At 37.0% G+C, this 72,089-nt stretch overlaps 1 long non-coding RNA gene and 1 other non-coding gene across 2 annotated transcripts; both read left to right on the forward strand.

Moving 5' to 3' along the window:
• The first annotated feature begins 13,498 nt into the window (after positions 1 to 13,498).
• Positions 13,499 to 13,605, forward strand: LOC141681363 (small nucleolar RNA R71). The gene has a single exon (XR_012558802.1). It is a non-coding gene; the product is annotated as a small nucleolar RNA R71 (small nucleolar RNA).
• A 23,361-nt stretch (positions 13,606 to 36,966) lies between these two features.
• Positions 36,967 to 37,548, forward strand: LOC141679093 (uncharacterized). Its single transcript, XR_012558026.1, has 3 exons — positions 36,967 to 37,097; positions 37,187 to 37,214; positions 37,293 to 37,548. It is a non-coding gene; the product is annotated as an uncharacterized LOC141679093 (long non-coding RNA).
• Positions 37,549 to 72,089: the final 34,541 nt, after the last annotated feature.

A 72,089-nucleotide genomic window follows, 5' to 3' on the forward strand; every position in this document is an offset into this window, starting at 1 on the left:
GGTCGGGCCACTGTATTTCTTGAGGGAGAACTACTACCTAAGAAAATCAGTGGGAGGATAATTGTTAGGTCCCGATGTGTTTGTAGGTCCCAATGTGTTTAAATGCGGAATAAAAATGTGAAACAAAATTCAAGTTAAATAAGAATATTATTAAACTTGAAAGGTGTTACAACAACTGTATCGATTACAAAGAATTAATCTCAAATTAATTATCACAAATTTAGAATAAATTCGACATGAACTTTTTCTATTTTTGCAATAATTATAATCAAATGCTAAACGCTATTTGAGATTAAGTTCTAGGGATTTTGATCCGCTAGATTGTTATACAAGAACAAGATAAAGATTTCTAGTGATTTGGATTTAACTTTACAAACTAGAAATTATGATCTTGAAGTTTACAGATGAAGGATGAAATATTTTGCTTCTTTTTCTTCTCTGCTGTGTTCTTGTTTTGACTTGTATTCTGGATGATGTTGAATGAACTGCTTCTGCTTCTTTTAATCAATCAACTGAATAGAATTGAACTGGCATGACAATCTCTTTGGCTCAGCAAGACTTTCGGTAGGACTATCTTTTAGAACTAGCAAGACAATCAGAATGAACTAGCAAGACTTTCGGTATGACAATCAATTGTCATATCGATTGTCATAGTAGTTTAAACAGATTGATTTTGCTGAAAATAAATAGATTTAAATCCTATAAAAATTTTGGTAAGACAATCCTTTTGAATTAGTATGACTTTCGGTATGACTATTGATTGTCATACCGATTGTCATACTAATACAATCAGTTGTATTGTTGAATTAAAACAGATTTTTAAACCAATTTAAATTCTGAAAATTCTTAATATTAATTCAGAATTAATTAATCAATTAATTCAATTTAAATTAATCTTTGTAGATATAATTTATTTTCTTAATTAAATTATATGACTTAATTAATTAATAGAGAATTAATATTAATCTTGAGCAGCATCCATTCTTCTGTATATCTTCTGAAAATCACTGAAATATATGAATCAATTCCACCACTTCAATGTTGACACTCGATGTACTGTCTGGTTCATGAGTGACTAACTTCCGTGACGTTTCTTCATGTCTTGACTTTGACACTTTGATTTTCTTCAGATTAAATCCTTGTAATTCTTGATACTCTGACAAGATCTCTGTCACTTGATTAAATCCACAATCTTGATTTATATCACTGAGGCTTGAACAATTCTTGAACTTCTTCCAGTGAATTAATTCCTCAAGTCTGTAGATGAACCTTGTTTCTGAATCCTCTGACAGATGTTACTTTGCGAGATCTCTCTGATGGTAGATCCACTATTTACTTATTACATTCTTATTTGAGTTGAGTTGAATCCTCGAATATACAAATAGGCCTATGACATATGACTTACAATCTCCCCTTATTTGTTTGTTAGACAATAACACACAAATACATAGAGGATAACTCAACTAACAAATAAGAAAAAAATATAAACTGAAATGCAAAGTAAATAGTAGAAAAGTTTCTGGAAGACATTTAACATTTTCCAGATTCCAAGTAGATGTTCCTCTAGACTGAACATATCTTCAAGTAGTTTCATCTTCATTTGTACAACCACATTTCCTGTTGAGAACCCCATATCTCTCTTGCTTCTCCCCCTATGAGAATCAACTGATTAAAGAAGATCACCTTCGTTTACCACCTCTCCCGTACAATAGGATCCGCAGATAAAAGCCAATGGTACTCCCCTTTTGAAAACAGCTTCTTCGCTTACTAGAAAATCACCTTGTGTTTACCACCTCTCCCGTACAATAGGATCCGTAGCTACAAACAACAATGGTGTGGTGTAGTGTACATGTTGGATCTTTTTCTTACTCCCTGCAATTTCTCCCCCTTAGTTGAGGAATCCTCCAAACTATTACTTAAGCTTTTATCTCCCCCTTAGTGAAGGAATGTATGCCGTCGTCTGAAGGAGTTCTTATATTCCACTCGGTTGGAAAAGAAATAACAAGTAGTTTCTCTTTCTTCCTCACTGTGAGTGTGTGATTCTGTTTAGTGTACCTCATATGTGTTTCACTCTTCTCTCCACTCGTGTTTACACTCTTTCTCACAAGTGTATCACTCTTCTCTCATAGCTCCATAATCCAGCTGTACCTGCAAGGAAAATCACCTTAGCCATCCTTAAGGAGGTTACAAGTGGTGCAATGGGAGTTCGCAAATCCCCATCCTTGTTAAACTCGTCAGATGAATCTGAGTCATAATCTACAAGTTGCTAGTTTCCCTTTTAGGGTTCCAGATTTGAATTCTGGGAAGGTAAACAATGATCCAACGAATTTAGCATAAAGATCAAAGTTCCCTTCTAATGTATGTGAAGACATTTCCTTGTGACTCATCAGGTAATATCTGAATCATTGTCAACAAGTTGCCGATCTGCGCCTATGTCAGATCCACTATCCGTAGATGCATCCAGGGGATTTAAGCCTGGGGAGGTAGACACTGACCACTGACATATGGCTTTTGGATCAGTATCCTCTCCTAACACTTGTAAAGGCAATTGGTCCATTAACGAACCTTGAACAATCGAATCTGACCCTAAAATGGTCAAAACTCTTATTTCCGTCAACTCATCCTTTGTGTGTGTAACCTTTCCTTGTGCATCAAGAATTGTTTATATTTGAAGTGGTGACACTACATCGGATGCCTTGGCCGATAGGCAAAATTCAATAGACGCACCCTGTTGGGAGAATGAATCTAGTAACTATTTTTGTGCCTTTTCAGCCATTACATTTTTTTGAGAAGATGTGTGGGGGCTAGCAGTTGTCTCGGTTTAAATACTACTCACCTATGTAGGAGACAGAGCTACTGGGTTGACTTCAGAACCTTCCTTATGTGGTGCACTAAGGCACTATCTCCCTCATGCTCACTCATACTTCTTTTTAGTGGTAAGAGAGTGTTGGTTGGTTCTGTTTCTGTGTTTCTCTTTGCAGGCTGGGATAGATGTTGTGGGTTTTCAACCTCATGACTGTCAATGAAAGAAAGCCATTGGAGACTGAACCTATATCACAGAACATAGGGCAATATAGAGAGATAAAATGTACTTAAGATCTATAATGAATGAAAATTATACATTTAATCTTTTGAGAGTAATGATGTACAATAGTGATTTCAAAATATTTTACATGAAATAAGAAATCACTAATGTAGAAAGAAGTTTGATTTACTCCTAAAACTCACTGCACATATAAAACAATATGATTGTGCCTAGTGATTAGAGAGTTATAAATATGACGATTGCTTGAGCTGTACACTAGTTCATACCAACCTGAAGTGAGATTGTGAAGAAGAGATTGCATAGTCCAATAGATCTGCAACTGCAAAGTCCATGAACTGAGGTGCATTGACTTCCTCTTTTGACTCACCAACCAGGAGTACACTTGTACACATCTTACTAGAGTCCAATTCCAAGTGTAATGTGCATCAGGTACCTGATATGTCGTAATATTCTCAAGTCTCGTCACTGGTGCTATATGTTAGATACTGCTTCCTGATAATAGCCTAGCACAATATACAAAATTTCACTAATAACATATCCAGCTTGCAAACAGCCATATCCCTCAGATAAACCTTTGTTGTTATCTCCAAAGGTAATCAGGGGCCAGCTTTCTCAACCACATTTGATAGCAGGGCTCTATCTCCGGTCATATGTCTTTGACGATCCACTGTCAAGAATCTACACTACCGGTTCCACCTGTTTACTGCCCTGCACTTCAAATGGATTAGACCTTCTTCGGAACCCAAACTTGGTTGGGCCCGACATACTTGTAGAATTGTCCTTTGTCAGGCAAAACAACATTTATAACTTTAATGGTCTCAACTTTCTCAATGACTGAACATTTGACCTTATAAACAGCCTTAACAACTTTCTGTTTAGGCTTAGGCACAAATGTCTCCTTTCTAGCCTTAGAAGGACTAACAGTCTTAGACCTATCATGCTTCTTGTTAATCACATGCTGACGAGGAGTAGTCTTATCATTAGAAACATGCTTACCATTAAAATAAGCATACATCATATTAAAAGCACAAGACATACAATTAGAAAACCACATGCTTTATGAGAGTGATTAACAGCAGGCAATTTATGCATGATAGACATGGCATTTTTGTTATCCAACTCATGTGTGTCTGAGTTAGTCTCAGTTGCTTTCACAACTTCGACTGGAACTTTCGACAAACTTGACTTGGAAACAACCTTCTCATTAGCATGATCTTCAGCACATATTTCTTCTTGAATAACAGAAGAGGTCGCATCAAATGGTTCAGCAATTGATGCTTTATAGAGGGGTTCATCAACACCCTTAAGCACATATGGTACTTCCCTACCTTTAGCACATACATGAGGATGGGAGTTTATGCCTAATTCTCCAAGAGCAGCATTGTAATCATAACCTATTCCAGATGTTTGATTAACAGCTTGCTTACTGTAAAACTCTTTAGCCTTCGAACAAGAATTGAAGTAGGCTCTTGTTAGGGCGAAAACACGCGCTAATATTCACGCAAGTATACGCGTTCGCAAGTAATATAGAATACATTCTAGTTCGTTCCCACAGAGTCTCAGACTAAATTATTGTCTAATTAAACTCACTCACCAATGTATGATTACTTCTCAATGTTAAGACACTAACACTTAAAATTGTTAACTAAATATTAACTACAATTAACTACTTAATTAATCACTTAACTAACACTTCAAATTATCAATAATAAAACACTCATGAGATCACAACTTCATTACTACTTCCTTCAATAGTCATTGTTATTACCTTTAGCATGTGACAGTGATGATATTAATCGAATAACACAAAACTGATAAAAGCCAACTTTCATTGTACTAATACCATTCTACCAAACATCCAAAATCAAGATAGAAGTTGAATAGTCATCAATTATGTTGAGTTCCTATATGTCTACAGAAATTGACAACACAACGATTTAAGCACAAGTTATTCCTTTTGATTACATAGGGAAAATAAAACTGTTAGAGTTACCCACTAATCATGCACAACGTACATGAACCTATGCTAGCATGGCAAGTTCTAAATCTCATGATCCACCGTCGCTTCACAAGAGATTAACACCCTATCTTATATGTTCGCGATGCACATAAGACGAATACGCACAACCAATACTAGATATCATACAATCATCACACACTAAAGTATTAAACGATTACTAAAGAATTCCATAATAAATCCGTTGCAACCCCATGATCACGATTAGCCCATAATAGCACTTATCGTCATCATGCGTTCATATGAAATCATGATAAACGAACACAAGAAAATAATAACTAAACTAATTATATTAAATCAGAGTACGTCACAAGAGTAAATAAGTTCAAAGTAAGAAAACTAGCATCCAACGTTACAACGAAACAAGAATCACAAGAAAATATACTTCCTCTTCGTTGCGGTATGCTAAATCGGTCTTCTTCCTTATCTCCTTCGCTCCTTGCGTAATACTACTATCTTCTCTCTTAAAAACGTCTCAAATCTACTTATATAATAGTCCCATAAAACTCAGATTACATAGAAGTGGAAGCCAAACAGAATTAGAAGTCCTAAAATAAACTGCCTCTTTTCCCGACCCTGCGCGGCCGCTCAGCATAGCTGAGCGGGCGCTCAGCATAGCTGAGCGGGCGCTCAGCATAGCTGAGCGGGCGCTCAGCATAGCTGAGCGGGCGCTCAGCTTGCTGCGCGGCCGCTCAGCATTGCTGAGCGGGCGCTCAGGCCTCTACTGGAAAAAATCCTGAGTTGCTCCGTTTCTTCGCCGTAACCTGCCCATTTCTTTCCTCTCGCAATGGTGAACACATGCCAAGGCTTATTCTTGATGATTCCTCCCCCGAAATACAACTAATACCCTGAAATGCATAAACACTAGAAAAATGCATCAAATACACAAAATACTTGATTTCAAGACACCAATTTAAGCCATTTTAAGACGCACTAAGTGGTATAAAATGCCACTTATCACACCCCCAAACTTAAATCGATGCTTGTCCTCAAGCATCACAGACTCAAAAACAAATAAAAACATGCATGAATGCAAATCTATATGAAAATGCAGCGATCCCCCTTACTACAAATAAACCAACCAAATTGCAACATCTCAACAAATGCAGTTAGACAACTAAAGATCAATAAACTCATGCAAACGGACATACAGCCAGAAACGTGGTGTGTGCAAATGTTTAACAGATATGCTTCAGAACTAGACCAATTATTATGACTCGACTATCCTCAAGGCAATCCCATGATTATACAAAGAATAAAAATTCTAGGCACAAAGTGATATACAACACTACAAGAATTCTGGAGCTTACTACGGAATCGTGCTTTTTATTCACAACACAAATGCTTATTTGACCGTGCAATGAGTGAGGTCCACAAAAGACTTATACAATGGTATCTATGTAACGAGCGTTAGGTTAGCGGATCCCAGACTCTAAAAGCCTTAGGTCACTAGGCACAAAGTCCCCTAGGAACTTAATAACTCGAATACCAAAGAGCCCACTCTTGATCAATTATGCATAAACAAAATTATATATATATATATTTTTTTAATAACTTCTGAGCAAGTGCGTTTCGCTCCATCTTGCTCAACCCTAGACTACTCGCACCATATGCGAGCCGGCTACTAGCCATTTGACGCCTAGCCACAACTAGCAACAAATTCCATATTTTTTTTTACTCCAAATTTTTTCTTTTTCATGCCTTTATCACTAAGAACCTATTATCGAATTCTAAGCATAATAAATAGATTGACCCCGAAAACAATCAAATTATAACAACAATCTAGCCCTTACGCATTCTCTAAGACTTAGTGGAATTACAAGTGCTTCTAGCATGCATATCAACCTACACGACTTAATATCACTTTAATGCTATCACTATATTGCAAAAGGGATCATGGTAAATGCATGAGCTACATGACATACATTTGTAAAAAAAACTATATGGCATAAATTATGCAACTATATGAACTAAACTATCATGAATATACAGCTATATGACACACACAATATTCCTCAACTACCACCCCCAAACTTAAAATCTTCACTGTCCTCAGTGAAGGTAGTAGAAAGGAACACAGGGTATACCTACTCGGAGTCATCATCATCATCACCCTCAGTGGGTGGAGTATCAGGCGGCGGGTATGCAGAGCCCTCACCAAAAACTGGCCACTGGATATCAGCTCCAAGGCCCCGAAAAGCAGTCCCTAACGCAAGGGTGAGCTCCTGAGCAAACCTGCTCTGCGTCTCATACATGGCATCCATCCGCCGTGAAAGCCTCCTATACTAGGCATCAACCAACCCAGCACCGACCTGAGCTCTCGAAGAACCAGCCTCATCACGCCCAGGCCTAGCCATAGTAGCACCTCATGCTGGACGCCCTCCTGGAAGACGATAACTCAGCCCATGCTCCTCAGGCTCACCACCGGTCCACTCCTGCATCCCATTCAGAGTGCCAGAATCAATCGAAGCTGCCGGCAACTGCAACTGCTCATGAGTTGGCCAGTTCACTCCTACTGCTCGGCACAGCTTCGTAACCGTGGATGCATAAGGGATGTTCATATGCTTAGCTCCCCTCAAAAACTTCAGAATTCCTGGGTAGATAAACTCACCAAGCTCCACATAGTACTCCTCATTAAGAATTCCCCACAACAACTGTGCTCTCTCAACTGTGACCTCGTGTGCATGCGAAGAAGACAAAATATTAGCACAAATAAATACATTCCATGCACGGGCATACCTGTTCATAGCGATCGCCGGGAAGTGACGATACTTATTAGTGCTGGTCCTGAAGGTCCAAACTGTGCCCGGTCTACAAAGAGTCACACAAATCAAATCCAAGTCAAAATCCTCAGCAGTCTTTTCATTCCAATTCTCCTCCTCGGGCTTCCTCTCTCGCTGTCCAATCACACGGCGAATCGCTGCAGGGTGATAATCAACAGTCAGCCCTCAGACCACAGAAAACCCATTCTTTTCGGCCTTCGCGTTAGCATAGAACTCGCGAACCACACTCATCGGCACTGCTTCGGGCGACTCGCAGAAAGCTATCCACCCCTTTTCTGCAATCATGGGTAGCAACTCACCATCCCTCCCCGATGGTAAAAACCCTTTCTCCTTCAGAATCGGCTTCCCCAAAAGCCTAGTGTACTCCTCCTCCGCAGCTCTGTCAGTTAACCGAGGCCTTGCAGCAGTACCCCTCGATGAATCAACAGTAGGAACTGTGCTGCTGCTGTCAATAGTGCGTGCTCTCTTGGGTGCCATTGATTCGTGAATAAAAGTGTGTAAGAACTGAGTTTTGGTGCTTGGGAGAGAGTTTAAGTGTAGGAAGTTTGTGGGAGATATGTAGGATAGGTGTATGTATATATAGGGTGTGGATTAGATTAGGGTTCGGGAATTAAGGGTTAAAATGATGGGGTAGTGGGAACAAATCGTGGGTTTATGGGCTACAACTGTTTTTTTTTTGTTTTTTTTTTCTGAACGTAAAACAAAATTCTGGCAGTTGACCCCTGAGCGGTCGCTCAGCAATGCTGAGCGGGCGCTCAGGGGGTTACTGGAAAAAAAAAATTCCAGCCCCTATTTTCTGATTTTTTTGTGTTTTTGGATAGGTTATTAACTTCTAATGGTTCCTGTAACAACAATTCATGGGTTGCCTCCCACGCAGCGCTTCTTTTTCGTCATTAGCTAGACGTTGCGTACCCTTCTCAAGTAGTCAACAAAATGGCGCTAACCACTTCTCGGTTTGCCATGTCCCCATAGTAGTGCTTCAACCGCTGACCGTTAACTTTGAATGCTTGGTCCGGATCATTCTCAAAAATTTCCACCGCTCCATGTGGAAACACAGTTTTGACAATAAAAGGTCCAGACCACCTTGATTTCAACTTCCCAGGAAAAAGTCGGAGCCGAGAGTTGAATAAGAGAACTTGTTGCCCCGGCACAAATAACTTAGGATGTAGTTTCCTATCGTGCCACCTCTTCACCTTTTCCTTATACATTTTGTTATTCTCGTACGCTTGAAGTCGAAATTCATCAAGTTCATTAAGCTGAAGCATTCTTTCCTTACCAGCTGCACCTAAATCCAGGTTCAACTTTTTCAATGCCCAGTAGGCCTTATGCTCAAGCTCCGCAGGTAGATGACATCCCTTACCGTACACCAACTGAAACGGGGACATACCAAGTGGAGTTTTGTATGCTGTTCTGTAAGCCCAAACAGCTTCATCGAGCTTTAAAGACCAATCCTTCCTTGACGGACAAACAACCTTCTCTAGAATGCGCTTTATCTCTCTGTTAGACACTTCCGCTTGACCATTTGTTTGCGGATGATAGGCAGTAGCCACTCGATGATTCACATTATAACGTTGCATCATAGAAGTGAACTTACGGTTACAGAAATGCGACCCTTCATCACTTATGATTACCCGAGGTGTTCCAAACCTTGTGAAAATTTGCTTATGAAGAAAATTTAGCACTGCCCTTGCATCATTTGCCGGTAAAGCTTTAACTTCTACCCATTTGGAGACATAATCGACTGCCAGCAAGATGTACTGATTATTGCAAGACGAGATAAAAGGCCCCATGAAATCGATTCCCTAAACATCAAAGACCTCGACTTCAAGCATCACATTTAATGGCATCTCATCCTTCCTTGTCAAATTTCCCACTCTTTGGCAACGATCACACCTTAAAACAAACTGATGAGCATCCTTGAACAAAGTAGGCCAAAAAAAACCTGCTTGCAGAATACGAGCTGCCGTCTTCTCACCACCATAGTGTCCATCATAAACCGTGGAGTGGCAGTCTCGTAATATCCCCTCCGTCTCACAGAACAGGATACATCTCCTGATGATCTGGTCAGCTCCCCGTCTAAACAAATATGGTTCATCCCATATATACCACTTCACCTCATGCAGAAACTTCTTCTTTTGAGCGGAGGTCAAATTAGGAGGCATTACATTGCTGACGAGATAGTTTACAATATCTGCAAACCATGGTTCTTCCTCCTGAACTGCAAACAACTGCTCATCCCGAAAAGATTCATTGATTAATGTCCTATCTTGTGAAGTAGAATCGGGATTCTCCAACCTAGAGAGATGGTTAGCTACTTGATTCTCAGTACCTTTTCTATCCTTGATCTCTAACTCAAATTCCTGAAGTAAAAGCACCCAACGAATGAGTCTCGGCTTCGAATCCTTCTTGGAAACTAGATAGCGAATAGCCGCATGATCAGTGAATACTGTTACTTTTGTACCAAGTAGATAAGACCGAAATTTCTTGAAACCAAAGACTACAGCCAATAGATCCTTCTCAGTAGTGGTGTAGTTCAATTGGGCTCCATTTAAAGTCTTACTCGCATAGTAGACCACATGGAAGAAATTTTTGTTGCGCTGTCCCAGAACTGCACCTACCGCATAATCACTCGCATCACACATCATCTCAAACGGTTCTTTCCAGTCTGGTGCTGTAATAACTGGTGTAGTGATCAAACTCTTCTTGAGAGTCTCGAATGCTGCCAAACATTCATCATCAAATTTGAAAGGCACATCTTTCTCAAGCAAATTGCACAACGGCTTAGATATCTTTGAAAAGTCCTTGATGAATCGCCGATAAAAACCCGCATGACCAAGAAAACTACGGATTCCTTTCACAGAATTAGGTGGGGGAAGATTTTCAATGACTCCCACCTTGGCCTTGTCCACCTCCAGACCCTTGTTAGAGACCTTATGCCCAAGAATAATGCCTTCACGCACCATAAAATGACATTTCTCCCAATTGAGCACCAAATTAGTTTCCACGCATCTTTTGAGTACGGCGCGCAGATAATTCAAACATTCATCATATGAATGTCCAAAGACGGAGAAGTCGTCCATGAACACTTCGACATTATTTCCAATCATGTCAGAGAATATAGCCTTCATACATCTCTGAAAAGTGGCCGGGGCGCTACATAACCCAAACGAAACTCCGCGAAAAGCAAACGTGCCAAATGGACAAGTGAAGGTAGTCTTTTCCTGATCCTCTGGTGCAATACAAATCTGATTATACCCTGAATAACCATCCAGAAGACAAAAATACTCATGACCCGCCAACCTGTCAAGCATCTGATCAATAAATGGAAGAGGGAAGTGATCCTTCCTTGTGGCTTTGTTCAATTTTCTATAATCCATGCATACTCTCCATTTTGTAACTGTTCGAGTGGGGATGAGCTCATTCTTTTTATTTGCTACCACAGTGATACCTCCTTTCTTAGGTACACACTGTACGGGGCTTACCCACGAGCTGTCAGAAATAGGATAAATGATGCCTGCATCCAGCCATTTCAGAATTTCTTTCTTCACCACCTCCTTCATGATAGGATTCAGTCTTCGCTGTTGTTCCACAGTTGGCTTACTACCTTCCTCTAGCAGAATTTTATGCATACAATATGAAGGACTTATCCCCTTGATGTCTGCTATGGTCCATCCAATAGCCGATTTGAATTCTCTCAATATCCTTAAGAGCTTGTCTTCCTCACTACCTGAAAGGTCAGATGAAATAATAACAGGTAACGTAGATGCATCACCTAAAAAAACATACCTCAAGTGTTCAGGTAATGGCTTGAGCTCCAAGGTAGGTGCTTCCTCTATTGATGGTTTGAGCTTTCCTTCAGCATTCTTGAGGTCAGCAGTACCAAGAGATTCAAACGGCATGTCCAGCTTTCGCTTCCAGGGAGAAGCATTCAGATATTATAATTGCTCGTTGCCATCTTTATCATCACTGTCAAAATCCCCCACTAAGGCCTTTTCCAATGCATCAGACATTAGCATGCGATCGAGTTCCGAAGTGACCGCAGAATCAATCACATCCACTTTAAAGCACTCCTCATCTTCTGTAGGGAATTTCATTGCCTTGAATACGTTGAAGGTCACATCCTGATCTTGTACCCGTATAGTAAGTTCACCTTTTTGCACATCTATCAAGGTACGACCAGTAGCCAAGAAAGGTCTTCCCAAGATTATGGGAATCTTCTTATCTTCCTCAAAATCCAGAATAACAAAATCTGCAGGAAAGAAGAGCTTATCCACCTTAACGAGCACATCCTCCACTATGCCCCTTGGGTAAGTAATGGAACGATCAGCCAATTGTAGCGACATATATGTGGGTTTTGGATCAGGCAGATCCAACTTTTTAAAGATCGACAACGACATCAGATTAATGCTTGCTCCCAAATCACAAAGGCACTTGTCAAAAGTCAAATTGCCAATGGTGCATGGAATGGTGAAACTACCTGGATCTTTCAGTTTTGGTGGTAACTTTTGCTGCAGAACAACGCTGTATTCTTCCGTGAGAGCAACGGTCTCAAGGTCATCCAGTTTCACCTTCCTTGAAAGAATACTCTTCATAAACTTCGCATAACTAGGCATTTGCTCCAGAGCCTCAGCGAAAGGTATATTGATGTGAAGTTTCTTGAACACCTCCAGAAACTTCCCGAACTGTCTATCCAGCTTTTGTTACTGCAATCTCTTAGGAAAAGGTGGTGGAGGATAGAGCTGTTTCTCCCCTGTATTAGCCTCAGGCAGAGTGTGTTCAACAGTAGTCTTCCTTGGTTCCGCCGCTTTCTCCTTTTGCTTAGATTCTTCATCTCTAATTTCAGCTTCTCCTTCTTTTGGCTTTTCAGCATCAGCAACTTTTCCAGACCTTAAGGTAATAGCCTTGACTTGCTCTTTAGCTTCCTTCCTGCCTGGTACTTCCGTGTCACTGGGAAGAGTGTCAGGTTGACGATTGAGCACTGCATTGGCTAATTGACCGATTTGATTTTCCAAGGTCTTGATAGAAACCGCCTGACTCTTGCATAACAGCTTAAGTTCCTCAAAATCAGCACTAGTAGGTGCAGCTGTACTTCCCTGTTGAGGATATGATTTCCTGGTAGCATACTGCTGTGGTTGCTGGAATCCAGGTGGGTTAAACTGTTTACTCACTCCTTGCTGATATGGTGGCTGAATAACATTCTGATTATTCCCCCAGCTGAAATTTGGATGATTTCTGTTATTAGGATGATAGGTCGCTGGCACAGGCTGCTGTTGTCGCTGATAATTATTCACATACTGAACAGATTCGTTGACAAGAGAACACTGATCCGTAGCATAAGAACCTGCACAAAGCTCACAAACCATAGCTATTTGATTAACTCCATATGTAGCCAAAGAATCAACCTTCATTGATAGCGCTTGGAGCTGGGCTGCAATAGCGGTGGCTGTATCAACTTCCAGATTACCTGCTACCTTACCTGACGTCATCCTCTGAGTTGGGTTTTGATGCTCATTTGCAGCCATAGTCTCTATAAGATTATACGCCTCAGTATAGCTTTTAGCCCATAGGGCGCCTCCTGCTGCTGCATCGAGCATGGGCCGAGATTGGGCCCCCAAACCATTATAGAAACCAGTGATCACCATCCAATCAGGCATTCCATGATGTGGACATTTTCTCAACATTTCCTTGTAGCGTTCCCAAGCCTCGCACATAGATTCAGTAGGTTGCTGCGCAAACTGAGTAAGAGCACTCCTCATAGCAGCAGTCTTTGCCATCGGATAAAACTTCACCAGAAACTTTTGCGCAAGATCTTGCCACGTAGTGATGGACCCAGCTGGTTCAGAATGTAACCAGTCTTTGGCCTTGTCCCTCAGTGAGAATGGAAAAAGCCTCAACTTGATAGCCTCATTAGTCACGCCATTATACTTAAAAGTGCTGCAGATCTCGACAAAATTCCTTATGTGCATGTTGGGGTCTTCAGTTGCCGCTCCTCCAAAAGAAACAGAATTCTGCACCATCTGAATAGTGCCCGGCTTGATTTCAAAGGTGTTAGCTTGAATAGCCGGATGAAGAATGCTTGACTGAATGTCATCAATTTTTGGCCAAGAAAAATCCATAAGAGCTGGATCAGCTTGAACAATACGATCACCCATGTTTACTGGTTCTTTCCGCTCAGTTCCTGAATCCGAATCTTCAAAATCTAACTTCTCCGGAATATCAAGAACTTCGTCTGTCTCCTCAGCTGTATCTAAAGTCCTCTTGCGAGTACGAGAACGAGTTTGCATAAACGCTTGCTAAAGTACCTGAAACACAACCGGAAACAATAAGTAACTACTACGTCTTAATCACTGAGTCCTAATGACCAATGATGGTAAGTACATAAACTAAACAAATACGCCGAGTCCCCGGCAGCGGCGCCAAAAACTTGTTAGGGCGAAAACACGCGCTAATATTCACGCAAGTATACGCGTTCGCAAGTAATATAGAATACTTTCTAGTTCGTTCCCACAGAGACTCAGACTAAATTATTGTCTAATTAAACTCACTCACCAATGTATGATTACTTCTCAATGTTAAGACACTAACACTTAAAATTGTTAACTAAATATTAACTATAATTAACTACTTAATTAATCACTTAACTAACACTTCAAATTATCAATAATAAAACACTCATGAGATCACAACTTCATTACTACTTCCTTCAATAGTCATTGTTATTATCTTAGCATGTGACAGTGATGATATTAATCGAATAACACAAAACTGATAAAAGCCAACTTTCATTGTACTAATACCATTCTACCAAACATCCACAATCAAGATAGAAGTTGAATAGTCATCAATTATGTTGAGTTCCTATATGTCTACAGAAATTGACAACACAACGATTTAAGCACAAGTTATTCCTTTTGATTACATAGGGCAAATAAAACTGTTAGAGTTACCCACTAATCATGCACAACGTACATGAACCTATGCTAGCATGGCAAGTTTTAAATCTCATGATCCACCGTCGCTTCACAAGAGATTAAGACCCTATCTTATATGTTCGCGACGCACATAAGACGAATACGCACAACCAATACTAGATATCATACAATCATCACACACTAAAGTATTAAACAATTACTAAAGAATTCCATAATAAATCCGTTGCAACCCCATGATCACGATTAGCCCATAATAGCACTTATCGTCATCATGGGTTCATATGAAATCATGATAAACAAACACAAGAAAATAATAACTAAACTAATTATATTAAATCAGAGTACGTCACAACAGTAAATAAGTTCAAAGTAAGAAAACTAGCATCCAACGTTACAACGAAACAAGAATCACAAGAAAATATACTTCCTCTTCGTTGCGGTGTGCTAAATTGGTCTTCTTCCTTATCTCCTTCGCTCCTTGCGTAATACTACTATCTTCTCTCTTAAAAACGTCTCAAATCTACTTATATAATAGTCCCATAAAACTCAGATTACATAGAAGTGGAAGCCAAACAGAATTAGAAGTCCTAAAATAAACTGCCTCTTTTCCCGACCCTGCGCGGCCGCTCAGCATAGCTGAGCGGGCGCTCAGCTTGCTGCGCGGCCGCTCAGCATTGCTGAGCGGGCGCTCAGGCCTCTACTGGAAAAAATCCTGAGTTGCTCCGTTTCTTCGCCGTAACCTGCCCATTTCTTTCCTCTCGCAATGGTGAACACATGCCAAGGCTTATTCTTGATGATTCCTCCCCCGAAATACAACTAATACCCTGAAATGCATAAACACTAGAAAAATGCATCAAATACACAAAATACTTGATTTCAAGACACCAATTTAAGCCATTTTAAGACGCACTAAGTGGTATAAAATGCCACTTATCAGCTCTAACCTTAGTCTCAAGACCGGTGATCTTGTCTTTGAGAATAGTTTCGAGTTGTCTATAACAGTCAACTCTATTCTCTAGAAAAGATACTTGTTCTTTTAACTTGTCTTGATTAATGTGCACAAGTCTTAATTCATTGACCACTTTCTCAAGGTCTTTGATCTGCTGACTTAACAGTTCATTATCACGACGAGCACAATCTAAGGAACCTCCTAGATGATATACTAATTCAGCATCAGTAAATTTTACCTCTTTTCTTGACGATGAAGCATTTCCATCAATAGCCATAAGAGCAAGATTCCCTTCTTCTTCATCTTCACTTTCAGTATCATCCCAGCTTCTTCCCTTTGCCAGATAAGCCCTTTCAGAGTTAATCTTCTGGTTTGAATTATAAGAGTTCTTCCTTACTTGTTTTGGCTTCCTACATTCTGTGGCAAAGTGTCCCAACTCATTGCAGTTATAGCATCTGATGGTGCTCCGATCAACCATCCATGTTTTGTATCCACCACTGCTGGTGTTAGAGGATGAAGATCCACCTTTCTGGAATTTGTTGTAGTTGGACTTGTACTTGAACTTGGGATTTCTCTTGAATCTGACATTGGAGAATCTCTTGACAATTTGGGCCATTGACTCATCTTCCAATTGCTCCAGCTCTTCCAAGGAATAAAAATCATCACTGGATTGATTTGTAGTAGGAGGATCATATTCTGCTACTATCACATTTTCCTCAGCCTTGGAAAACTGTACCATTCTCTCTGACTGTTGAGATTGTTGTTGTTGTTGACCTTCAGCTACAAGAGCAGTAGATGTGCTGACCATTCTATCTTTCCCGTAGACTTCCTTTCGCTGAATCTGCTCCAACTCATAGGTTTTTAACATACCATAGAGTCTATCCAAAGAAATCTCACTCAGATCTCTAGCTTCTCTAATGGCAGTAATTCTATGTTCAAGATGAGTTGGCAGTGTTAAAAGGAACTTTTTGTTGACCTCCCTGATTGAATAATATTTCCCATTTATGTTCAGGTTGTTGATCAACGCATTGTACCTCTCAAACACTTCAGTAATTCCTTCTCCTGGATTTGATTTAAAATATTCATACTCAGAGGTTAGGATCTCCAACTTGTTCTCCCTAACTTCCTCTGTGCCTTCATTAATCACCTCAATAGTTTCCCAGATGTGTTTGGAATTTTTACAGTTCATCACATGTCTGTTCATCAAGGGATCGAGGGAATCAACTAAAATTAACTGAAGGCTGGCATCCAAGGAGGCTTCTTCTTTTTCAGCAGGAGAAAAAACCTCAGGCTCTTTTGGATAGGTTCTAGCTTTGGTAATCACAACACCATCTACTATCACCTCTGGTTCAATAACCATTGGAGTTGTTGGACCCTTCTTTAACAAGTTCAGATATTTGGGATTTGCAACTTGTAAAAACAAGAGCATCTTCTTCTTCCACATGATATAATTTTCTTTATCAAATAGTGGAATTTGATTTGTTCGTTAATCAGAAGGCTCTGATACCATTTGTTAGGTCCCAATGTGTTTGTAGAAGGGGGGTTGAATACAAACAATACCAAATAATCGAATTAAATACGGAATAAAAATGTGAAACAAAATTCAAGTTAAATAAGAATATTATTAAACTTGAAAGGTGTTACAACAACTGTATCGATTACAAGGAATTAATCTCAAATTAATTATCACAAATTTAGAATAAATTCGACATGAACTTTTTCTATTTTTGCAATAATTAGAATCAAATGCTAAACGCTATTTGAGATTAAGTTCTAGGGATTTTGATCCGCTAGATTGTTACACAAGAACAAGATAAAGATTTCTAGTGGTTTGGATTTAACTTTACAAACTAGAAATTATGATCTTGAAGTTTACAGATGAAGGATGAAATATTTTGCTTCTTTTTATTCTCTCCTGTGTTCTTGTTTTGACTTGTATTCTGGATGATGTTGAATGAACTGCTTCTGCTTCTTTTAATCAATCAACCGAATAGAATTGAACTGGCATGACAATCTCTTTGGCTCAGCAAGACTTTCGGTAGGACTATCTTTTAGAATTAGCAAGACAATCAGAATGAACTAGCAAGACTTTCGGTATGACAATCAATTGTCATACCGATTGTCATAGTAGTTCAAACAGATTGATTTTGCTGAAAATAAATAGATTTAAATCCTATAAAAATTCTGGTAAGACAATCCTTTTGAATTAGCCTGACTTTCGGTATGACTATTGATTGTCATACCGATTGTCATACTAATACAATCAGTTGTCTTGTTGAATTAAAACAGATTTTTAAACCAATTTAAATTTTGAAAATTCTTAATATTAATTCAGAATTAATTAATCAATTAATTCAATTAATCAAACAAATTAATCTTTGCAGATATAATTTATTTTCTTAATTAAATTATATGACTTAATTAATTAATAGAGAATTAATACTAATCTTGAGCAGCATCCATTCTTCTGTATATCTTCTGAAAATCACTGAAATATATGAATCAATTCCACCACTTCAATGTTGACACTCGATGTACTGTCTGGTTCATGAGTGACTAACTTCCATGACGTTTCTTCATGTCTTGACTTTGATACTTTAATTTTCTTCAGATTAAATCCTTGTAATTCTTGATACTCTGACAAGATCTCTGTCACTTGATTAAATCCACAATCTTTATTTATATCACTGAAGCTTGAACAATTCTTGAACTTCTTCCAGTGAATTAATTCCTCAAGTCTGTAGATGAACCTTGTTTCTGAATCCTCTGACAGATGTTACTTTGCGAGATCTCTCTGACGGTAGATCCACTATTTACTTATTACATTCTTATTTGAGTTGAGTTGAATCCTCGAATATACAAATAGGCCTATGACATATGACTTACAATAATACATCTCGATGAAGATCGAGAACCACATGATAACATTGAATCAGAGTTGGAATAAGATCAGGATGTACATCAAAATGTTGAAAGTAATCATGTTCAGGAAACACAGGTTATTCGTAGATCTAGTAGGATTCACCATGAGTCCGGGAGAAATTATGGATTTCTTTTGACTCGAAATGGTGATGTGATGCTTACGGATAATGATAAAGCCTCTCACATACCAAGATGCTATGAATCGCCCAAACTCCGAGAGATGGCCGAAGGCCATGAAATCCGAGATGGAATCCATATATCAAAATAAAGTATTGACTTTAGTTGATCCACTCGAAGGGGTAAAACCTATAGGGTGCAAGTGGGTTTTGAAGAAGAAAACTGACCTGGATGGTAAAGTACAGACCTATAAGGTGCAACTAGTGGCAAAAGGTTTTAAATAAATTTATGGTATAGACTATGATGAGACTTTTTCACCAGTTGCTATGGTCAAGTCCATCAGGATTTTGTTACCAATAGTTGCTTACTTTGACTATGAGATTTGGCAAATGGATGTCAAAACTGCTTTCTTATATGGGAGCCTTGAAGAGGATGTATATATGATACAACCTGAGGGTTTTGTCGATACAAAGTTTGCTAAGATAGTTTGTAAGTTGCTTTTATCTATTTATAGATTGAAGCAAGCCTCAAGGAGAATGAATATTCATTTTGATAAAATGGTCAAAGAGTTTGGCTTTATTCAAAACGAAGATGAACCATGTGTTTGCAAGAAGGTTAATGGGAGCCATGTGACATTTCTAGTATTATATGTAGATTACATATAAAAGATATGGAATGACATACCTTCTGTACATGCTGTTAAGACTTGGTTGAGAAATAGTTTCTCGCTGAAAGACTTAGGCGATGCTACCTATATATTAGGCACTAAGATCTATAGAGATAGATTGAAGAGATTTATCGATCTAGTCGCAGTACATATATTGATAAAGTATTGCATCATTTTAGGATGCAGGAGGCAAAGAGAGGATATGTCCTGATGTCTCATGGGATAGTGATCTCATAGGAAAATTGCCCTAAATCATTAGATGATAAGGGTCATCTTAGAAAAGCTCCATATGCTTCAGCAATTGGATCTATAATATATGCAATGATATGTACGTATCCTGATACTTTATATGCTTTGAGCATGATGAACAAATACCAGTCTAATCCAGGTGAGGGTCACCGGATAGTTGTAAAGAATATTCTTAAGTACTTAAAGAGGACTAAAGATTTATTTTTGGTGTATGGAGAAGATAGGGAACTGGTTGTAAAGGGTTACACTGATATCGGTTTCTTAACCTAATTTAGTGATAGACAAGGATGATTATGTGTCTATGTCTGGTTTGTGTTTTGTCTAAATATAAGTGATGTTAGTTGGAATAGTTCACAGCAAGAACATTGATGATTCTATAATGAAAGCCGAATATATTGATATATTTGAAACAGCTAAGGAGACTGTTTAGGCATGTCCTTAAGCAATATCACCTTAATAATGAGATTAATGATCAATGAGATATAAATGTAAAGTGCATAGTAATGATAGTGTTGCAGACCTACTGACAAAGGCTTTGTCGCAGCAGAAGCACGATGGGCATACTAGTTCCATGAGTATTAGATACATGGACGATTGGCTCTAGTGCAAGTGGGAGATTGTTAGTGTTTGTGCCCTAGATACAACACTATGATGTTTTAGTTTAAGATATTAGGATTATTAATGTTTACGTTCTATCGATTATTCCCTTTATAATTTATTAATTCTTAATTTACTGCGATATAAATGTAAGATTAATAAATGTCCTTGGAATATGATATGCAATTCTATATCTCTAAGTACGTGACTTAGAAATGAGATTATGAGAATAGTATCAATATTCCTAAAGGTCCCTAGTCGAGTATTATTATTAAGGGACAATAATAATGCAATAAGACTGGTGTGTTTGTTGACTGATGATCATATCTCATTGATCATAGGTATGATGATACTATAGTAAAAACCACAGGCAGATGTATATGTACATGGTGCTGGACAGAACCAATGTGAGATTCTACATGTTTGTTGTGTCATAAGTAATTTTCACATTGATAATGATGTAATGGTCCTTAGACCTAAAGTCATTATATTTCCATACGAGAATTAATATACATTGATTCCATTAAAAGTTATCCTTGACCGGGTAATGATAAAAGTGGACATTGGGCATATTATGAATCGTATGAGAAATATGAATGATCTAGATGGGATTTAACCCTCCTATTTTAGGAGTGATATTATTGGCCTCTTGTGTGAGCTAGACTATGAAATGCGTGCCCACGCTCAAATGTTGATTTGATATGATAGTCTACTCATTGATCGAGGAAACTTGGATTAAACTATGATGAGGATGACACATTACATGCCTCTAGTTTAATCTATAATCTTTGGTTAAAGGGATTATATTACATTGTACATTATTCATGAAAGGTTTATTCGGTCACCAATTCAATTATTATTACTTAGGTAGCAATGATGTATTACTAGATGCCGCTCATTGTGTACGATTTTAAATTAGATTTAAAATTTGTTGCCAACGTAATAATAACCTATAGGGTCACACACTAAGAATGCTTGAAGGTATATTTAATCTAAATTGGATTTAAATTATATTAAAGTAATTTTAATTATTTATAATATTAATTAAGTATGACTTAATTAATTAGATAAATATTGATATTCGAATTTACTAATATTAATTATGAAATTCATTTGTTAAATAATTAAGTCTGACTTAATTATTATATAAATAGGAATTTTGATTTAATAATAACTCCTAATTAGTTAAGAGTTGTAATTCTTATTATACTCTCTATATAATATCTCTTGTGTGGCTGATTTTAAATATAATAAGACTTTTACTAAAACCCTAGCCAATAAGGGAGAAGATGGAGAGAGCAAGAAGAAACAAGTTTGTGCTAGTACACATTCAATCCTTACGTTCAAGCATTCGTGTGGATACCAATGATAAGTGGCATTTTATACCACTTAGAACGTCTTATAATGGCTTGAGTTGATGTCTTGAAATTAGGTATTTTGTGTATTTGATGCGTTTTTCTAGTATTTTGGCATTTAAGGGTATAACTTGGGTATGTAGGAAGAATTCATCAGAATAAGCCTAGGGAAGTGTGTGGCATTCGTTGTGCAAAGTTGGGGGTAGAACGCAGCAAAATCAGGAGCAGAATTCAGAATTTTCCAGAAGGTGCTTGGGCGCCCGCTCAGGATACTGGGGCGGCCGCTCAGGAGCTTACGCGCCCGCTCAGAAATCTGGGGCGGCCGCCTAGAGGTGAGAAAATTAATTCTAATTTTTATAAATCCTTATTCTGTTGGACTTCTGAGACGGCTGGTTCTTGTGGTCTTCTATATAAGTAGTTCTCAGAGACGTTTCACAAAAAGTGGTATCAATCAAGGAGCAAGGAGAGAAGGAAGAAGACTGTTTTAGCACATCACAACGAAGAAGAGGAAACATACGTTTTCTTGTGATTCTTTTATTCGTTGTATCAGTGGATGCTAGTTTTCTTTACTTTGTACCTTATTACACTTGTGACATACTCTGGTTTTAATAAGTATTTTTATTAGTTTATATTGTGTTTATTATCATGTTTTCATATGAACCCATGGTGACGATGAGTTCTGTCATGGGCTAATCGTGACCATGGGGTCGTAGCGGATTTACTATGGATTTCTTTAGTTAGTTGTTTAATACCTTAGTGTGTGATGATTGTATGATATCTAGCATAGGTTGTGCTTATTCATCTTATGTGCGTCGCGAACATATAAGATAGTCCGTTAATCTCTTGTGAAGCGACGGTGGATCTTGAGGTTTAGAACTTGCCATGCTAGCATGGGTTCATGTATGTGTATGCATGATTAGTGGGTAACTCTAACCGTTTTACTTGCCCTGTGTAATCATAAAGAATAACTTGTGCTTAAATCGTTATGTTGTCAAATTCTGTAGACATATAGGGTCTCAATATAATTGATGCCTATTCAACTTCTATCTTAATTGTGGATGTTTGGTAGAATGGTATTAGTACAACGAAAGTTGGCTTTTACCAGTTTCGTGTTGTTCGATTTATATCATCACTGTTACATGCTAAGGGTAATAACGATAACTATTGAATGAAGTAGTAATGAAGTTATGATCTCATGTGTGTTTAATATTATTAATTCAAGTGTCAATTAAGTGTTTAATTCTCGCAGTTAATTGTAGTTATTAATTAGTTAATCAAATTTGAGTGTTATTGTCTTGACATTGAGAAGTAATCATATATTGGTGAGTAAGTGTTAATTGAACATAATTAGTCTGAGTCTCTGTGGGAACGAACTAGAATTTATTCTATATTACTTGCGAACGCGTATACTTGCGTGAATTATTAGCGCGTATTTTGTGCCTAACAAGTTTTTGGCGCCGCTACCGGGGACTCGGTGTATTTGTTTAGTATATGTACTTGCCATCAGTGGTCATTAGGACTCATTGATTAAGACGTGTTACTTATTGTTTCCGGTTGTGTTTCAGGTATTCTAGCGAGCGTTTATACAAACACGTTCTCGCACTCGCAAGAGAACTTTAGATACGGCTGAGGAGACAGACTCAGTTCTTGATATTCCGGAGAAGATAGATTTTGAAGATTCGGATATAGAGAGTGAGCAGAAATAACCAGTAATCATGGGTGATCGTATAGTTCCAGTAGCAGATCCAGCTCTTATGGACTTTTCGCGGCCTAAAATTGATGACATTCAGTCAAGCATCCTTCATCCGGCTATTCAGGCTAACACTTTGGAAATCAAGCCGGGCACTATTCAGATGGTGCAGAATTCTGTTTCTTTCGGAGGTGCTGCGACTGAAGACCCCAACATGCATATCAGGAATTTTGTCGAGATCTGTAGTACTTTCAAATATAATGGTGTGAGTGATGAGGCTATCAAGCTGAGGCTTTTCCCATTCTCTTTAAGGGATAAAGCTAAGGACTGGTTAAATTATGAACCAGCTAGGTCCATCACTACTTGGCAAGATCTTGCGCAAAAGTTTCTGGTGAAGTTCTATCCAATGGCGAAGACTGCAGCTATGAGGAGTGCTCTTACTCCGTTTGCGCAGTAACCAACAGAATCTATGTGCGAAGCTTGGGAGCGCTACAAAGAAATGTTGAGAAAGTGCCCACATCATGGTATGCCTCACTGGATGGTGATCACTGGTTTCTATAATGGTTTGGGGGCCCAATCTCGGCCCATGCTCGATGCAGAAGCTGGAGGCGCCTTGTGGGCCAAAATCTATATTGAGGCTTATAATCTTATTGAAACTATGGCTACAAATGAACATCAAAACCCAACTCAGAGGATGATGCCTGGGAAGGTAGCAGGTATTTTGGAAGTTGATGTAGCTACAGCTATTGCAGCACAGCTCCAAGCGCTGTCTTTGAAAGTCGATTCTTTAGCCAACTATGGAGTCAATCAGATAGCTATGGTCTGTGAGCTTTGTGCAGGTTCTCATGCTACGGATCAGTGTTCTCTCGTTAATGAATCTGTTCAGTATGTGAACAATTATCAGCGACCGTAGTAGCCCGTGCCAGCTACTTATCATCCTAACAACAAAAATCATCCCAATTTTAGCTGGAACAATAATCAGAATGCTGTTCAGCAACCATATCAGCAGCCTATCAGTAAGCAGTTTAATCCACCTGGATTCCAGCAACAACAGTATTATGCTCAAAGGCAATCATATCCTCAACAAGGAGGTGCTGATCCACCTTCTAGTGCTGATTTCAAGGAGCTCAAGCTGTTGTGCAAAAGTCAGGTTGTTTCTATCAAGACCTTGGAAAATCAAATCGGTCAATTAGCCAATGTTGTGCTCAATCTTCAACTTGGCATACTTCCCAGCGATACTGAAGTGTCAGGCAGGAACGAAGCTAAGGAGCAAGTAAAGGCTGTCTCCTTAAGGTCTGGAAAAGTTGTTGATGCTGAAAAAGTGAAAGATGGAGAAGCTGAAGTTGTTGATGAAGAAGAGAAGCAAAAGGAGAAAGCGGCGGAACCAAGGAAGACTACTGTTGAACACACTCTGCTTGAGGGTAATACATGGGAGAAATAGCTCTATCCTCCACCACCTTTCCCTAAGAGATTGCAACAAAAAAATTGGATAAGCAGTTCGCTAAGTTTCTGGAGGTGTTCAGGAAACTTCACATCAACATACCTTTCACTGAGGCTCTGGAGCAAATGCCTAGTTATGCAAAATTTATGAAGAGTATTCTTTCAAGGAAGGTGAAACTGGATGACCTTGAGACCGTTTCTCTAACAGAAGAGTACAGTGTTGTGCTGCAACAAAAATTACCTCCAAAGCTTAAAGATCCAGGTAGCTTCACCCTTCCTTGCACCATTGTAAAGTTGTCTTTCGATAAGTGCCTGTGCGATTTGGGAGCAAGCATCAATCTGATGCCATTGTCTATCTTCAAAAAGTTGAATTTGCCCGATCCAAAGCCCACCTACATGTCTCTACAATTGGCTGATCGTTCTATTATGTACCCACGAGGCATCGTGGAAGACGTGTTAGTAAAGGTGGATAAGCTCTTCTTCCCTGTAGACTTTGTCATTTTGGATTTCGAGGAAGATAAGAAGATTCCCATAATCTTGGGAAGACCTTTCTTGGCTACAGGTCGTACTTTGATAGATGTGCAAAAAGGTGAACTTACTATGAGGGTGCAGGATCAGGATGTGACATTTAATATATTCAAGGAAATGAAATTCCCTACAGAAGATGATGAGTGCTTAAAGGTGGATTTGATTGATTCTGCAGTAACTTCAGAACTTGATCATGTGCTACTGTCTGATGCCTTAGAGAAAGCCTTAGTGGGGGACTTTGACAGTGAAGATGAGGATGGCAATGAGCAACTACAATATCTAAATGCTTCTCTGTGGAGGCGAAAGCTAGACATGCCATTTGAATCTCTTGGTAAAACTGATCTCAAGAATGCTGAGGGAAAGCTCAAACCATCTATTGAGGAATCACCTACTTTAGAGTTTAAACCATTGCCTGAACACTTGAGGTATGCTTTTTTAGGTGATGCATCTACTTTGCCTGTTATTATTGCATTTGACCTTTCAGGTACTGAGGAGGACAAGCTCTTGAGGATATTGAGAGAATTCAAATTGGCCATCGGATGGACTATAGCAGATATCAAAGGGATCAGCCCTTCTTACTACATGCATAAAATTCTACTAGAGGAAGGTAGTAAGCCGACTGTTGAGCAACAGCGAAAACTTAATCCTATCATGAAAGAAGTGGCGAAGAAAGAAATTCTGAAGTGGCTAGATGCAGGAATCATATATCCTATTTCTGACAGTTCTTGGGTGAGCCCCGTGCAATGTGTACCTAAGAAAGGAGGTATAACTATGGCAGCAAATGAGAAGAACGAGCTCATCCCCACTCGAACAGTCACAGGATGGAGGGTATGCATGGATTACCGAAAGTTGAACAAAGCCACGAGAAAGGATCACTTCCCTCTTCCATTTATTGATCAGATGCTTGACAGGTTGGCTGGTCATGAGTATTATAATTTTCTGGATGGCTATTCGGGGTATAATCAGATTTGCATTGCACCAGAAGATCAAGAATAGACTACCTTCAATTGTCCATTTGGCACGTTTGCATTTTGTAGAGTTTTGTTTGGCTTATGTGGTGCACCTGCCACTTTTCAGAGATGCATGATGGCTATATTCTCTGATATGATTGGAAATAATGTCGAAGTGTTCATGGACGACTTCTCTGTCTTTGGACATTCGTATGATGAATGTTTGAATAATCTTCGTTCGGTGCTCAAAAGGTGTGTGGAAACTAATTTGGTGCTCAATTGGGAAAAATGTCACTTTATGGTGCGTGAAAGGCATTATTCTTGGGCATAAAGTCTCTAGTAAGGGTCTTGAGGTGGAGAAAGCCAACGTGGGAGTCATTGAAAATCTTCCACCACCTATTTCCGTGAAAGGAATCCGTAGTTTTCTTGGTCATGCGGGTTTTTATCGGCGTTTCATCAAGGATTTCTCGAAGATATCTAAGCCGTTGTGCAACTTTCTCGAGAAAGATGTGCCTTTCAAATTTGATGATGAATGCTTGGCGGCATTCGAGACTCTCAAGAAGAGTTTGATAACTGCACCAATTATTACGGCACCTGATTGGACAGAACCTTTTGAGATGATGTGTGATGCGAGTGATTATACAGTGGGAGCAGTTCTTGGGCACGCAAGAATAATCTTTTTCATGTGGTCTACTATGCTAGTAAGACTCTAAATGGAGCTCAAATGAACTACACCACTACTGAGAAGGAGCTCTTGGCTATAGTCTTTGGTTTTGAAAAATTTCGATCTTATCTGCTTGGGACAAAGGTGACAGTATTCACTGATCATGCTGTCATTCGCTATTTGGTCTCAAAGAAGGATTCGAAGCCTAGACTTATTCGTTGGGTGCTCTTGCTACAGGAATTTGAGTTAGAGATCAAGGATCGAAAAGGTACTGAGAATCAAGTAGCTGACTATCTCTCTAGATTGGAGAATCTCGGTTCAACTTCACATGATAAGACATTGATCAACGAATCTTTTACGGATGAGCAGTAGTTCGTAGTTCAGGAGGAAGAACCATGGTTCGTAGATATTGTGAACTATCTTGTCAGCAATATAATGCCTCCTAATATGAATGCAGCTCAAAAGAAGAAGTTTTTGCATGAGGTGAAGTGGTACATGTGGGATAAACCATATTTGTTTAAACAGGGAGCTAACCAGATCATCAGGAGATGTATCCCATGCTGTGAGACGGAGGGGATATTACGAGACTACCATTCCACAGTTTATGGTGGACATTATGGTGGTGAAAAGACGGCAGCTCGTATTTTGCAAGCAGGTTTTTTATGGCCTACGTTGTTTAAGGATGTGCATCAGTTCGTTTTAAGGTGTTATCGTTGCCAAAGAGTGGGGAATCTTACTAGAAAGGATGAGATGCCTTTAAATGTGATGCTTGAAGTCGAGGTCTTTAATGTTTGGGGAATCGATTTCATGGGACCATTTGTCTCGTCCTGCAATAATCAGTACATCTTGCTGGCAGTAGATTATGTCTCGAAATGGGTAGAAGTCAAGGCTCTACCGATGAATGATGCAAAGGTAGTGTTGAATTTTCTCCATAAGCAGATATTCACAAGGTTTGGAACGCCACGAGTAATCATAAGTGATGAAGGGTCGCATTTCTGCAATCGTAAGTTCACTTCTATAATGCAGCGCTACAATGTGAATCATCGTGTTGCTACTGCCTATCATCTGCAAATGAATGGTCAAGCTGAAGTGTCTAATAGAGAGATCAAGCGCATTCTGGAGAAAGTTGTTTGTTTGTCAAAGAAGGATTGGTCTTTAAAGCTCGATGAAGCTGTTTGGACTTATAGAACAGCATACAAGACTCTACTTGGGATGTCCCCGTTTCAACTTGGTTATGGTAAGGGATGTCATTTACCTGCGGAGCTTGAGCATAAGGCTTATTGGGCGTTGAAGAAGTTGAACCTTGATCTAGATGCAGCTAGGAAGAAGCGAATGCTTCAGCTAAATGAACTTGATGAATTTCGACTTCAAGCGTACGAGAACAATAAAATATACAAGGAAAAAGTAAAAAGGTGGCACGACAGGAAGCTATCTCCTAAGTCATTCGTGTCGGGGCAACAAGTTCTTTTATTCAATTCTCATCTCCGACTTTTTCCTGGAAAGTTGAAATCAAGGTGGTCTGGACCTTTTATCATCAAAACTGTGTTTCCACATGGAGCGGTGGAGATTTTTGAGAACAATCTGGACCAAGAATTCAAGGTTAATGGTCAGCGGTTGAAGCATTACTATAGGGACACGGCAAACCGGGAAGTGGTTAGTGCCGTTTTATTGTCAACTTGATCGAACTCCGCTACGTCAAGCTAATGACGTAAAAGAAGCGCTTCTTGGGAGGCAACCCAAGACTTTAACCTTTAGGAACCTTTAGAAGTTAGTACCATATCCAAAAAAAACCAAAAAAAATCAGAAAATTAGGCAGAATTTTTTTTCCAGAAACCCCTTGGGCGCCCGCTCAAGAATCCTGGGCGGCCACTCGGAGTCTGGGGCGCCCGCTTGGAAGTCCTGGGCGGCAGCTCAGGACCCTTCTGCCAGAATTTTTTTGCCTTATAAAAAACCACGAAAAAATCAGAAAAACCTAAAAAACATAAAAACCCACGATTTCTCTCCCACAATTCCACGGAGAGATCCACGTTTTCTCTCCCACAAACCCCACTCCTACTCTAATTTTAACCCTAATTCATACCCTATATATACACACAACTCCTCTATATACACTCCCATATACTTTCAACTTTAAAACTCTCTCCTACACTCAAAACACAACTCTTAAACACTTTTTCTCAGTTTCAATGGAACCTAAGAGATCCCGAACTATTGATAGCAGCAGCACCGTTCCTACTGCTGATTCTTCGAGGGGAACTGCTACGAGACCTCGTTTGATGGATAGGGCTGCTGAGGAGGAGTATACTAGGCTTCTGACTAAGCCAATTTTGAAGGAGAGGGGATTTTTACCATCGGGGAGGGATGGTGAGTTATTGCCGATGATTGCGGAGAAAGGGTGGATTTCTTTTTGTGAGTCGCTGGAGGCGGTTCCAATGAGTGTGGTTCGCGAGTTATGTGAATGCCAAGGCTGAAAAGAATGGGTTTACTGTTGTTCGTTGGCTTACTGTGGATTATCAGCCGAAGGCGATTCCCCGTGTTATTGGGCAGCGACAACGGAAGCCCACGGAGGAGAATTGGAATGAGAAGACCCCCGAGGATTTTGATTTGGATTTGATTGCGGCTACCCTCTGTCATCCGGGCACGGTGTGGAAGTTCAAGACGGGATCTAACGAGTATCGTTCTTTTCCAGCGATTGCGATGAATAGGTATGCCCGTGCATGGAATGCCTTTATTTGTGCTAATATTTTGCCTACTTCGCATGCACATGAGGTTACAGTCGAGAGAGCAAGGTTGTTATGGGGGATCTTGAATGAGGAGTATTATGTGGACCTTGGTGAGTTCATCTTCCAAGGGATTTTGAAGTTTTTGAGGGGGGCGAAATACAGCAACATCCTTTATGCATCTACTGTCACGAAGCATTGTAGAGCAGTGGGAGTTCATTGGCCTTCTCACGAGCAGCTGCAGATGTCAGCCGCTCCTATTGACTCAGCGACTCTGAATGTGATACATGAGTGGACGGGTGGAGAGCCCGAGGAGTATGGTTTGGGATATCGTCTTCCAGGAGGATGGTGCTACCATGGCTAGGCCTAGTCAGGTTCGTGATGAGGCAGGCTCTTCTAGAGCCCAGGAAGGTGCTAAAATGGCTGATTCCCAGTATAAGAGGCTGTCGGGGAGGATGGATGCAATGTATGAGTCACAGAGTAGGTTCGCTCAGGAGCTCACCCTTGCACTTGGGACTGCTTTCAGAGGCCTTAGAGCTGACATCCAGTGGCCCATTTTTGGTGAGGACTCTGCTTATCCGCCTCATGACACTCCACCCTCTTAGGGTGATGATGATGATTTCTCCGAGTAGGTATACCTTGTGTTCTTTTCTACTACCTTCACAGGAGACAGTGAAGATTTTAAGTTTGGGGGTGGTAGTTAAAGAATATTTTTGTGTGTGTGTCATGTAGTTGCATATTAATGATAGTTTAGTTCATATAATTGCATATTTTTTCCATATATAGTTTTTTTTTATTTTTTTTTATAGCTTAATTTATCATGTCATTTAGCTCATGCATATACCATGATCCCTTTTGCGTTACTTTATCGATTGATTTGTGATATTGATGCAAGTGTAGTGATAGCATTAGAGTGATGATTGAGTCTTGTAGGTTGACATGCATTTTAGAAACACTTGTAATTTCATTAAGTCTTAGAGTATGCTTAAGGACTAGATGGTTGTCATGGTTTGGTAGTTTTTGAGGTTAATCTATTGATTATGCTTAGAATTTATGATAGGCTCTTAATGATAAAAGGTATGAAAAGAAAAAAATTAGAGTAAAAATTGGAATTCATTGCTAATTATGGCTAGGAGTCAAATGGCTAGTACCCGGCTCGTATTTTTATGCGAGTAGTCTAGGGTTGAGCAAGATGGAGCGAAAAGCACTTGCTCAGAATTTTGAAAAAATAGAAAAAAAAAGAAAAAAAGAAAAAAAGGGAAAGAAAAAAAAAAGAGTAATGCATAATTGATCACGAGTGGGCTCTTTAGTATTCGAGTTATTAAGTTCTTAGGGGAATTTGTGCCTAGTGACCTAAGGCTTTTATAGTCTAGGATTCGCTAGCCTAACGCTCGCTAAATGGATGTCGTTGCATAAGTCTTTTATGGACCTCACTCATTGCACGGTCAAATAAGCATTTGTTGTTGTATTGAATAAAAGCATGATTCCGTAATAAGCTCCAGTGATCTTGAAGTGTTATAAGTCATTTTGTGCCTAGAATTTATTCTTCGTATAATCATGTGATTGCCTTGAGGATAATCGAGTTATGATAATTGATCTAGTTTCGAAGCATATCTGTTAAGCATCCGCACACACCACGTTTCTGGTTGTATGTTAGTTTGCATGATTTGATTGATCTTTATTCGCCTAATTACATTTGTTGAGATGTCATGAGTTGGTTGGTTTAGTCATTGTGAGGGGGATCGCTGCATTTCATGTAGATTACATTCATGCATGTTTTTGTTTTGTTTTTGAGTCTGTGACGCCTGAGGACAAGCATCGATTTAAGTTTGGGGGTGTGATAATTGGCATTTTATACCACTTAGAACGTCTTATAATGGCTTCAGTTGATGTCTTGAAATCAAGTATTTTGTGTATTTGATGCGTTTTTCTAGTATTTTTGCATTTCAGGGAATAAATTGCGTATATAGGAAGAATTCATCAGAATAAGCCTAGGGAAGTGTGTGGCATTGGTTGTGGAAAGTTGGGGGCAGAACGCAGCAAAATCAGGAGCAGAATTCAGAATTTTCCAGAAGGTGCTTGGGCGCCCGCTCATGATGCTGGGGCAGCCGCTCAGGAGCTTGGGCGCCCGCTCAGGAATCTGGGGTGGCCGCCTAGAGGCGAGAAAATTAATTCTGATTTTTATAAATCCTTATTCTGTTGGACTTCCAAGATGGCTGGTTCTTATGGGCTTCTATATAAGTAGTTCTTAGAGACGTTTCACAAAAAATGGTATCAAACAAGGAGCAAGGAGAGAAGGAAGAAGTCCGTTTTAGCACATCACAACGAAGAAGAGGAAGCATACATTTTCTTGTGATTCTTTTATTCGTTGTATTTGTGGATGCTAGTTTTCTTTACTTTGAACCTTATTACTCTTGTGACGTACTCTGGTTTTAATAAGTATTTTTATTAGTTTATATTGTGTTTATTATCATGTTTTCATATGAACCCATGGTGACGATGAGTTCTGTCATGGGCTAATCGTGATCATGGGGTCGTAGCAGATTTACTATGGATTTCTTTAGTTAGTTGTTTAATACCTTAGTGTGTGATGATTTTATGATATCTAGCATAGGTTGTGCTTATTCGTCTTATGTGCATCGCGAACATATAAGATAGTCCGTTAATCTCCTGTGAAGTGACGGTGGATCTTGACGTTTAGAACTTGCCATGCTAGCATGGGTTCATGTATGTGTATGCATGATTAGTGGGTAACTATAACCGTTTTACTTGCTCTGTATAATCATTAAGAATAACTTGTGCTTAAATCATTATGTTGTCAAATCCTGTAGACATATAGGGTCTCAACATAATTGATGCCTATTCAACTTCTATATTAATTGTGGATGTTTGTTAGAATGGTATTAGTACAACGAAAGTTGGCTTTTATCAGTTCCGTGTTGTTCGATTAATATCATCACCGTTACATGCTATGGGTAATAACGATAACTACTGAATGAAGTAGTAATGAAGTTATGATCTCATGGGTGTTTAATATTGTTAATTCAAGTGTCAATTAAGTGTTTAATTCTTGTAGTTAATTGTAGTTATTAATTAGTTAATCAAATTTGAGTGTTATTGTCTTGACATTGAGAAGTAATCATACATTGGTGAGTAAGTGTTAATTGAACATAATTAGTTTGAGTCTCTGTGGGAACGAACTAGAATTTATTTTATATTACTTGCGAACGCGTATACTTACATGAATTATTAGCGCGTGTTTTGTGCCTAACAACCAATAGAGCATAGATCGCGAGAGCGGGATGCGTGGCGATTGAACAAGCTTTGGATCTCCATTAGTCAACCAATTGGTAAAGCTTTTTAAGGTAAACAATTTGATCTACGAATTAAATATATGTCTTTCACTCTCACAAGCTTTACTCCTCCATGACAACTACAGATTCAAGTCCTTGTGAGCAAGAAAGAGGAAATCAAAGCTATTGATAGTATATTTGGAAGATTATAATATGTCTTCAAAACCACCAAGAAAAAAATAGTAGTTATCTCAACCTCAACCAGCATTATGAAGATCATTGTTTCAGACATGTCTACAAGCAGATTAATTCTAAATGGGCCTCCTTCATATAAGAATGAATTTAGTTATGAGTTCAAGTTGTGTGAGGAAAGATCCCCTTCAAGAAAAAATGATCATAAAGGAAAGAACCATCCGGAAATGTGCACATTATAAGGCCCAAACTTGATGATGAAAAGATCTTGGCTAAGCAAATCAAGAGATTCAAAACTACATCAAGTTCTAATCTAAAGCAAATAAGGGAGTGCATATACAGAGGGGGAGAGCCAATCTACATCTTTCCTGGTCATGAAGGTTATGGAAAATTTAAGACTGGGGGGTTTGCAAGAATTGCTCTTCAAAAGTCTGAAGGTGGAAAGAAAAGTGCAACAGAGGATGTGTTCACTGAACACCAGTTGCAGCTAGCCAAAGAGCTAGAAAAGGATTTGGATAAAGAATTAGAGGTTGAGACTGAAGCAGAAGAAGTCAAGAAGCCTAAAAGAGTGACAATAAGAAATTAACCAAGGACAAAGTCGAGAGCCAAAAGGAAATTGTCACCAGATGAACCGGCAATCACTGCCACTACCTCTCTACATCATGTAGTACAACTCTTGAACCTGTAGTGGTGACAACTGGGTTCAATATACATGGTGAACCAATATTATCAAAGGAGGAACTCATTGAGCTAGAAAATGTCAAGTTGCCCATATTTCTTGTGGAAAAGAAATCTAAAAAAAAAGAGTTGAAAAAACAACAGGCAAAACCGTTAGTTCTCAAACATGTGAAAAGTCCTAATGACAAGGAATCTTACATCTACATTATAGACATTAAGGAGAAACAAATTCTTGATCTATATCTAGATGAGATTCATAAAGCCAGAGGCTTGGATGCTATACCCAGACTTCCTGAAAAACTTGTGTTTGATTACAAGGGAGGTTCAATAGGCAATGGCCTTTTAAGCACATTCTTAAGGAAGGATACAAAAAATTAATGAGGATCTTCTCTCACATGAAGAGAACTGGTGGATTCACTCCAACTTCCAGAATAATAGTCTTTAACAGAATCAATCAAATAAGGAATAGTTGGAGTGATAAGGATACATTGGATATTAAACTAGCTATTCCTTTCACTGGCAAAAGAATTCACCAACCAAATCATTTGATGGAATTCAGAGACCAAGATGGCTGCATAAGATTCTTCAGAATCAAGGATGAGCTAAAGATAGTCGGTAATGATTATCTGGAATACCTCGTTGGGATGTTAAAATAAAGATAAAGAAATATTCTATGGTTTTCTCCAAAGGCAACACAGTTATAACCAATTAAGGCAGAAAGAAGTAAAATGATCAGCTCAAACTACAGGAGCAAAGTAATATCTTATCATTTTACTTGTATTTCTGTTCCTTTAAAATTCAACAGCTTAATAAAAATCTATTGTGCCTTCTTCAAAGTAATTTTTATTCACAATATGTTTTGTTATCATCTTTGATGATAATTTATGATTGTTATTCCATCAGTTATAAATTGGGGGAGATTGTTAGGAATCGCATGTACCTTTAATGATAAACAAAGCATATAGCATAATATTTCATTAAGTAGGGAGTAGATATTAATGGCTAAATTATCTTTATCTGATAGCCATCGATAGAGTAGCTTTTTGTGATAAAAAGTTGTTACATTTTTCATGTAGATCTCAACTTATAGTCATTGTTGTAATTGTTCATTCTATAGTCATCACTGACTTAATGGATAAATAGAATATGATGGTTAGTTGTAAATACTCGATGCCATATAATTCTAGTTAAATGAAGTGAACCTTCAATGGCAAAAGAAAATAGACTTTCAATGGCTAATGAATCTGCCCATCAATATCAAAGAAGATTACACTATCAATAACTAAAGTTACAAGTAGCAATTGATAGTGACTTGAAAGAGCACAGATACCAAATATGACAGAGCATATGGGCTGATTAAAGATATAAGTTTGAAAAATGGAAGCCAAGATAAAACGAGCATGTGATCGTGGATAGAGAAGAAGAAGAAACATTCCATTTCCATGCATGACAAATTGGAGGGATATTCAAAGCAATATATCAATATAAAATCTAGCCTCATTTGTCAAGCCTCACGGGAAAGAGATTAAAGAAGAAATCTTGCTGGACCTCGAAGATTGTGTTATGTATTATCTAGCAAGAATTTTAACTTGGTGATATACAAACCAAGTAGAAGCATTGTGCTCTCTAAGAAATAAGAAACTAGGATTTTCAACAGAGCTTACTCAAGAGCACTATCTCTTACAAAAATACTGTGAAATGCAACGGTGAAATTCTTATAATTTACACAGATTATTTCTTCAATATATAACTCAGGTGGCAAGTAAAAAAAACACCTGAAATTTTAGTTCTTGTATTCTTATTTCAATTTAGCAGTTGTTCACAAAGAAAAAATTGAAAATCATAATTTGTATTCAACCCCCCATTCTACAAATTACTAATATATTGATTATTGATATATATATATATATTATAGACACCGCTATCTATTCCTTTAAAAAATGTAACTTTATTGATAATATGCATTTTTAATAATAAAATATTGAATAAAAAGTAAGTATGAGAAGTATTATTGGAGACAATAATACTTATCCATGTCATAAATTACTAAGAGCCAAATTTTTATATAATTTTAAATGAATGAGACAAGAGACTGTCAGACTTAGGACTGCAAATGAATATAGTCGTTTGTGAGCAAAACTCAAGATCAACTCGTTTCACTACACCCGGTTCGGTTCATTTTCTTAAAGAGTCGATCTTCAAAATTAAAGGGAACTCGAATGAGTAAGCGATCCGAGCCGAGCTATTTGTCTGTTCTGCTCGGACTCGACTCGCTTAGCTCAAAAATTGGCCCAGACTTGGCTCGAACGCGGCTAGCTCGACTCCGCTCGAGTAAAGTTTATATATATTATAAATAATAAATTATTATTGATCACTTAAATATTTTTCTTAGTATATTTTTCTCGTCATTTATTAATAATTTAATTATTTTAGAAATTTTGTTTATATTTCTAAATTCAACACTTAATTGGTTTTCTAAGAATGCTACCAAACATTGTTACCACCATCTATTCGTCTCCAATTTTTCACATTTTCATAAATAATATTAAATAACTTTTAATTTACAAAAACTAAATTTAAGTAAAATATCAAAACATAATAAAATTTGAACTCGAAAATTTAAAAAGTAATATACGATATCATGCATCCCCCATGTATTCAAGTCATTTGTACACTCAATATCTAACACACATCACATATTTTAATTAACTAGGTACACATATATATCATTTTAATTATTACAGTACACCCAAATATCTCATGACTATTTATTAATAAATGCTAAAATAATAACAAAAAGTCAAAAAGTAACTAATACTTGAGCATTTGTGAATCAATATGAAGATATCAACAATATTTATATTGGATGTACTAAACTTTTATACTATAAATTATTATTTGTAATACATATATCAAATTAAATTTTTAAATCCAAGATTTAGTTTGATATAAAATTCCCTTTTGATCATGTATTACTAGTACTTTTATCATTTCAAAATGCATGCCAAAAAGATAAATATTAATTCAAATTGGACAGGGGGTAAGAAAGGATGGAATAATAACAGAAAGTCAAAATATAATTATTACTTAAGCATTGGTGAATTAGTTGGAAGATATCAGTTGTAGCATTTAAGCCTCCTGCCCAATGCTTATATAAAGAAACTAACATTCTCTTACGTGACTTGTAACAAGCAACATTGCAAATACAATTATTGAAAGGTGTTTCAATTACAAGAATGGCTAATTTCCCAATCTCTAAATTTATCTTTCTTATGCTTCTTATTGCCTGTACTGTACAACTTTCAATGGTACTGTATGGTATACTCAATAATCTGTAGTTGATACTTATTGTGCTTGCCACTTTTAATTTACCCTATTTTGTTCTATTTTGTAACAGAGTGGACCATACTCTTGCACACCAGAAGGTAAGCATTCATGCCTATGTGATATATCTATTTATATGTAGATTATGCACAAATCCTTACAGATTTTTAATTTTGTAGAATGTCCAACTAGATGCGAAGCTCGATGTTCAGCGACTACTTATACAAAACGTTGTGAACAAATATGCATGGATTGTTGCTTAAAATGTCTTGAAGTTCCACCGGGAACAGTTGGAAATAAAGAATTGACTCCATGCTACAATAGCCTTAAAACTAAAGACGGACAACCCAAATGTCCTTAGACTGAATTGTGTAATATCTCATTATAAATGAGAATATTTTTCAATATAATGCTACCTAATTTTAGGATATGATTTTTTCAAAAATAAAAGTAACAATCTAAATTATATATATCGGTAATATTATAATTTCATATTATTAATTTTTTAAAGGTTCATATGAGTTTTAAATTAAAATATTGGCAAATACATATATATATATGATAGAAATCACAATGAGGAAATTAAAAATTGTTCTCATGTAATATCATAATAATGTGGCATTATGACATAATTTTAGTCAATTTTTTATGCCATATACTAGTATGAATAATTTTAAAATTTTCTCGATGTGATAAAATGCAGCATATTCAACTTTGATAAAACAAACTTAAAATTTGAATATATTGATCTCTAGCAATATTTATAATTGAATATTTTCATGCTGCAACCATTTGTAATTTTATTAATCTTAATTAGAGAAGAAAGAAAAAGATTAATTTGTCAACTATTTTCATTTATTAAATTTTTTAGTACTCGAAAAACATGAAAACTGATGGTGTTGTAAAAGGTCTAAAAGTTCTCAATCTATTATATATATAATACAACAACATATGGTTTGTTAGGAAAATTAGTTCATATGACTATTATGCCCCTACTTAATATCAATATAATATTTATTTTACATTTATTCTCACAATAAATATTTGTTATTTCACTATTAATAATTATATAGTACTTATTTCTCACAATTAATATATATTAATTGACGTATCATTAATATGCTTCATCATTATATACTTTATATATAAATTAATGTAAATGTAAAATTTATTTAACTAAATCATCATTTGTTAAAATCTATTAATTTTGCATGATTAGTATACACATGGACACATATTCATACATACAAATATACACAAACGTGCATATAAACTAATTTGAACCAGACTATGGGTCAAAAGCGAATACTGGAATTGAATACACGACGGAGCTATACATTTTTACTCATAAATCACAATTTTGACACATTAAATAATTCTAACCGCAATAATAATACAAACATCTAAAATAATTTCAAAAAATCAACAAATTATACATATTTTCATGTTCGTGCATAATTTAATAATATTTATTTTCACACTTATTCTCTCAATTAACGCATCATTAATATTTATATTTTTAAATCTCCGTGAAATATCATAAAATACTTATTTTGATTTAGATATATGTTTGATAAATATGTCAATATATACGTATATTTTATCAATAATAATCATAATAATTTTCATAATAATATATCATCTAATAGCTATGCGTGAGAAACATATCAAACATAAATCTAATTTAAATGAAACACTTTTTGATGTTTCAGTGAAATTTAAAATTCTTAATATTAATATTTACAATTTACTTATTCATATTGTTAATTTGATGATTAATAACATATGAGTTAGATGTCAACAAAAAAAAACTACATATCGAGCATACATACGTGCATTGAACTATTTATGCCTCCAATTAGATATATTATATATATTATTGTGTTGGGAATATATTGTGAACTTGATGATTGCATTAACAAAACACCTTAGTAGATTTAACTTGGTGAAAAATGTAGCACTCGACGGATGATCAAATATAGTCCCAACGGATGACTCAATATAGTCCCGACGGATGATGATTTGGCATCCATCGAGTGAGTAGCTTATGTGACAATAAGTCATGTAGCACATTTCTGCAAACACATTTGTATAGATTCTGTAGTAGCATATAAGTCATGTTGACTTTAATTAGATATGCAGAATAAGTTGATTAATTATAAATATAAGATGTCTTGTAATTCTACATAAATGAAATGAAGTCAAGTGTCAAATAGCTACTCGACGGATGATCAACAAAGCTATCTGACGGATGATCAACAAGGAAACCCGACGAATGATAATCATGTACCCAACAGATGATCAATTCAAACATCTGTTGACAGTGACAACACAGTCACATGTGTCGAGTGTTTGCAAAAGGAATGTGGCAGCCTATTCAGCTGGGTTTTTGAGAACAAAGAAGCATTACCATTTCCATGCTATTATGAAGATATTCAAAGATGCTGGAATAGAGTAGTGAAGCAGCATATGATTAGACTTGATAGGTTTTGTTTTATTATCTTGTCCTATTACTATATAATCTTGGTGATATATAAATCAAGAGTAGCAAGTAGAACAACAATAAGACTAAAAATACATTCTCAGAGAAACAATTGTAAGTTGTATCCTGTAGCATTTCTCTGTAAGTTTAGTTGTTCATATTTGTAAGCAGCTGTGAACTACTCAAGCTTTACAGGGTTCTCTTGATATATATATATATATATATATATATATATATATATATATATATATCTGGTGGATACATTCAAATCCACCAGAAAGTTTTTAAAGACTTGTGTTTTTATTACTTGTGTTTTGATTTATCTAACTCCTCATTCCGCACTTTGCAAATCAAACACTTATATATTATTAAGTTAGAACCATTTTTCATTAATCTCAAAAAGTAGCCAGAATTTCATTCAACCCCCCCCCTCTATAATTCTTGTTGTATTGTTAGGGACTAACAATTGGTATCAGAGCGAGCTCTTGAAGCACAAAAAGTTTAAAGATCATAACAAACAGCAAGATGAACAAGAAGGATGTTGGAGTCAAAATTCCTTTTCTAGACAAAGATAATTACCATCACTGGAAGGTAAAGATGCATCTTCATTTACTTTCTCAAGATGAGGCCTATATGGATTGCATAGAGAGAGGTCCTCATGTACCAATGAGAGCTGCAACTGGAAATGAGCCATCAATTCCCAAGCCAAGGCATGAATGGTCAGATCCTGATATTGAACAAGTCAGGAAGGACAAGAAGGCCATGAATATCTTATTCAATGGAGTTGATGGTGACATGTTTGACAACATCATCAATTGCAAGACATCCAAGGAGGTTTGGGACACCATTCAAATAATTTGTGATGGCACTGAACAAGTTAAAGAAACAAGATGCAGTTACTAATTCAGCAATATGAGCATTTCCACTGTGAAGAAGGTGAAACTCTCACTAATATCTTTAGTAGATTTCAAAAGCTACTAAATGCTCTGAAGCTGCATGGAAGAGTCTACCAAACCAAAGAATCTAACCTCAAATTCCTGAGATCCCTTCCAAAAGAATGGAAACCAATGACAGTCTCCTTGAGAAATTCACAAGAATACAAGGAGTTTACACTAGAGAGACTGTATGACATTCTAAAGACTTATGAGCTTGAAATAGAGCAAGATGAAAGAATGGAGAAAGGGAGGAAGAAAGGAGGGTCCATTGCACTGGTTGCTGAGTTAGAGAAAGAGAAGGAGATGAAGATAGAAGTTGTTGAGTCTACTTCAAAGGTCTGTGATAATAAGGGCAAGGGGCTGGTAGCAGAAAATGAAGATTCTTTGAGCCAAGATGATATGGATGATATTGATGAACATCTTTCATTTCTTTCCAGAAGATTTTCCAAGCTCAAGTTCAAGAAGATTTTTGGAGCAGCTAAGCCAAATAGAAACATGGTGGATAAATCAAAATTCAAATGTTTCAAATGTGGCTTGGTAGGGCACTTTGCCAGTGAATGTAGAAAGTCAGATTCCATCAAGAAAAAGTTTGAGCCTGTGTCAGCTATGTGACTGGGCAGCAGATGGTCTGGATGAAGATGGAGATGTCAGCTATGTCAATCTAGCCCTAATGGCCAAGTCTGATGAAACAGAGACAAGCTCTTCAAGTAATCAGGTAATAACCGCTAACATTGCACATTTATCTAAAGCTGAGTGTAATGATGCAATAAATGACATGTCTACAGAATTATATCATTTGCGTGTTACACTTAAGTCCCTCACTAAGAAAATGCTAAAATCAAAGAAAATAATTTGTTTTTAAGTGAGAGGAATAATGTTCTAGAGTCTCAGTTTATTGAATTTGAAAAATTGAGAATAGAATGTAAGATTGCTAAGGAGGAATTAACTGAGTCCTTGAAGAAAGAAGAAATTTTGAAGAAGCAACTTGAACGAGAAGAAGAGGTGATTAAGGCATAGAAATCATCTAGAGATGTCCATGCTCAAATCACCAAAGTACAAGGTATTGAGTCCTTCTATGATGCAGCCTGGAAAAAGAATAAAGAGAAGCTGGAGTCCAATTTGGTTGAAGGATTGCTAACAGATGTAGACTCGACGGATGATGAAAGTCATATGTCGGATAATCAAAAAGGTTATCCGTCGAGTGACATAAATCCTCATCCGTCGGCTGTAAGCAAACCTGTGAGTAAAGCCAAACTTGCCAAGTTAAATGAAAAATATGGATCAGTTTCCAAAAACTTTATTTCAGGAGAAACAAATCAAGTGAAGAAGGAGAAAAAAGTGAATGTTGGTCATCTGCCAATCAAGCAATTGAATGACAGATTAGAAAAGATTGAGTGTAAAATAGAGGCTAAAAAGAAAAACAATGGGAATGGGATAGTAGGGATTAACAAACATAACAACTACACACCAGATAAATATGCTCCAAGAAAAATCTGTGTTAAGTGTGGTAGTGCTAATCATTTGTCTGTTAATTGCAAACTTGCCATGCCTACTCCCATATCTGTACCACCTTCTTTTCCCAATATGAGTGCTATGTATTCTATGCCGATGAATGCTATGTCTGCACAGAATATGAATGCACAATTTGCTAATATGCCATTTGCACCTAATCCTTATTATGCTGCATTTAGTATGCCTCAAATGCCATTTAGCATGGAATAACATGTTTGCAAACAACATGGCTTTTCCTGTCAATCAAAGTGTGCATGATAATTCTATTTTAATGACTGGTTTCAAAGGTCCAACTCAAATGACCAAGGATGAATCAGATATCCCCAAGTCAAATAAAATTAAACCTAAGAAACCAAAGAAGAAATCTAATAAGGCAGGACCTAAGGAAACTTGGGTACCAAAATAAACTTGATTTGGTTTTGATGTTTGTAGGGAAACAGAAAGAATCTATGGTACTTGGATAGTGGTTGTTTAAGACACATGACTGGAGATTCTACCCTGCTCACAGAGTTCAAGGAGAGAGCTGATCCAAGTATTACTTTTGAAGATGACAGCAAGGGTTATACTGTGGGATATGGCTTGATTTCTAAAGAAAATGTCATCATTAAGGAGGTTGCCTTAGTGGATGGTCTTAAACATAATTTGTTGAGCATCAGCCAGCTTTGTGATAAAGGCAATTTAGTAACCTTCAATTTAGAAGCCTGTGTTGTGACAAACAAGAGGAGCAACAAAGTGGTTCTCACTGGAGTGAGAAAAGGAAATGTGTACCTAGTTGACTTCAACTCATCAAATACAGAATCTATTACTTGTCTTCTCAGTAAAGCAAGTCAAGATGAAAGTCGGCTATAGCACAAGAATCTATCCCATCTAAACTTCAAGACCATGAATGAGCTTGTAAAGAAAGAACTGGTTAGAGGTATTCCTCAAGTGGAGTTTTCTAAGGATGGACTGTATGATGCTTGCCAAAAGGGAAAGAAAATCAAAGCATCATTCAGAAAGAAGCTTGATTCAACAATTGAAGAACCTTTGTAACTGCTACACATTGATTTGTTTTGACCATTCAATGTGTTCTCTATCACAAGGAAAAGATTTTGCCTAGTTATTGTAGATGATTTCTCAAAGTTCTCTTGGACATATTTCCTAAAGTCTAAAGATGAGGCTAGTGAAATCATCATCAATCACATAAGGCAAGTCAACAATTATCCTAATTTCAAAGTAAGAAGGATCAGGAGTGACAATAGAACTGAGTTGAAGAATTCTGTCATGAAAGCATTTTGTGAAGAGAATGGGATTATGCATGAGTTTTCAACAGCAAGAACTCCATAATAAAATGGAGTAGTAGAAAGAAAGAACATATCACTTATTGAAGCTGTAAGGACATACTTGAAGAATCAAAGTTACCAACATACTTCTGGGCTGAAGCTATAAATACTGCATGCTATACTCAGAATATTTCTTTGGTTAATCAAGCAAAATGCATGACTCCATACCAGTTGTTCAAGAACAAGAAGCCAACTCTAAATTTTCTTCATGTCTTTGGTTGCGAATGTTATAACTTGAGAAATCAAACTGATCAATATGGGAAGTTTGATGCTAAAGCAGATGAAGGAATTTTTGTTGGATATGTTGTTGGTAAAGCATACAGAGTCTACAATCTGAAAACCAACATTGTTATGAAATCAATACATGTTGTGTTTGATGATAAAAAGATTGAAGGACTGCAAGATGGAGATTACCATGAGAGCCTCAAATTTGACAATGTGGAGATGGTTAGTGATGACAGTGATGATGAAAGTGATCAAGAAACTACAATTAAGAATAATACAGAAAAATCTACTACTAATGAAGCACAAAACTCAACATTCGTCGAGTTGCAAAATGCTTCATCCGTCGGGAGACAATCAGCTTCATCCGTCGGAACTCAAAATGCACCATCCGTCGGGTCATTAAGAGAAGCTGAAAGTCTGAATAGATCACTTACAGAAAGTTCCCCTTTCTCAAATCATAGATCCAAAAACTCAGGGGGAATTTATAATAATAAAAACTCAGTTACATATCAAGACAATAATGAGGCCTCTTCATCTAGAGCAAATCTACCACAACAAAGAAAATGGACAAAAGATCACCCCTTTGAGCTCATCATTGGTGATGTATCTTCTAGAGTTCAAACAAGGAGAGCAACTCAAGAAAAATGTCTATATAGCAGCTTCATATCTAAGGAAGAACCAAAGAAGGTATAGAAGAAGCTTTGTTGGATCCTGATTGGAATTTAGCTATGCAAGAGGAGCTAAAAAAATTTGAAAGGAATAAAGTATGGAAGTTGGTACCCAAGCCTAAAGGAAAGAATCCAATTGACACCAAATGGGTATTCAGAAACAAGATGGATGAAAATGGCATAGTGGTCAGGAACAAAGCTAGATTGGTTGCCAAGGGCTATTACCAACAAGAATGAATAGATTTTGATGAAACTTTTGATCCTGTTGCAAGACTTGAAGCCATCAGAATTTTCTTAGCCTATGCAGCCCATGCCAATTTCAAGGTCTATCAAATGGATGTTAAAAGTGCTTTTCTAAATAGAGACTTGGAGGAAGAAGTTTATGTCAGTCAACCTCCTGGTTTTGAAGATCCAAACTTTCCAGAATATGTCTACTATCTTTTGAAAGCACTTTATGGACTGAAGCAAGCACCTAGAGCCTGGTATGACACTATATCAAAGTTCCTTTTGGAAAATCACTTCACAAAAGGTATTGTGGATAAAACTTTATTCTTTAGAAATGTTAATGGCTCTAGTATACTTGTTCAAATTTATGTAGATGATATTATATTTGGCTCTACAGATGAAAAACTTTGTAAAAAGTTTGCCAAATTGATGCAAAGTAAGTATGAAATGAGCATGATGGGAGAACTAACTTACTTTCTTGGTTTGCAAGTTAAGCAAGTTAGTGATGGAATATTCATTAGTTAAACCAAATACATTTATGATATTTTAAAGAAGTTTGAACTAATGGATTGCACATCTGCAAAAACTCTCATGGCCACTGCAACTAAACTTGAATTAAACACTATTGAAAAGTCTGTGGATATTTCAAGTTATAGAGGCATGGTTGGCTCACTTCTATACTTAATAGCTAGTAGGCCAGATATAATGTTTGCTACATGTATTTGTGCTAGATTTCAGGCTGATCTAATTTAATTGCTATTAAGAGAATTTTCAGATATCTCAAAGGTACACCAAAACTTGGCATTTGGTACCCTAGAGATTTTGGTTTTGATCTAACTGGTTATTCAGATGCAGATTATGCAGGTTGTAGAATTGATAGAAAAAGTACAACAAGATCCTGTCAATTTCTAGGAAACAAGCTTGTGTCCTGGTTCAGTAAAAAGCAAAATTCAGTTTCTACTTCTACAGCAGAAGCTGAATATATTGCTGCTGGCAGTTGCTGTGCACAGATTTTATGGATGAAAAACCAACTGTTGGACTATGGTCTACAAGTGGATAAAATTCCCATTTTCTGTGATAACACAAGTCCAATTGCCATCACTGAAAATCCAGTGCAGCATTCAAGAACAAAGCACATAGACATCAAGTACCACTTCATAAGGGAACATGTGATGAATGGTATTGTGGAACTATATTTTGTTCCAAGTGAAAAATAGTTTGCAGACATATTTACCAAGCCACTAGATGAATCCACCTTTTCAAGGTTGGTAAGTGAGTTAGGTATGCTCAATTATTCTTGAATTACTTCAGATATTTTTGCAAGTTGTAATGCAGCCAGAAATTTAATTGATTTTTCAGTTTTGGATGAAATTTTGGCTAAGTCAAAATTTACATCCCGACGGATGATCATTATCCATCGAGTTCGATTATCCATCGGAATACAATTTGCTAATAAAATCAATTATTTTTCTAGAATATTTATAACTCGACGGATAACTGATTTATCTTCATCCGTCGAAGTGTCTCAATCCTAACCGTTAATTTTCTGAACATTATCCATCGAGTATACTTACAGTTTGTAAGCATGACACGACGGATAAGTGATGGAATTTTTACAGTTTATTTTTTTTAAACGGCTATTTTGGGCAATTTTTATTGGTCACTTTATTTTACTTTATTATTTTTTACAGTTATTTTTGAGATAGTATAAAAGCAAAATTCATTTTCATTTATTTTCTTTTATCATTCTCAATTCATCTGCTCTAAATTCATTCTTTCTCAAAAGCAATTACCCCCTCTCTCTCTCTCTCTGCAACTTTTACTCTCTAACAATGGCACCAGTCATCAAAATCATGTCTCAAACTGGCTTTATCTATGAGAAGAACAATTTCACGGCTCTAGTGAACAAGGGGATTCAACAGTCTGGCGACTACAACAAAATGATGGATTTTGTGCAAGGCTGTAAGCTCAAATATGCCATGTTGGAGTCTCCCACTATCTACTGTGAGGTTTTGGAGGAAATATGGACGAATGCAGTGTACAACTCAACGGACAAGACCTGTTAGATATATTTGATAATGTCATGGCTAATATGTTTTATGTTTAGCTTTCAGATCTTACTGAACAGGATAAATCAGTACTTAACTGTTGATCAGTACTTATACTGGAAGTCAGGACTTAAGGATATCAGTACGTATATTATCAGGAGATAATCATCAGAAGATAGATATCAGAACTTAAGTGCTGAAGGATAATCAGATAAGGACAGTAGCTAATTAAAGGAAAGAAGATTGAGATAAACATAAGAAGAGATATGCATGAAGAAGGAATTTCGTGAAGAATGGAATACTTGGAAGAAAAGATATCTGATTGATATATTTTAGGAAGCAGAATTATATTCCATATCAATTAGCGATTATCTTGTAACTGTGTAGTATATAAACACAGACATAGGGTTTATACTATAAGTGTTATCATTATTAGAAAAGATTATTCATTGTAACCCTAGCAGCTCTCGTGATATTTGTTCATCACTGAGAGGTAATAGTTCCATACTGTAACAGAGTTTATTATTTCAATAAAGTTTGTTTTCTGTTACTTAAGTTCTTAAAGTTCGATTTGAGTGTACTATACACTGTATTCACCCCCTCTACAGTGTTTGTGTGACCTAACAATTGGTATCAGAGCTACTCTGTTAACACACATACAGTTAAAGATCCAAACACAATCATGTCGGACACAGAAACTCCAACTAAGCCTACCACAACTGAGGAACCACCAAAGATACAAATTCAGAGTCGGTATGAGACCATCAGAGTCCCCATACTGAGACCATCTGAATATTCCATATATAAGGTATGGATGACCATGTTCCTGGAAGCAACAGATCCAGAATACCTTGATAGAATCAAGGAAGGCCCTCACAAACCAACCAAGCTCGCTGTTGCAGTTGCAGGTGAAGCAGCAAAGACCGTACCAAAGGAGAAGAGTGATTATACTGTTGAAGACATAGCATCAATTGCTAAGGATGCTAAGGTACGACACTTACTGCATAGTGCCATTGATAATGTAATGTCAAATAGGGTAATCAACTGCAAGACTGCTAAGGAGATATGGGATGCTCTGGAAACAAGGTGTCAGGGAACTGACACAATTAAGAAGAACAGGAAGACAATACTCACTCAAGAGTATGAACACTTTGACTCAAAGGCTAATGAGTCATTGAATGATTTATATGATAGATTTGTCAAACTTTTGAATGATTTGTCATTGGTTGATAAAGAGTATGATCTTGAAGATTCAAACCTTAAGTTCCTGTTAGCTCTTCCTGAATGCTGGGATTTGAAGGCAACGACAATAAGAGACAACTACAATCTTGATGAAACAACTCTTGACGAAATCTATGGAATGCTCAAAACTCATGAGCTGGAGATGGAACAAAGAAGCAAGAGGAAAGGAGGAAAGTCAAGGACAGTTGCTCTTAAGGCTGAAGAAGAATTCCCCAAAGCAGCTTCCTCAAAGAAAGACAAGGGTAAAGCTCTTTTCATAAAGTCTGATACTGAGTCATCAAGTTCTGAGAGTAATGATGACTCGGATTCTGAAAGCTTGCCTGAGACTGATGCTGATGAGGAGAAGATGAAGTTGTGTGCTCTTATGGTGAAAGGAATCACAAAGATTGCATACAGGAAGTTCAGGAAGGGAAAAAAGTTTTCCAGGAAAGGCATAAGTTCTGATAAGAAGAATTTCAGAAGATCTGAAGGCAGAGGACGAAAGTCTGACAGAGGAGATTACACCAATGTTAAATGCTATAACTGTGGTGAGAAAGGCCACATATCTCCTGACTGCAAGAAGGTAAAGGGTGACAAAGGCAAGGCTCTTGTCACAAAGCAGAAAAGCTGGACAGACACCTCAGACTCTGAAAGTGAGGAGAACTATGCATTGATGGCAAATGCTGATAAAGAAAGTGCTGAGAGCAGTTCTGAAGCTTCTGAAACAAAGGTGCCTCAGACTACTTATGCTTTTCATACTGCTGATATTAATGAGTTGAGAAGATATCTTAAAACCATGTTTGTTAGCTATAGAGATCAAACTTTAACATGTGAAAGATTAACTTCTGAAAATCTTGCATTTAAGAAAAGGAATGATTTCTTAGAAAAAGAGTTAGTCATGTTCCATCAAACTCAGAAGGATAGAGATGATGCTTTTTATGTTAGGAATGAAGTGCTAAAATTAAATGAATCTCTAAAAACTGAGTTAGAAAAGGAAAGAGAGATTATCAAGACTTGGACTAACTCTGGCAAAACAACTCAAAATTTGCTAAGTAGTGGAAACTGGAAAGAGGGCTTAGGTTATGGAGAAGGTAAGAAAGATAAAGGAACTGAAGAAATTAAGTCTGTTGATAAGAAAAAGCCAAAGTTAAAACCTGTTAAGTTTATAACTGTAAAGTCTGAAAATGAAAAATCAGAAGTTACAAAGGAATCGACTTCTGACAAACTAAAACAGGAAAAGACAGCTGAAGTGAACATAGGCTTAATGACGAAGAGCAGCTTAAACATAAGCTGAAAGATGTTAAGAATGCAAACAAGGTAAAATCACCTAGGAAAAATAGGAATGGAAAGGAAGGTGTGAATAAAAGCAATGATTATAAACCTGTTCCTGATGCTCCTAGGAAAACATGTCATAACTGTGAGAGTTCTAAACATCTGGTGTAACACCCCCAGATCCGGGGTCGGGGATCCGGGTTGTCACGAGATCCATTTCCCTTAATAACACCCAATCTTAATACACAATCAACTACTCTGTACTGTGACCCCACAATAAACACACACCACATGTTATAGTCTCAGAGATGAACATCCACAAATAATCACAAGTCGTTTTATTCCACAATTATAAGTCAATACACCTTAAAAGGGTTCTGAATAAATTTACATTTCTTTGCCATTATTACAATTCATAAGTATACATAAATCTGGTACATCAAAAGTTGAAGCCTAGTCTATTGGTAGTTCCCTACCTCAGCTACAGTGACTTCAATGCCTATAGGAAGCTGCGGAACGCTTCCTATCCGCTCGCGAATTGGGAGCTTGGTCCTGTTCATCTTATCTATCTGATGTTGTGTGATGAAAGAAGAAAGCAAGGGTGAGCAGCAAGCCCACCAAAATAATATGTATAATGATTAACAATATATGAGTCTACTCATAATACTCATGAAAGTCTTGGTCAAAAGAAATGAACCAAGTTGATAACTTAATGCGATGAAGTCGCAAAATATTCAGTATATATATATACATATATACTTTTCAAAATATTGGAAGTCCTCTTCCATGCATAATATACACAAAATCCCAGTGTATAACTGTATATAAAAAAATATCGTTGCAAGGTGATCTCATATATCTAACCTTGTCTCAACGTTTTTCTGAAAATCTTTGTCATACATAAGACAATTATTAATTAGATATAAGTTTAAAAGATGAAGTTACCAAATACTTCACTACACTTATATCATTCCCAAATACTACTTGAACTACCACCGTTCAAGTTACAATCAATTTCAAAAGTTCATCCCACTGATGAGACCACAAGATAAGACTTGAATAGATTCAATCTTTGAAATATTATTGAATGAAAAAGTTATGAGATACTTTCTTTAGTCCCGATATATATATATCCACACATATATACCCCTTTAAACATTTCCTGGAACCTCTGTTATGTAAAGTATGAACAGAGTTTGAAACATCCAATGAATTTTGGGAAAGGAAAAGAATTTTGGCATAAACCCGATATCTTGCTGATCAGGCAAAGATACCAATAAGTAACCTTTTCTACTGTAGATGGATGAATTCCTCACCGGTCATCACCCTGGCCGCATTAGGACCTCGCGCTCGACCGTACCCCGGTCCCTCACGCGTTGATGGACTGCCACCCAGCCACTTACACAATAATAGACCGTACCCCGGCCTGTCGCTTATGCCGACTCAATGAGATGGGCTTACTTCCCGAACGTTGGGCAAGTAATCAATTCATTTACCAAATCTGCAACCTCGTTGCGAATATAAAATACACCACAGAGCCGGATTCCCCAGGTTTTGAGCGAGTATTTAAATCCCCTTAAAAAGGAAGATCTTAAATATAAAAATGAGTTTTGGGATCCGCTCTGACTTTTAAAATCATTTTGAAGACTCGAAAACACTTTAAAGAGTGTTTGGAGTAAGGCTGATTTAATGAAGTAAATCAGTCCCCAGAATATTTAGAAAATGACTGAATATTATTATTTAATATAATATTCCCATAAAGAATAATCTTTATAAAAATAATTGAAGTAGAAGTATTAAAACTTATACTTGAAATAAACATTAAATAACCAAAGATATACTTATATGAAAGTATTATCTTTATTTGAATAATCGAAAATAAGTTTGATTATTAACACCTTATTCTTTAATAGAATAAAGAATATAATCCAGTACATAATCGGAGTCATAGATCCTCAAATGAATATTTAAATAATATTCATAATAATATAAAGGAGTCATAAGTCCTCGAATGAATATTCAAATAATATTCAGATAAATAAATAAAAGAGTCATAAGCCCTCGAATAATATTCGAAATAATATTCAAATATAAAATAGAGTTTAAAGTTATCGAATAAACCTTATTCGATTAATAGTTTGGAAAACTATAACCATATATATATATAAATATATATATAAATAAATATCCATATCCATATATATAAAATCTACTCGGGATCCTCGACTCCCGGTTTTAGAAAATATTTTCACCTTTGGGTCCCTATATTAAGGGTATATACAAGATACAACTATCCTCTAGCATAGGTATTATTAAATGAACCAACAGATATGTATTTCAAGAATATGAAACAGGCATGCATATATACCATATTAGCATACTCCAATATATTGCAAAATTTGCTAATAACAATCATGCAATATCACAAGATAATGCATATACATATATTTACATCACAACAACAGTATAACGGGTAGAAAACTTGCCTGAGCGACTTGGGGGTGAGAAAGGCTCGGGACGAGTCTGGTAACCTATAAACAACAAGTAAGTTGGAATTAAACCAAAATCACTTGTAAATCTATACTTTAACTAACTTAGACTCTAACGCTTGTTTTGCGCTCACCGATTTGCTTAAGTCACTCGGGTACCCTCGGCTCCACCATTTTTAATAATTTAACCTTTATGAGTTTTAAAGTGATTCCTTCGCGAATGACTTACCAACTGCCTAACACACTTACCATAAATGTTTCACACATTAATTAACCCTTTTTGGTCTTTAACCTACATTCCAAAGTAAGGCGAGGGAAAAAGTTTCGTTCGCGAAACGCCGTTACTTGAAACGGTCGTTTCTCCTAAACCGTAAATCGGAATCGAACGAACTACATATCAAAACGAAGCTCATAACATGAGCTATCTAAACATGGCAGTGGTCACAATCTAGCAGGGGATTCTCGGGTCCTAATGCTATGCACAAAAACAGTCCAAAGAAAATCGGACGTTACGACGACTATGTTTACGCGATTTCCAATATTTTAAACCATTCAAACCCATTCCAAATCAACCCCAAATCCAACCTCAAATCCATCATACAACAAACATCCATCCTTATCACATCATAACAACCCCAACCAATTTAATTTAATCATTCATACTTATGCCTAAACTTAACTTTAATCATACTTAAGTTCTTTTAATCAAAACCACAACATTTACCATTTATACTTATTCCTCACATGAACTAAAAGCTTTACTTAGGTTCTTTAACTAATTACCAAGATTTACAACTCCAACAATGCAACAAAACCAACTAATCTCTACAACTCAACCAAACTTCAACCAATCAAGCATCATGCTTCACATATGCTATATCAAACACATTCAATCCTAATTACTCAAAACTAAAGCTAGGGTTTGTAGTTTATACCTTCCTTGGAGAGTGGAGAATCAAGAGGATGGCTTGGAATCACCTTTAAAGCCCTTATCCAAGCTTAATCTAAACAAAACTTCAAGAACACAAATTTTAGTTCTTGAAAACACTATTCACCATCTTCTTTGATGATTTATAGAAAAAGATTGGCTTGGAATTAGAAGCTTAAACTTATAGGAAGTATGTAACTTAACTAGGAGAAGCTAGGATAATTACCTTGGAAAATAACAAGTGGAGGAGCTTGGACTTTCAAAATTTAAGAAAACTACCCGAGAGCTTCATGAAGAATGGAGGATTTTGTGTTTTGTTTGATGAAAATGAAATGATTTGCTTGGTTGATTGATTTTTGTATTTGATTTAGCAAATTACTACCTTGCCCTTGAATTTGTGTGGTCCTTATTCAACCACACCTCCTTCCTTCCCATGTCATGCTTACCTCATCCTCATGATGTCATCCTTCCTTCCTTGTCTTCTTTCTATTGGTTGGATGACATCATTCCCATTAATCCCTTTGATTAACTTCCTAATCGTTTGCCTAATGACCGCTGATCTGTTATACGGTTCGCTTAACTTTCGTTCTCGTTTATCGTTTGAAGGATCATACCCGGGATCTTATTACTTAGGTTCCCTTAACCTTTCTCAATACATTGTATTCCTTTTATGATCCTCTCTTATAATCCTTTAATTTAAATCCTTTTTATCCTGTTACCTTATACTCAATTCTCTCCGTATATTGTGGATTTCCGGGAAAAATCAAAGTGTTCGTAATTGGATTCTGACGATCTTTACATACACTTATATACCTCATAGAGTACTAATAATATCCCATAAGATCCATAACAGAACCCCTACATAGCGTGGCATGAAAAGTTTTCTCGTTCAGCAAAAACACTATTCATAAGGGTTTCAAAATTTCTCAAAAATTGGGGTTATTACAGTCTCCCCTCCTTAAAAGGATTCCGTCCCGGAATCAGATAGAATTCAAATGGGGATACTTTCTTAGCATTACACTTTCTAACTCTCGAGCCAATTTTCCCACATTGTGGTTCTGCCACCAAACTCTGCCTAGTTTGATAATCCTTCTCCTGAGCACTTGTTCCCTTTTCACTCTACAACCCTTCCTGGTTGCTCCATATAGGTTACGTCTGGTTGCATGTCTATGCGCTCATATGCCTCTATTTATCTGGCATCTAAATTACACTTCCTTAACATTGATACGTGAAACACGTTACGACCTGCTACATGTTCGGGGTTAGGGCTAGCTCATATGCTAACTTCCCAAACGTCTTAACATATCCAAGGGTCCAATAAATTGTAGACTTAGCTTTCCTTTCTTTCCGAACCTCATCAATCCTTTCCAAGGGATACCTATAACATTACTAGGTCCCCTATTTCATACTCTTTATCCTTTCGTGTCAAATCAACATACTCATCATGTCCATCTTGGGCTACTACCAGCCGTCCTCTGATTAGATCTATCATATCCTTGGTCCTTTGGACTACTGCGGGTCCGAGCATCTTGCGCTCTACAACTTCATCCTAACATAAGGGAGATCGACATTGTCTTCCCTCAAGGATCTCATAAGGCGACATCTCGATAATGACATATGATCTATTGTCGTAAGATAACTCAATCCGAATTAAGTGATCATTCCAAATTCTTTCAAGTCTATTGCACAGACTCTCATCATAGCTTCCAATCATTAGAGCTCTTGCTTCTCAATACCCATTCTTTTCCAGTTCGTAATCGCTATCACCTTCCGTTCCTAATATTATACTGGTCATACTTTTGCTCGCTAGCGTTCTATAACCCTTTTTAATAACCACGTCAACCTTAGTATCACGAATGTGTTCCCATTCCGCATACTACCACCACTTTATTACTCCTTTTTCAGTTGTTTCTATTTTCCAAAATTTGATCAATCAAATAGAAGTAAAGGAATTTGTTGAGAGATCACTATGATCATGAACACTTGTTATATCGCATAGTTAGTACAGAAGGTGGCCAGCCTTTAGTACTTAACAAGCAATTAAACAACATGTGGTATCCTACTAGGCTTCTATCACAAAGATAGATAGTCATTCGGCAATACCTCCCCTTCCTGGAAGGGTTGTTCTTCTCAGTTTATATGAAATGAAAGAAGAGAAAAGAACGAATTGAAGAGAATTGTATATATAAAAAAAAATATACTGCCACAAAATATCTGGCTTGGAACCTACCTCTGAATTATAGAGGTTTGTCATAGGAGAACAAAACATAAACGTATTTATATCAGCATCAAGTATTATAACATCGTATTTCCCATGTCTAAATATTTCTATTCCGTTCATCATTCTATGGACCCATGCTCTTCCTCGAGCTCATACACAATCACCTTTGAAACTCCCTCGACATCGAAAATCGAATCTGGGATCTCATTCTAGACATCATCGTTACTAGAATTCTATGCTTGCACCGCAACCTTCCTCGTATAATAATACGACTCCCTATTGATAAGAAAGAATAATAATTCACTAGGTAGACACTCTACTTAATTAGTCTATCAATGATAACTTATACACTACCACGACCCGATTAGTGGTACTCAATCTCAACACCCGTTCCAATACAACTCTCACGGTTGTAATCAGCTCACTACTCGCAGAATCATTGCTGCCTTACTATGGTCCACCACTGACCTACTGTCGTCATTCACATTCCATGAAATCTTAATAGCTAACCATACGGAGTCCATACATGTCGTATCAAATCCTTCTAAGGAGGTAACATAATCACCATTCACGATTCATGAAGAACACTCCTGATTCTGACATACATACATGACATGAAGCAGATAAAATTGCAGAAGAGTTTCGCTCAAAGCAACGATAGCAGGTTAATACCATTCTTAATCATATGCCTTCGATAGAAGACTTAACTCAAAGGTTCGTTTAGTCCTTTTGGAAACATGGTCCTGGCTTATCCCAAGATAGGACCTCCTAAGATAGATAGCCCGTTCATGGCGATTACACGAATTAAATTTTACCAACTACTATTACGGTTGGGTATTGCACAGTCATCAGAAGGAATGTCAATCTTCCAAACCATAATACAACCTTCACAGTTTTAACCATCATTACTGTATTCTTTTGGAACAAACGCCTATAATTATCCTCTTACCTTTAAAGTGTCGGCCACCTCTTTGGCCTTTCCTGATAGTAAAATTTCCTTACAGTCAATGTCTTTTTAACCACCTCCAAATAAATTTTCTACCTTATTTCCGACCACTGCTTGAGTGAAGATATTTTCCTTAAAATCAGATGGGAAAAAAAAATATCACCATTTTTCCATAAGTTATTGCCTCAGTCTTTAGAGGCTAATCACTGTCACGACGGACTCTCAATCATACTTAGAACATCTTTTATCCTAGGCCCTAATTGCCCTGAACAATTTCGACCCTTACTGGTTCGATCCATACTTTCTCGTGGTTTAACACGTGCCCCACTTGGCATCATTATAACTACATCATATTTCCTTTATCAATATTTTTACTCTTGAGAATTTTGAATATTTCCTTTCTCCTTGTAAAACCTCTAAGGTTATCCTTCAATCGTTCCTCCTGTATTCCCTAGATACAGGGCATATCAAAATACCATTTACTAATACTAGAACCATTGTCTATATACTTCTGAAAAATTTCTCCACTGATTCTTAAAGGTTGTTATTACCTTAATCCTTTCCAATTCATACTGTCAGATTTCATACTATCCCTATTAAGGGTGAAATGTCCACCTTTATGCATTCCCCTAAGATTCATTTTAAGTTACCGATGTTCTATCCTTAATTCCACCTTTAAAAAGGTACATGCATCCTTCCATGGATAACTCAAGTCATATATCCCTGATAAGGGTATCTTATTCAATCATTCCCACCTTGATAGTACATGTCTATTTTCACAATAACGTCTGTATTCAAAATGGGGTCAATAAATATGGCCTACAAAAGATAACAACGGTTATCCGCTTATCTTGCCTAATTTGGTAACGATAACAAGGATGTTCTGGAAGATATTGGTCGTGTTCAACGTGAACTTCTTCTTAATAATTCCTTATTTACTTTTGTTGTTTATCTCAACAGTCACCTCAATGTTGGGATATCTCTCATACCTGGCGTCTCCCTATCTGGGTATCAAGCCACCGATCTTACACTTCACATTCTTGAAGGTCACTTCCTTCATCCAATTTTCCTAATTTCTTACTTCCTTGTCTCCTTAGTCTATCCGCGTCTCATTATTTATCCTTCGAATTATCTCAAGGTTTCCTCGAATCTTCCCAACTTACAGGGGACAAAATATATGTATCTCTTATGCCCTCAACCATCAATTTTAACTCATGGTGAATCATCATCATCCTGACGATTACATACTTTTCTATTTCTATTGCTATGAGTCTTTAGGGTTTCCTCATACCCAACTCCCTTATCATTCCTCAAACTCTATTGACGTTATATTCCTTTCTCTTATCATTATTTCATGAACCAACACAACATAAGCATTGATTTCAAACATCCCGTCATTCTGGATTCGTGTCCTCAGAACGAATCTTGACAACTTTTTACAACTTAGATTCACAATTCATCATACTCGTCTGCCTTTGTTCTGGCTCTAAAGCTTTTACACTATCTCCATAACCTTGGGAATTACTTTCTCGAAAACAATTGATTGAACTTTAATCAGTTTATTCTAACCTCTGGCTCCGTGCCTTTCTTGATCTTTCACCGGCGGGTGGTTTCTCTCTTAGGAGGGTAAGTGACGAAAACAGTCTTTGATGGTTCATCAATCATTTTGAATCTCAAATGATTCCTATATTTCCTTTAGCCAGGCTCTTGCCTCGGCTGGGTCAGCTTGTTCCTTAGAACTCAGAGAGCTTAGCGACTTAAAGGTCCTGAAAGAATTTCCCACTACATTGTTTCCTCAAGGTGGTGGTTGGGGATAATAGTCTAAGTTCTTTTTTTTTTTTTTTTTTTTTTTTTTTTTTTTTTTTTTTTTTTAGACAGGTCCATGAATTGCCGTATAGGGGTACCATCTCGGGTCTCCTTTCCTTACTCGACTTTTGTTTCCTCAGTCTAAATGTTTCTTCCTACTCCCCATAATTGGAGTCATCTTTTAATTTAAAATCTTCATTTTCCACTTTATTATTTTCCGGGTTCTTTATATCTTAATTGCGGCCTCCCTGATTATCATGTTCAAGGTTTGCCCTTAATCTTATTCCTTGTGGGGGCATATTACTTGGAAAATTTTGAGAATCTCCGGATATTTGTCTTACTTACTTTGCTTAAGTCTTCCCCTCGTTTAGTCCTTGCACGATTGTAAATTATGAATTCTTAAGTTCGATAAACTTCATGACACTCTCTTAAGTGTTAATAGAGCAATTAACAATGTGATTTATCACAATTAAACTGACCTGAACTGAAATTAACGAATATATACATAACCATTTGTTCGAGGGTACAACAACTGAACATACTAAAGAGGATTACATCATATGAACTTATCGCTCCTATCCCAAAAGTACTACCATAGATAGTCATCTCGTCATTAAAACTAATCATTCATAACTTAGGCTAATCCTCCAAAAGCGGTGCTACATGAGACCCTTGTTTGATTGCTCTGGCTCTGCACACTACCATGGATTAAGAGGTGCGAGCACGCACAACATCCCTAACCTGCTCCATCACAGAGGTGATGAGGTCTAAGATAGTCGCAAGTAGAGCTGGATCAACCTGACCCTCAAGATGGCCTCTAGCTGTAACACGGGTGGTAGCCTCAATCCTTTCCATGCTATACGCTAATCCTGCCGGAAGTATCCCACCCTCAATCCTTGGTGCAGTAAGTCGATCCAACAGATCACTCCTAACATTCCTGGCCTCTGACAGGCCACCCAAAGTCATATGATAATCAGCGATAAGAGAAGCCTGAGTGGTAGCATCTAGCAGTCCATGGGGGACAGGTGGTGCAGACCCAGGAGATCCAAATGGATAACCAAGCACGGTATCAGGTGACAATGGTGCAGGGGATAAAGGTGGCATTTCCTCAGTATGTGCTGGGCTCTGTACAGGGGAGGGAACAGGAACTGGTGGAACCTCATGGATGTCTACAGGAGCCTCTGGAAGAGGGTCTGATACTGGTATAATTGGGGTCATGGAAGGCCCCACTCCTTCTGCCCTCATTAACCTTTGTGCCCTTGGTAACTCTTCATTCTCTAGGGCCACCCTCGCGGCCATTCTAGCTCTGGTAGTCGCCCTGACTACGGTCATCTGTTCCTCAACGGTCCTCTCTTCATTCTCATCAGGATCCTCCATGAGATCCTCCTCAGCCACAATCCTTTCCGGAATAACATCCTCAACCGCAGCATTCTCTGTCTGAACCTCATCCGGTCCCTCATTAGGGTACTCCATCGGATTCACAATTTGATCTCCAACTTGTAATAAAACATCCTCATGCTGATGCTCCTGAACCTCAAGGTTTGGTGCCCCGCTGCCCTATACGAGAACAACTATGTTACTATCACGATACCTATAAGGGTTCCCATAAGGGTTTTAACTGTCAGTGCTACGTTAGGTAGCCCGACTATGAACTTGGCAAGAGTTCTTATTATCTTAGTGAACTTATTATCTTAACGTCCCATCATCTCTGAGGTTTATAACGCTTGGCTCTGATACCATTTCTGTAACACCCCCAGATCCGGGGTCGGGGATCCGGGTTGTCACGAGATCCATTTCCCTTAATAACACCCAATCTTAATACACAATCAACTACTCTGTACTGTGACCCCACAATAAACACACACCACACGTTATAGTCTCAGAGATGAACATCCACAAATAATCACAAGTCGTTTTATTCCACAATTATAAGTCAATACACCTTAAAAGGGTTCTGAATAAATTTACATTTCTTTGCCATTATTACAATTCATAAGTATACATAAATCTGGTACATCAAAAGTTGAAGCCTAGTCTATTGGTAGTTCCCTACCTCAGCTACAGTGACTTCAATGCCTATAGGAAGCTGCGGAACGCTTCCTATCCGCTCGCGAATTGGGAGCTTGGTCCTGTTCATCTTATCTATCTGATGTTGTGTGATGAAAGAAGAAAGCAAGGGTGAGCAGCAAGCCCACCAAAATAATATGTATAATGATTAACAATATATGAGTCTACTCATAATACTCATGAAAGTCTTGGTCAAAAGAAATGAACCAAGTTGATAACTTAATGCGATGAAGTCGCAAAATATTCAGTATATATATATACATATATACTTTTCAAAATATTGGAAGTCCTCTTCCATGCATAATATACACAAAATCCCAGTGTATAACTGTATATAAAAAAATATCGTTGCAAGGTGATCTCATATATCTAACCTTGTCTCAACGTTTTTCTGAAAATCTTTGTCATACATAAGACAATTATTAATTAGATATAAGTTTAAAAGATGAAGTTACCAAATACTTCACTACACTTATATCATTCCCAAATACTACTTGAACTACCACCGTTCAAGTTACAATCAATTTCAAAAGTTCATCCCACTGATGAGACCACAAGATAAGACTTGAATAGATTCAATCTTTGAAATATTATTGAATGAAAAAGTTATGAGATACTTTCTTTAGTCCCGATATATATATATCCACACATATATACCCCTTTAAACATTTCCTGGAACCTCTGTTATGTAAAGTATGAACAGAGTTTGAAACATCCAATGAATTTTGGGAAAGGAAAAGAATTTTGGCATAAACCCGATATCTTGCTGATCAGGCAAAGATACCAATAAGTAACCTTTTCTACTGTAGATGGATAAATTCCTCACCGGTCATCACCCTGGCCGCATTAGGACCTCGCGCTCGACCGTACCCCGGTCCCTCACGCGTTGATGGACTGCCACCCAGCCACTTACACAATAATAGACCGTACCCCGGCCTGTCGCTTATGCCGACTCAATGAGATGGGCTTACTTCCCGAACGTTGGGCAAGTAATCAATTCATTTACCAAATCTGCAACCTCGTTGCGAATATAAAATACACCACAGAGCCGGATTCCCCAGGTTTTGAGCGAGTATTTAAATCCCCTTAAAAAGGAAGATCTTAAATATAAAAATGAGTTTTGGGATCCGCTCTGACTTTTAAAATCATTTTGAAGACTCGAAAACACTTTAAAGAGTGTTTGGAGTAAGGCTGATTTAATGAAGTAAATCAGTCCCCAGAATATTTAGAAAATGACTAAATATTATTATTTAATATAATATTCCCATAAAGAATAATCTTTATAAAAATAATTGAAGTAGAAGTATTAAAACTTATACTTGAAATAAACATTAAATAACCAAAGATATACTTATATGAAAGTATTATCTTTATTTGAATAATCGAAAATAAGTTTGATTATTAACACCTTATTCTTTAATAGAATAAAGAATATAATCCAGTACATAATCGGAGTCATAGATCCTCAAATGAATATTTAAATAATATTCATAATAATATAAAGGAGTCATAAGTCCTCGAATGAATATTCAAATAATATTCAGATAAATAAATAAAAGAGTCATAAGCCCTCGAATAATATTCGAAATAATATTCAAATATAAAATAGAATTTAAAGTTATCGAATAAACCTTATTCGATTAATAGTTTGGAAAACTATAACCATATATATATATAAATATATATATAAATAAATATCCATATCCATATATATAAAATCTACTCGGGATCCTCGACTCCCGGTTTTAGAAAATATTTTCACCTTTGGGTCCCTATATTAAGGGTATATACAAGATACAACTATCCTCTAGCATAGGTATTATTAAATGAACCAACAGATATGTATTTCAAGAATATGAAACAGGCATGCATATATACCATATTAGCATACTCCAATATATTGCAAAATTTGCTAATAACAATCATGCAATATCACAAGATAATGCATATACATATATTTACATCACAACAACAGTATAACGGGTAGAAAACTTGCCTGAGCGACTTGGGGGTGAGAAAGGCTCGGGACGAGTCTGGTAACCTATAAACAACAAGTAAGTTGGAATTAAACCAAAATCACTTGTAAATCTATACTTTAACTAACTTAGACTCTAACGCTTGTTTTGCGCTCACCGATTTGCTTAAGTCACTCGGGTACCCTCGGCTCCACCATTTTTAATAATTTAACCTTTATGAGTTTTAAAGTGATTCCTTCGCGAATGACTTACCAACTGCCTAACACACTTACCATAAATGTTTCACACATTAATTAACCCTTTTTGGTCTTTAACCTACATTCCAAAGTAAGGCGAGGGAAAAAGTTTCGTTCGCGAAACGCCGTTACTTGAAACGGTCGTTTCTCCTAAACCGTAAATCGGAATCGAATGAACTACATATCAAAACGAAGCTCGTAACATGAGCTATCTAAACATGGCAGTGGTCACAATCTAGCAGGGGGTTCTCGGGTCCTAATGCTATGCACAAAAACAGTCCAAAGAAAATCGGACGTTACGACGGCTATGTTTACGCGATTTCCAATATTTTAAACCATTCAAACCCATTCCAAATCAACCCCAAATCCAACCTCAAATCCATCATACAACAAACATCCATCCTTATCACATCATAACAACCCCAACCAATTTAATTTAATCATTCATACTTATGCCTAAACTTAACTTTAATCATACTTAAGTTCTTTTAATCAAAACCACAACATTTACCATTTATACTTATTCCTCACATGAACTAAAAGCTTTACTTAGGTTCTTTAACTAATTACCAAGATTTACAACTCCAACAATGCAACAAAACCAACTAATCTCTACAACTCAACCAAACTTCAACCAATCAAGCATCATGCTTCACATATGCTATATCAAACACATTCAATCCTAATTACTCAAAACTAAAGCTAGGGTTTGTAGTTTATACCTTCCTTGGAGAGTGGAGAATCAAGAGGATGGCTTGGAATCACCTTTAAAGCCCTTATCCAAGCTTAATCTAAACAAAACTTCAAGAACACAAATTTTAGTTCTTGAAAACACTATTCACCATCTTCTTTGATGATTTATAGAAAAAGATTGGCTTGGAATTAGAAGCTTAAACTTATAGGAAGTATGTAACTTAACTAGGAGAAGCTAGGATAATTACCTTGGAAAATAACAAGTGGAGGAGCTTGGACTTTCAAAATTTAAGAAAACCACCCGAGAGCTTCATGAAGAATGGAGGATTTTGTGTTTTGTTTGATGAAAATGAAATGATTTGCTTGGTTGATTGATTTTTGTATTTGATTTAGCAAATTACTACCTTGCCCTTGAATTTGTGTGGTCCTTATTCAACCACACCTCCTTCCTTCCCATGTCATGCTTACCTCATCCTCATAATGTCATCCTTCCTTCCTTGTCTTCTTTCTATTGGTTGGATGACATCATTCCCATTAATCCCTTTGATTAACTTCCTAATCGTTTGCCTAATGACCGCTGATCTGTTATACGGTTCGCTTAACTTTCGTTCTCGTTTATCGTTTGAAGGATCATACCCGGGATCTTATTACTTAGGTTCCCTTAACCTTTCTCAATACATTGTATTCCTTTTATGATCCTCTCTTATAATCCTTTAATTTAAATCCTTTTTATCCTGTTACCTTATACTCAATTCTCTCCGTATATTGTGGATTTCCGGGAAAAATCAAAGTGTTCGTAATTGGATTCTGACGATCTTTACATACACTTATATACCTCATAGAGTACTAATAATATCCCATAAGATCCATAACAGAACCCCTACATAGCGTGGCATGAAAAGTTTTCTCGTTCAGCAAAAACACTATTCATAAGGGTTTCAAAATTTCTCAAAAATTGGGGTTATTACATCTGGCCTCTTTTTGCAGGAAGAATAAGAATATTAACTCCTTACCTTCAAAATCAGGAGTTAAGAGTCAGTCTGTTAGATACAAACCACAAAATCCTTGTTTTTATTGTGGTAGTTTATGGCATTCCATTTATACTTGTAAGGAATATCATAGTTTGTACTATGATTATTATCAAATAAAACCTTCTTTGAAGAAAGTTTCCATTGTTCCTTCTAGTGTAAATTCTGATTCAAAATCTGATAGTGTAAGTTCTGATAAGAAAAATGTTAACATAAACTCTGATGCTAAATCCGCTGTAAATGTTAACAAACTTAATAAGGCCAAAGGAATCAAGCAAGGCTGGGTCCTTAAAACTAATAATTAGTGGTCTTTGTGATTGCAGGGCAACAGGAAAAATATTCTAGTTCTGGACAGTGGATGTTCAGGACATATGACTGGAAATAAGGCCCTGCTATCAGACTTTGTGGAGAAAGTCGGCCCAAGTGTTTCTTATGGAGATGACAATATTGGAAAAACATTGGGATATGGCAATATCAATCTTGGAAATGTCATAATTAAACAAGTAGCTCTGGTCTCAGGACTTAAACACAACCTACTGAGTATAAGTCAAATCTGTGACAGAGGTTACCATGTTGATTTCTTTGAAGAACACTGTGAAATTGTGAGTAAATCTAAAGGCAAAGTTGTTTTGAAAGGATACAGGCGTGGTAACATTTATGAAGCTAAGCTTTCAACAATTACTGATGGTTCTGCAATCTGTCTGATGAGTAGAACATCAATTGAAGAAAGCTGGAATTGGCATAAGAAACTCTCTCATTTAAATTTCAACAATATAAATGAACTGGTCAAGAAAGATCTTGTGAGAGGATTGCCAAACACAGTATTTGCTCCTGATGGTCTTTGTGATTCATGTCAGAAAGCCAAACAAAGAAAATCTTCATTCAAGAGCAAGACTGAATCATCAATTCTTGAGCCTTATCATCTAATACATGTTGATCTATTTGGTCCAGTAAATGTCATGTCAATTGCAAAGAAGAAGTATGCGTTGGTCATAGTAGATGAGTTCACCAGATACACATGGGTATATTTCTTGCATACAAAAAGTGAAACTGCATCAACCTTGATTGATCATATCAAACATCTTGATAAAATGGTCAAAGATTCTGTGAAAGTTTTAAGGAGTGATAATGGCACTGAGTTCAAGAATTTGATAATGGAAGAGTTCTGCAAAAGCCATGGAATAAAGCAGGAATTTTCTGCTCCTGGAACTCCACAGCAAAATGGAGTTGTTGAAAGGAAGAATAGAACTCTCATTGAAGCTGCACGTACAATGCTTGAAGAAGCAAAGCTTCCAACCTATTTCTGGGCGGAAGCTGTGCAGACTGCTTGTTTTACTCAAAATGCAACACTCATTAACAAGCATGGAAAAACACCATATGAGATGGTGAAGAAAAAGAAGCCAAATCTGAAATATTTTCATGTATTTGGATGCAAGTGTTTTGTTTTCAAGACTCATCCTGAACAACTATCAAAGTTTGATCTAAAAGCTGATGAAGGAATCTTTGTTGGATATCCACTTTCCACAAAAGCCTTCAGAGTCTATAATTTGAGAACAAAAGTGGTCATGGAATCTATCAATGTCTCTTTTGATGACAAGAAGATTACTGGTCTTGAAGATTTCATTGACCATGATCAGCTGAGATTTGAAAATGATGACTCAAATTCTGATACTGAAAATCCTGACAGTCTAAGTCCTGATACTATAAACTCTGATGGATTAAACTCTGATGTTATTGAAACTGTGGTGACTACGTCAAAGGAAGATGCACCTATGCAGGGGGAGCATACTCAAGATCCTACCACATCTCAAGAAATATCAGAACATGCATCTGGCTCTTCAAGTTCTGATTCGTCAAGTTCTGATAAGCCAAGTTCTGATAGTGCTGAAAATCTAAATACTGAAGAATCCAACTCAGATAGCATAGTTTCAGGGGGAGCATCAGAAAATGAAAATAGCATGGATCATGGGGGAGCATCCAGTTCTAGAGAAAACCTTTCATCTGCAAGGAAGTGGACAAAATCACATACACCTGATTTGATAATTGGAAATCCTGATGCAGGTGTCAGAACTAGAACAGGTACTTCAAATGAATGTCTTTACAATTCTTTTCTCTCTCAGACTGAGCCAAAGAAAGTGGAAGAAGCTCTTCAAGATGCTGATTGGGTGCAAGCTATGCAGGAAGAGTTGAATGAATTTGAAAGAAACAAAGTCTGGACCCTAGTACCAAGACCAAAGAATAGATCTGTTGTTGGTACAAAGTGGGTATTCAGAAACAAAACTGACAGTGATGGCATAATTACAAGGAATAAAGCAAGGTTGGTTGCAAAAGGATATTCTCAACAGGAGGGAATTGATTATGATGAAACATTTGCACCAGTTGCTAGGTTAGAAGCCATAAGGATATTTTTGGCTTATGCTGCTCACAAAAAGTTTACTGTCTTTCAAATGGATGTGAAAAGTGCTTTTCTCAATGGAGAATTGGAGGAAGAGGTATATGTTGAACAACCTCCAGGTTTTGTAGATACAAACATCCAGATTATGTCTACAGACTTGATAAAGCACTTTACGGACTTAAGCAAGCTCCTAGAGCATGGTATGAGACTTTAGCTCAGTTTTTTCTGGAAAGTGGATTCAACAGAGGGATAATAGACAAAACACTGTTCTACCTCAACCATGGAAAGGACTTACTTCTGGTCCAGATTTATGTTGATGATATCATTTTTGGATCTACAAATGACAAACTTTGTAAGAAGTTTGCCAAACTAATGCAGTCAAGATATCAGATGAGTATGATGGGGGAACTTAGCTATTTTCTGGGCCTTCAAGTCAAGCAGAATGGGGAAAGCACTTTTATTTGTCAAACCAAGTACACCAGAAACTTGCTGAAGAAATTTGGAATGCAAGATTGTTCAAGTGCATCCACTCCAATGGCCACTGCTACAAAACTAGATAAGAATACCGGTAAATCAGTAGATATTACTGACTACAGAGGTATGATTGGCTCTCTACTCTATCTAACAGCTAGTAGACCTGATATCATGTATGCTACCTGTCTTTGTGCAAGATTTCAAGCAGATCCAAGAGAACCTCACTTAACAGCTGTAAAAAGAATCTTTAAGTATCTTAAAGGAACAGTTACTCTGGGATTATGGTATCCTAGAGAATCAGATTTTAAACTAATAGGTTACTCAGATGCAGATTTTGCAGGTTGCAAAATTGACAGGAAAAGCACAAGTGGAAGCTGCCAATTTCTTGGAGGCAGATTGGTTTCTTGGTACAACAAGAAACAAAAGTCAATTTCCACATCAACTGCAGAAGCAGAGTATATTGTTGTAGGAAGCTGTTGTGCACAGATTCTTTGGATGAAGAATCAGTTACTGGATTATGGGTTAACATATTTCAAAATCCCTATTTATTGTGATAATCAAAGTGCTATTGCTATGACAGGTAATCCAGTTCAACACTCTATGACAAAGCACATCAGCATTAGGTACCACTTCATCAGGGAACATGTGGATGAAGGTACAGTGGAATTGCATTTTGTTCCCATAGATCAACAACTGGCAGATATCTTCACAAAACCACTGTGTGAAGCTACTTTTACAAGATTGGTAAATGAACTTGGAATGGTTTCAGGTTCTTTCTCTAAATCTGCTTAGTCTTGTTATGTGTTATCAGACTTTATGCTCAGTATTTACAGAATTAATCTCATTGTGTATTCTGTGCTTAATTGATAAATGTCTTTAAGTGCTGACTGTTGTCTGATATATGTTTCTAGACTCTGATAAGTGATATGTCTATTCAAGTACCTATTCAATCCTATGAGGATAACTGTGCTAGATACTGACCTAGTAGTCTTCAATAAACAAATGATTCCATGTAAGAAGTAATTATTTCAGTGGAAATCTTATGACACTAGCAAATTCTGATAATTGAGCTTAGTTAAGTTTACTTTGTATATCTTATTACTAAGTCACAAATTAGAATAATGCTACTCATCTGTTAAGTTCTGATACTAGTAAAACTGCTGAATGTACTAAGTGCTGATAAACCTCACTTATCAAAAGAAAAAGTAAAAAGATCAAAGAATAAAATCAGGTACTCCTTTGAGATCTAGAGTAAAAATGTGGAAGGGACGACCCAAGTGCATTGCTGGTATTAAGTAAATATGTATTAGAAAAGCAAAATATTTTCTTGGTGACTTTTCACACTCTATGATTACTGGATAAATACTCTGATAATAGCATAAATTCTGATAAACAGTCGTGACTCACTTACACTGAGAAGCCACTGTAAAATAGAATTTCAAAAGATGCATAAAATTAGCACAAAACAGTTGAGGTGGACTCAAGCATAAACTCATTCATCAGTAGGTTTCAGGGCAATGACAGCTCCTTAGAAAAATTTTAGTTATGCCTTATTTCTAAGATGTACTGAAGTGAATCAGACTTTACTCTTTGTCTGTTATTTAGCTTAATGCACACACTAATCACTCCATCTGAATGATGAAAATTTCTGTGGTGGTCTATGTTATGTTATTTTAGATAAACAGTCATTGTGTCACTTTGCACTAATTCTGAGTACATGTTCTAGTTACATGTTCTAATGATTAATTTCTGAAGTCTATAACTCAGAACTTGTAAGAGTATTTACTAAGATGGGCATTCCTTTTTCGAGTTAAGAAATTATGTTCTGATGACTGTTAAGTTCTGATATAAGTCTAAGTTCTGATATTACAGTCTAATGTTTTACTTGACTTATCTGTGAATAAAATTTAAATAACAGTCTCAGTTAATAATTGAATATGTTGAAGTGGAAGATTAATAGTCACTATGATTAGGATTAATGGTATTCGTACTTGAACAGTCTACTGTTTCTTGTGTCTTGTGCGGTTTAAACCATGATTCCTCTTTCCAATGAATGTTATTCTTTTTCAAAGTCTAGGGAGACGAGGTAGAATTAATTCTACCTGTCAGCATTCAATTTCTTTGCATCTCCTGGCATTCTCTTGCCTATATAAGCAACCACTTCACATCAGCCTTCCCATCACACTTTTATCACAAAATCACTCTCGTTTTTCACTTATCATCACAAATGGCTGAATTTGGCTGGTTCTACAATTATGGTGATGAGACTGTTCATGTCTTTGTGAATGGAATTCCAACTCCATACCCTATCACCAACATTCCTCACAATCTCTGGATTCAATTTCCAGAGGTTATCAAACGTGATCTGGTGGCTGTTCGAAGAGAACTTCATCTTCAGCATCTCCGCCAGCAAGAGCGAATCATCAGACTCGCCATTCTATTTGTCGAGAGTAGGAAGAAGAAGATGACTTAATCTCGTCTTCTTCCTGTTTTTCTTCATCATCAGCTTTGTCAGGCTTCTTAGCTAGGACTAAGGCTGTTGATGTTAGGATTAGAAGCTTAGGGAAAATCTTGTATAAGTATTGATGTAATTTCCATTTCATAAATGTATTGTCTTGATATATTAATGAAAATTGTTTTTACTTCAAGATTTTGTCTCTGAGTTATTTTATCTTGTGTTGATAAATCCTGATCGATATTCTGATGACCATATAACTTTTGTTTTAATAATAAGTTCTGATTCATTTTCAGCACTTACATATCTAATTTATCTTGGTCATTTTCATGTGATGTATTTTCAGAATATGTAATGATTCCTGTTTTTTCGAGCTCAGTAACTGTCCGTTATTACTGCATGTCTGATAGGTGTCCAACGGTAACATTTTTGTTCAGAGTATAAGTACAACAGAGAGAAGATTTCTTTAATCTTTTATTTTCTTTATACTTTATCTCTCTCCTTACTTTTACTCTCCTTCTCTTTCTTTCTCACGTTGGTTTTTCATATAGACATTATCTCAAACACCTAACAGGCATACTTGAATCTTATTTTTTTTTACATGGCACCAAAGGATTTAATCATTGATGGAGCTAAGTTTGTCCCTAACAACTATGCTGCAGTTCTTGATCACACTGAAGCTCCATCTGAATTGCACTTTGTGCAAGATCTTCTTGCACATAGTGAGGTTGCGTATGCATTAACACAACCTGAATTCTTTTCAAGCCAACAAGTTCTGAGGTTTTGGAGGACTGGACTTTTTGATGATGGTGGTCAACGTGGAACTCCCAATATTATCTTCCAAGTGGGTGATTCATCCTTTGTAGTCACTCCTGGTACAGTACGCAGGGCTTTACATCTTCCAGAAGATAGTACTTTCTCAATTCCAGAGGACTCAGCCCTTCGGGAGTTAATGGCTGAATTGGGATATGAAAAGAGTCTGACGAAACTTGGACAGTTGAAACGGGCTAATATGAGAAGAGAATGGAGTTTCTTCTTTGATTGCATCACCAAAGCTTTTGGAAACAAATGTTCGAATTTTGATGTTATTCCCATTATGAGTCAGCACATCGGGTATGCAATTATAAATCAAACTCATTTTGATTTTGCAATTGCTTTAATTGGTTTTATTGGGGATAGGATGACAGAGGATTGAGATGTTGTTTATTTTGCTAGATTCTGTCAACTTATTTACACTTATTGTACTGATGAACCTCAGTTAGTCAGCACCCAAACCCCACCTTTTAAGGTTGCAAAACGATACTTTAATGACCTGGTAAATGCTGATACTAAGAAAAAAGTGCTTAGACCATTACAGATTCCTAAGTCTGTAAAACAGATCCTGGTAAGTGCTGATCCTGATACTTATAGATCTGTTTACTCTGATGTCCAACCAACTCCAAACACCCAAAATCCATCAACCTCAGTACCTACCTCTCATTCTACTCAACCTACCCTCAGAACATATCTCAAATCCTATCTCTCCACTTCACAGACTGCTCAACCTTCATCTTCAGCACCTACTGTGAAGCCTTCATCTTCCAAGCCAAAGAGGACAAAGAATGTTCCTCAAACACCTCAAAAGAGAAGGAGGATTGCCTTGAGAGATGACTCTGATTCTGAGGAACTGGTTCCTGCTAGAGAACCTATTATAACTGAAGCTGAGAAAGAGGTTTCTCAGAAGGATTCAAAAATTGGGGGTTCTAGGCTTCTCAAGAGGCTTAGACGAATGATAGTTCCTGAAACTCCCAATGAATCCAAATCAACAAGGAAGTACAAGAAACAGAGGGCACAAAGGCCAGTTTCAGATGATGAAGAGGAAGTAGCTAAGGAAGGGGATCAGGAATCTTTGATCTCACAAGACAAGGATTTTGCTCCAGTCACTTCTTCTCCATCAACTCCATCTCTGGAAGCTGTATCTGACAAGGCTAACTCACCATCTGTGTCTCTTGTTGATCCAGGAACAAGTGCTGAAATTGATATTCAGAACCTGGTTGTGCCTAACATACTTTTCTTAGAAGCTCCAACAGCAAATAATCCTTCCACAACACCTGTTACTGATGCTGTTCAAACTCCAGAGTTATCAACAACACCTTCTCTGCATCAAGATGCTGATGATCAGACTTTAGGTGAGCATCAGGATATGGCTGTTGATCAGAACTTAGTATCAGATCAGCAATTAGAGGATGCTGAAGCCTCCATTACTACTCACACTGTTATCTTATCAGAAGATACTGATTCTTTAAGTTCTGATGCTGCAAATGCTGGAGATACTGGTGAAGCTGCTCCAACTGTAGATGCTGATGAAGCAGGTCCTTCAGGACATACTCCTCAACCGACTCTTCCTAAGTCTGAACTGGTAAAGGAGTTTGTTATCAGGGATGCACCAGTACCTTGGAGTGAAACTCCTGCAAGTCAGGAGTGGACTGAGGAATGGAACTCAGTTTCATGTGTTCCAAATGCATTACATCTTGCTGAGCACTTGACTAAAGCTGATGAAATGTTAAATTCTGATGATTTTAAAACCCAGCTTAGAGTCACTGCATTGAGTACTAAACATCTACAAGGTCTTCATTCAACTACTCATGTAGAGCTACACAAGATTCAGGAGAACTTTATCAAACAAGAACAAGTTTGGAAAATTGATAAGAAAAAGTTCTTTCAACCTACCATTGACAGGATTGCTTTTATTGAGAAAACTCAAGAGAAACAACAAGCTCAGATTGATGACATTCTGACAAATCAAGCTTCTCAGCAATCTCAACTTACTGAAATTCAATCGTCAGTGGAATTACTTATCTCTCTTTTACTACCTGCTGATGCCAAAAAGGGGGAGAAGGTAATTAAGTCCAAATGCAAAACTAACAAGACACTGCAAGGAAAGGATGATGGAAATGATGATCAAGGATACTCTGGAATAGGTAGCGGTCGTAGTCAAGGTAGAAGGTTTACATCAAGACAAGCTAGTCACAGGACAAGTTCTGATACTGGGAAAAGAATAAGTTCTGCTGCTGGTAAAAGGATAAGTTCTGATGAACTTCTAGATCTTGATGAAGAAATGTCAAGACAGTTATTTCTTCAAGAAAATCCAGGAATGGACTTGGAAAGTTTAAAGGAAGAAGAAGCCAGACTTAAATCAGAGAAAGTCACATCTAAATCTGAAGCTTCTGGTAAAAAGTCACTTCCAAAACTTAAAGGCATTGTGATCAAAGAAAGGACACATACTGAAGCAACATTGGCTAGATCACAACCACAGATAGATCCAAGATCCAAGGGTAAAGAAAAGGTTGGTGAACCTATCAAGGTTTATGTA

The sequence above is a fragment of the Apium graveolens genome, chromosome 8 (assembly GCF_009905375.1).
Source record: "Apium graveolens cultivar Ventura chromosome 8, ASM990537v1, whole genome shotgun sequence".
Taxonomy (NCBI): Eukaryota; Viridiplantae; Streptophyta; class Magnoliopsida; order Apiales; family Apiaceae; genus Apium; species Apium graveolens.